General features: G+C 41.8%; 1 protein-coding gene across 1 annotated transcript; it reads right to left on the bottom strand.

Moving 5' to 3' along the window:
- Positions 1–1,043: 1,043 nt before the first annotated feature.
- Positions 1,044–34,879, bottom strand: CANX (calnexin). Its single transcript, XM_060240348.1, has 15 exons — positions 34,660–34,879; positions 22,771–22,962; positions 21,504–21,577; positions 21,140–21,198; positions 13,611–13,752; positions 11,325–11,406; positions 10,814–11,006; positions 9,908–10,097; positions 7,303–7,416; positions 6,482–6,638; positions 5,182–5,397; positions 4,423–4,542; positions 4,188–4,320; positions 3,984–4,099; positions 1,044–2,320 (listed from the first exon to the last, which is right to left on the bottom strand). The coding sequence occupies exons 2-15, from the start codon at positions 22,957–22,959 to the stop codon at positions 2,267–2,269; spliced, it is 1,839 nt and encodes a 612-aa protein (XP_060096331.1). The 5' UTR covers positions 22,960–22,962; positions 34,660–34,879; the 3' UTR covers positions 1,044–2,266.
- Positions 34,880–57,809: the final 22,930 nt, after the last annotated feature.

The raw sequence follows: 57,809 nt of genomic DNA on the forward strand, positions 1-57,809 counted from the left end.
AGATGCAATAGTCCCATCTCAGTGTGGCACATTACCTAATATGGGTTCACAGTTAAACACTGGTTTTTGAAGCAGTACATTTCAAGCAACAGATTGCAAAAATGTTACTGTAGTGCCCTCTAAAATTTCACTAACATCAGAAGAGGCAGAGCATGCAAACAGAAAAGCCTTCTGAAGAGGTTATATGGAAGTCAGAAAAACATTAAGTTTAGTTTTAATTAAGCATCATCTCAAGAGCTTTGTTTGAAAATGAAATTAATATTTCATTTCTCACAGTGTGCTGGAGAAAAAGGAACACATGTTTCATGGGAGAAAAAGGGGTTGTTGAAGTAACTTGTGCACAAAGATACAGTATTAACTAAAACGTGTTAAAACAGTATATACTGTAAATGGTCACTGTATATCAACCATGGGTTGGAATAAGACAAAAGACAAATAGGGACAGCAGTTCCATTTTAAATCTGCTGTCTAATAATATTTCAGATCAATGACAAACAATCTAATTAAGAAAGCCATGCCTGTAAGCCCTGTAGCTCCCAATAAGGCAGCAGTAACATTCTGGTATCAGGTAACTAGTGAAGTTTAAGAAAGTGCACGAAACTTATTTTCTAAATAAAATGGTCCACAAGTACACACTTTTAGCTGGCTTGGAAAATCTATGCACTGACCATGTAAATGTAAACAAGGCCAGCAGGGTATTTATGATTGTGAATTTGAACAAGATAATCATACCTCATATGCAGCAAAAGCTCTGTTTCTAGGCAACCATTTAAAATGTTTTCTGAACTAGTCTGACCCCTCAGTGAATTTTTAATCCATGAATGAAACCCTGGAGTGTTTCTGTTCAGTGTACAAACCATAATTTTGTCCATATATCCCTGAATAGAGGACAACAGAAAGCACTCAAGGCATTTAATCTAACCCCTTCCCCAACATGCTCTAATACAGTGATGAAAGGATTACAGTTTTATCCTCTCAGAGGCATATGTTCTGATAGCTTTCTGTATTCTAGGGCTTTGAATTGCTACATACTCAATGAAACACATTTTTTTAAAAAAATTTATTCGGCTGGAATTGGAACCCCCTAAATTCACAACACAGTTTGATACACGAAGAGCAGATGGAGACTCAAACTGTTACATATATCCAACAATTTGTTTTACATGCTCCTCCTTTAGCCACAAATACTGACATCTGCTTTTGGGTGCAAGTCTTAGATCATCTTGCCTATGCTTTGCTCATCTTGTCTCTGTCATTAGCGTACATACAATGGCAACAATGAGAAAGTTAGCAACACTGCCCTGTCCACAGCATTTGGACCCCAGAAATATTTCTACTTTTTGAGAAAAAAAAAACCTGAACAGACTTAACAGTGAGCTGAACATACGTGTTCTGTAGCAGCCATGCTGCATTCTGCAGGAACTGTAGAGCAGCAGAAGCAGTATCCAGAGGACAGAATTTCAAAACCAAGAAAGAAAAATAGAAAACCCAAACACAATGAAAACACACTCCGTTTTGAGAAGAGTTTAAGGGCTAAAAAAAAGAACATCCAGTCTCAGTCTTAGTACCTTAAATCAAAACCTGCTCCCAAAATCAGGCCAAATGAAAATACTGTTATCAAGTAGATGGTACCCATGCCCCAACATGGATAGTTCATGGCCTATGGTTTTCTTTCTCCAATGAAAAAGGAGGAAAAATATCTGAACACTTAATATTGTTTCTTTTAATGAATTTTAATTGCCCGTTCTACTTTTGACTGAATCTGAAAAGTTAATGCATTGCACTGACAACTTTGCTTTAACATGATCAAATCCAGAGAAATATTGTATAAGAATGTCCATCTGTAAAAAAAAAAACAAATTATAAAAGCTGCACACCAGCTAGCATTTTTCTATGGTGTGATATTCATTTTCATTGATAGATTAATACATTAATTTAAAGCCAAGTTTGAGACTGGCAAATCTACCATTCTATTTAAAACAAAACAATTATTTAAACACAAAAGAAAAAATATTAGTTTGTGTAACATTCCAGAAATCCATAGCGGGGTTGTGTTAAATGCACTCTCTTTCTACAGGAATACTCTATTTAAAAACACAACTGAGAATATTTTACTGCTAAACACTCATGTACATTGAAGAGTATTTGACAGGAACCTGTGGATGGTGAAGTCTTGAGGTTTTTCTGAGTTTCAGCAAAAGGTATCCAAGGTCCTCTCCCAAAACCATGTTGGGGAAAATTAACCAGATCAAGTTCTTAGGATATTTCAATCTCTTCTTGGTTTTCTGTTTCTGGGGGATCTATTTGCAGTTTCATCTTCCTATGAAAAGGCAAAAATAATACAACTTTTGCATTAACAAACCAGAGTGACATTTTCCCACCTAAATTTCATCTTGAGCTTCTGATACTAGCAACTCAAGGGTTTTTACTTTTGTTAGCCTTTTCTGCTGCAGTTCAAAGTAGTAATATGAACTTGCAGTTCCTTCTTTAAAAAGCTCAGTGGCTTGCCTCTTCAGCTTCCAGTCAAACTGAACTTCATGACTCCTCCTTTGTTTCTCTTTTGGATCACCGCCAACAAAACCAAGTAAATAAAAAATCAGCAAGATTTTATGATGTAAAGGTAAAGGTTATCCCCTGTGCAAGCACCAGTCGTTTTCGACTCTGGGGTGATGTTGCTTTCACAACGTTTTCACGGTAGACTTTTTACAGGGTAGTTTGCCATTGCCTTCCCCAGTCATCTACACTTTCCCCCCAGCAAGCTGGGTACTCATTTTACCAACCTCAGAAGGATGGAAGGCTGAGTCAACCTGGAGCCAGCTACCTGAACCAGCTTCTGCTGGGATCGAACTCAGGTTGTGAGCAGAGGGCTCTGACTGCAGTACTGCAGCTTTACCACTCTGTGCCACCGGGCTCTATAAGATTTCTTAAAAATCAGTTCCAAGCTGTAATTCTTTTTAAATGAAGTGTCTTAAAATTAAATTTGACATAGGACGAGCAGTTGGACAACTGGAAGAATTCTGAAAAACTCACATCATGGGAAACACTGCCTAGCAACCAGCAGCAACCCTTGTTTCTGACCAGTTTGTATGGGATGGTGCAGGAGCAGTTTTATGATAAAGAAGGAAGGGCAAAGAGCAAAACAAAGTCTTGAGAAAAAGCACCACATTCTAGAGTTCACTCCAACTAGCATCTGCCTACAAAACTCTGTCATGCCTGCAGGTTCTAAGAGAGAACCTAATTGGAGTCATGAACACTTATCTAAAAATAATCAATTGACTCAGTATTTTTTAAAACAGTACACTATTAAGCTGTATACTTAAGACAATCATAGTATGAAGTGTAATGGCTCTATTCAGTTTTAAATAGATATGTTCATTTAGATATGAATAATTTAGTATCCAATTTATTTAGGAAGTATTGAAATAAACAGAAGGTAGTACCGATTTGTTTCTTTCACACTGAGACATCATGTAACAATGTTCTCTTTAATATAATTATTTTTAAAATTATTCCACATGTAGCTGCACTGGAGAATGGTATCTTTTATTACAGTAATGCTGCTTCCATGTGATATACCATAATGCAGTGGCAGTGCACCAGAATTACAGAGTGTTTAGATGGATTATTGAGCAAAAACTTAATGACAGGAGAAATTAGGACACGACAAAACCCAACTGAATTTTTCCAGGTGACTGTCAAATATAATTTAGAAATGCATTAATAGAAATCTTGTGCTGACATAAAATTTAAGTCACATAAATATAGTACTTTCCAAATTTCTGTTCAAAAATAGGCTTTTCTTTTCCATTTTATTGTTGTACTGTATTGGGCTTTCAAAATTTACAGAAAAGGTCCTAGATGAGAATTCTTTGGGATAAGTTATAGAAGTGATCTCATCAACAGGTAGGTGGTGGTGAGTTTGTGATTCCCAATAAAAAAGCATAGTATTCCTTTAGTGCAATGTTTTTCAACCAAATATCTACCTCTACAGTTGGTTTTCTTGCTTCTTCTTCCTCCTCCTCCTCTTCTTCCTCCTCCTCTTCTTCCTCCTCCTCCTGACTTGCAGTTCCTGCATCACCATCAGTCTTCTGCTTCACTTCTAAAGTGCATATATAAATTTCATAAACAAGTTCCTATGAACGAGAAATCTCAAGTTATTTTTCTACTGCTGAACTCATTTGGCTTACCTGGTTTTTCTTCGCTGATTTCTTCCTCATCTTCCTCTGCCTCTCCCTTGTCTTTCTCTTCTACCTTCTCTTCCTCATTTACATCGGGCTGAGGGGCATCAGTCTTTTTGTACTCTGCAGCACTTGGTTGTTTCTGAAACAATTGCCAAAACAATTCCACAATCAACTGCTTCTCAGAAATTATATCTGTTCTGATCCTACCAGAGACGCCTCAAGTTCCTTCCACAGCACATACCTTTCCAGAGCAGCAGAAGAGGATGACAAGAAACACAGGCAGAGCCACGGTCAGGATGTAGACCACCCAAAGCCAGGGACGCTCTTCAGCAGCTGCCATCATTTGACCCACAACACCAGGCTAGAAAACAAATCAAAACTTCAATTTATATATTCTCTGTTCTTGTCAAGGTAGCATAAATTCCAGACAGGATTAACAGTCAGCCTAAGTCAGTATTTCTCTGAATTATTAATATTCAGTGCATCAATATTTACAGTATGAACCTAGAATCTTAAAGTCACAGTAAGGTTACTCATAACAGTGAATTGCAATGTATTAAATACAAAACCCCCAAAAGTAACAATTACTAACAAAAATGTTTTAATATTAAGAATCTTCTCTAAGCAGTCAGAGCTTTGCAGAAACCTGCCATATCTGTGTTAATGAGAGCCTCTGAGCATTATCACAGATAACACCAACTCCTTGGAATTGAAAAACTTTGATCCAAAGATCTGTCTGATCTTAAGTCAGTCATTTTTTTAAACCTAGGCTTCCAAACAGTAAACAAAGATGCTCCTCTGTCTCAAATAGCTTGCGTAAAATCTCTCTAAAAGCCATTCCAATAGAGAAGCTAAAATTCTGCTTGAATCTCATGCTTGAACAGATACGCAACCAAGAAAACTGTAGTCAGAACACATAATGAGGAGAAAAGGTAAATATTGGGTTCTGTTCTGTTGTTCCTTCTCACGCCCACAGAAAGAAACATGCTTCAGTCCTCACCTCAGCTGCACCATCAGCTGCCTTCTTTAGACCCCATCCATCATTTCCCCAGTCATCGGCCACTGCCCGATCTCCACAGATGATGAAGTTGTCAAAGAATATGTCAGAAGTCATAGACCATAACTCAAGCCCCAAGGCACTAACAGGAGTCATTCTGAAAGGCTCCAAATCTTCAAAGAAATCTGGGTTTGGAATCTTCCTGGGCTTCCAGATGCCCTAGAGAAATGCAGACACCAGTTAATTCCAGCACAAATATTCACATTCACTGAAGCTTCAAGATATTCATGAATGGCTCAGAATATCCAAAGCCTTCATTTTATTCATATTTTATCCAAAATTCCATTACTGCCACATAAACTATGCATATAATGAAAATTTCCAGGTTAACTGTTTACTGTTTACTTTGCATTTAAGAGCACCATGGCGCAGAGTGTTAAAGCTGCAGTACTGTAGTCTTAAGCTCTGCTCACGACCTGAGTTCGATCCCCGTAGAAGCTGGGTTTTCAGGTAGCCTGCTTGAGGTTGACTCAGCCTGCCATCCTTCTGAGGTCGGTAAAATGAGTACCCAACTTGCTGGGGGGAAAGTGTAGATGACTGGGGAAGGCAATGGCAAACCACCCTGTAAAAAGTCTGCCGTGAAAACGTTGTGAAAGCAACGTCACCAGAGTCTGAAACGACTGGTGCTTGCACAGGGGTCCTTTCCTTTTCCTTGCATTTGCAGCAGTGTTCTGTCTGTGTATCAATGGGAGAGCACCTTCTTTTCCAACAAAGTCCTGAATCCAATTTCTGACATCTCCAGTTATCTCTGACATTTCTTATTTCTAAAAGCAGGTCTGGGAAAAACCTTTGTTTTGGGGCCTTGGAGAGCTACTGCTGCTAATCAAAATAATTTTGTGATAGTTTCTCAGGTTTAAATTACAGTAATCGCCCACCCTAAAAATGCAAAAAGTCTTCACTCACTTCCTATGCCTAAAAAAATTATACTCCTGCCATGCCCTGATACAACATATATCCAGCTTACCATATGCAACCCAATATAAACTAGCTCAAAATACATGTACCTTAACTGAGCTCTATAAATAGTTTCTATACAGAAAGCCAGCATAGTGTAGCAATTCAGAATGTCTGACTAGGATCTGGGACACCCAAGTCTGAATCTAGTCTCTACTATGGAAACTTGCTGGGTGATCCTGGGCTACCATAGTTGCTGTTGCGAGGACAAAATAACACTTTTAGCTTCCACTGTGGGGGAAGAATGGGGTGAATCTAAATAAATAGTTCAGAACAGAAGACAGTTTACCTGGTAGTTAGGGTTATCAATCATGGGAGGCTTCCATTTGCCTTTATAGCTGGGATTGTCGATCATGGGCCGCTGCCAGACACCACAACCAGGGGCTGACTCACATTTCGGATTTGCAATCTGAGGTGCCTCCCACTCTCCATCCATATCCTCATCCCTGAAAAAAGGAAACTTGCTTTAAGACTCCGTGTTGGTTTTTTAAAAAGAAAATTAAGAGTGCCTTTGACCTACTACAATAATTTCTCCTAAGTCAATATGTTGAACAGCACACAAGAATTAGATCACAGCAGTTCATAAACCCCTGTGGGCTTCATAATAATAATAATAATAATAATAATAATAATAATAATAATAATAATAATAATAATAATAATAATAATAATATTTTATTTATACCCCGCCCTCCCCACCGAGGCAGGCTTAGGGCGGCTAGTACTAGTATTGATAAGTAGGCATGAACTATGTACTACGATCTGAAGTTCAGATTGTTGACATGTAAGTTTCCTTTTTGAAGAAAAATTATAACAAAAGCAACTGAAGGATGAGAAAAACACTAGACCAGCAGTTCTTATTCCAACAGAATTCCCAGATCAGCAAACCAGAAAATAGTTTTGCACTTAAAAATGTCATAGCTAGAGAGGTGGAATGCCTCTAACAATGGCACTCAGCATGAGGCCCCATTCCTCCTCGGATACTGCTCAGTACAGGGGCCAAGCACTACCAATCCTGTTTCAGCCAGTTGCAATGCAAAAAACCAAAACCCTGAATTGCCAGTTTGGCAGGCCAATAACATCAATTTAGGTAAATCCAGGTTAACTTACCAATCTTCTGGTTTCTCTGCATCAGGGTCAGCAATGTATTCTGGCTCATCATCTAACCAACCTTCTGGCTTCACAGCATCCTCATCTGGAATCTTAGCAGGAGCATCCTCATCCCTAGGAGGACAGAAAAGATACCATGTCATTAGCTTTGCAAATGTAAATTCAAGTATACTAGAATCACAGTTGCTGTGACACTGTTCAACCTCAGAGGGTGATATCAACTTTCAGCAGACTTTCTTAGTGGCCACTTCAACCAAGTCAAAAATAATGGCAAAAATCAGCCTGAAAGAATGAACAGGAGCCAATTACCTGCTTATCAGCAAAAGTAATAAATGTTACTATTTAAAGTTTCTGCTTCCAGAAAGTTCATAATAAGCTTAGAAGGTTACTTGATATAAATCAGAGTGGGCAGACTAAAGGTGGAATCCTGCCTAAATTTTGCAGAATTGGCTGGTAGAACAGTGTTCCCCTCTTGCTGCAGACCCAATTTGCCCCTCAGGTTGTCCCTGAGGACTCTCTGTCCCTTAAATGCATGAAAGCTAAAGTTTTTTTGTCAGCAACACAAGCAGAAACAGAAGCATTGCATCTTGCTATCCAGGCACAAACTTATTCTCTTACCCGATAGGCAAAGGACAGAGAAACACACATATGCAGACATACAAAACAGAACACTAATGAATAATACTCTCGTGATAACACACACAGGAGACACACAGATTTACTGAGTCTCTCATTAGCTCTCACGCACACTAACATGCTCCTACAGTGTTATTAACCAGATGAGTTGGCAAACACATTACTTGCTCAGCCCAAGTATATTTTTCATCACCATTGCTGCCTCCTGGCTAAAGACTAGGAGGCAAACCAAATGCAGGCCTGTAAGAAAGTTCTGTGTGGAGATGGTACTGAGCAAAAGCTGCCAGTTCCACTGGGCTTGCCTCACCAGCCACATGACACTGGTATCAATGGCAGCAATGGCAGTATGGAGTGTGGCACTGCATGCTTGACTTTCCTGATCTCTAACCTGCTGTCTCCTCTGCAAGAATGAAGTACAGAGCCAGCAGCTAGCATAAGGCTGTTCAAACAGCATGGATGCAGGTCTGTACAGTTATTGAACTGGACCACTTGCCCCGCTACAGCCAGTGTCTGTTCTCATGCACTTATTCAGCTTCCACTGTTGCAAGACATTTCCCATTAAAGCAATTTGGCTGAGCTTTGACCAAACATGCACAGAGTACAGAACCACTGCCAGGCACAAGATGACATCAATATTCTGCTTGCTTCATAGAATAGGTTGGATCCAGTGATCCATGGATCTGGTGATGCGTCATGGATCTTTCCCACATTTCCTTCACCCCAGCAATCATTTCTAACACCAGACAAACATACTTACAAGACTGTGAGACCCACAGAGATAAACAAATTGCAATGGGAAGAGTGTAAAATCACCTTCTCCTACCTTTTTGGTCAGCAGAGCTCTGCTGACATAAGAGACAAAGAGAGTAATTTCATCCCTTTTGTCCACCCCACTGCAACTTCCTAAATTCACACAGACAGTCCACACAAATCCTGTGACCTTTGGAAATATACTTGGGGAACAGAGAAGATGGGAAAGATCCAGAGATGCTACAACTGAGGATAACAGGACCCTACCCATAATAAAGAACAAGATGTTCTAGAATTACTATATTCTCAGATATGCTAGATATTCTACTAAAAATTGCCCCTCATTTATATACATTTATTTTTAAAAAGTATTTGCATTTGTGTGCACGTGCATGGATGTCACAACGACATCTAGCAACCCCTAGTGGGGCTAGGACAGGGGTGTCAAACTCATTTGTTAGGAGGGCCAGATCTGACATAAATGAGACCTTGTTGGGCTGGGCCATGTCGGACCTGGCTATGTAAGTTCCTATTGAGATAGAAACTTTATAAAGGACATAAACACAATGAAAGATTTTTTAAAAAAAAAACTTAAACTAAAACATGCTTAAAAAAATAGCACTTGTTTGTCTTAAAGGCGCTTTTTTTGTATTTCTCCCATAGGATCCAGGGAACTGGGCAAAGAAAGCTCTGGCTCTTTCATTCCTTCCCCAGGGGACCAGGAGGGGGAGAGCCTCAGCCAAAAGAAAAGAGAGAGGCTTGGCTCAGTAGCTCTGCTGTGTGACTGAGAGAGCCTGGCAAAGCAAGCTCTGCCTCCCTCCCCTTTCCTCAAGGAAGGAGCCTCAGACAATGAATAAAATAGAAGTTTTGCTCTGTAGCTCCTGTGTGATCGAGCAAGTTGGCAAAGCAAGCTGTGATGCAGAAGGGAGCAAGAGAAAGGGAGGAAGCAGATGACAGCCACTTGCTCAGGGGCCTGATTTGGCCCCCAGGCCACATGTTTGACACCCCTGGGCTAGGAGGCTTCACAGAGGTAGCTTGATATTGCCTGACTCTGCTTCCTGGCCCCAGAATTGCTTGGAGGTCTCCCTCCCAAGTACTTGTCAGGGTCAGTCCTGCTTAGCGTCTGAGATCAGGATGCCTGGCCTATCCAAGTCAGGGCATTTATCTCTTTATCTGTGGAAGTATCTGATAAAGACATCTTATTCCACTACGGACTCACCAATCATCTGGTTTAACAGCATCTGGATCAGGAATCTTGGCTCTCTCATCCCAATCCTCTGGCTTTTGATCATTTGGATCCTCTATCTCTTGTGGAGGATTCACAGGAGGAGTCATATCAGACAGAAGATTCCCACTATTTACAACATTTTGATCAATGAGGATTTCAAAGCTGTTGTCTGGGTTCAAAACTAGCAGAGTGCCCCAAGAAAAACAAAGAGAAAATGGATGCTTTTTAAGAAGACAGTAGTGAAAAGAAAACCTCAAGAAGTTCTATTTTTCATCTTTAATCTAGCATCCTCTTCAAGTGTCAACTACCTTCTCTCCTGTAGGTGTTACTGCCTCAGCTAATCAATACCATCCAGCAATGGCGATGACTGGAAACAAAATCTAATAACTGTGTATTACTATAATTCAATAGATCTTCAAAATCCTTAGAACGGTTAACTTATATTTTTGGAGAAAGTTAACCCTTAGATTTTCAGGTACATTTTCAGGTAAAAGTGCATGGAAAATATAAAGAAAAAGGCAGTTCTTCACTTTCTTCTTTACAGCACAGTTCACTATTACAAGTTAGAGCCCCAAGAGACCCTTCTTGTGTCATTCTTAAGAGCCATCCACACTGGATTTCCACCAAAAACCCAAAAGCTCCAAATATGAGAGCCAGCATGGCACAGTGGATAGAATGCTGAACAAGGATTTGGTAGACACAGGTTTGAATCTGCCATGAAAGCTTTCTGGGTGACCTTTGGCCAGTCAAGCACTGTCAGCCTAAGCTACCTCACAGAGTTATTGTAAGGATAAAAACTGAGGAAAGGAGAGCAATGTGAGCCACTCTGGGCCTCCACTGGGGAGAAAGGTGGGGTATAAATAAAGTAATAACAAATAATAATATGCGTTGCTTTACTCAATGTATAAAGATGAGTCTTTTTATCTGTAAAGTAGTTCTTCAGGTCTGCATCAGGACGCTTTGCATGCTTCTCCTCATATTTGCCAGTCTTTGGGCTCTTGTGCCGAAAGATGAAGTGCAATTTGTAGTCTTCCCCACATTTATCAGGGCCAAACATTATTGTATAGGAAGTTTTGTCATGGAACTGATCCTTTAAAAATAAACACAGAGAGAGCTTTTAACTAGAATAGTTTCAATATATGGCATAAACTATGGACAGTTTCACTTCACCTACACATAGTCAAATGTATCAAGAACCTACCACAGACTGACTTTATCAACAGAATTAAAAACGAACAAAGATTCTGCTTGTTAGAGTATCACTTCTCCTTAACAACATGGCTCTAAACAGCAAAAATGCTAACTGCATGGTACTCTAAAATTATAAACCAGACTCTTAAAAGTCAAGCACTTTCTTAGAGCCTGAAGATTTTAAGCAAGTTACTGAAAACAGATGCACGTCACTGACCAGGTTCAGTTCAGAAGATTTGGAAAGCAGCTTCACATATGCACCACCACATTCAATCCCATTTTGGAAGTTTACTTCATACCTGATTTCATTTGGAACATGAAAGCAGAAAACACAACATCACAAAATGCCCTCATTTAACGCCTGAAGACAATTTCAGATTCTAAAAAGGCATCAAAACATAATACCAGCTTCTCTATTATAAACTTTCTTTAGATTACATACAGCTGATCGATGGGGTCTTTAAATCACAGCTGGAGGCTGCTCCACTCATGTAATTTTAATGGTAAGGGAGTAGGGGCCCTTGGGTCTCCAACTCCCCCCAGCAATTCAAATCACAGGTGAGGCGCAGCAGGAACAGAACTAGGGGGCAGGGCCCCCAAAGGTCCTTCTATACCTACATGCCTGCCTACTACCTGATTCTTTTAATTGGAAGTGCCAGGCACTGAACCTAGACCCTTCTGCATACAAAGCAGATGCTTTACTGCTGAGCAACAACCCCACCCCAAAAAGTCAGGGTAGTTTATTATTTAAACTTAAATGAACAAGACATTTACCCTACATAACAGTCTAATGCAGATGTAACTTTCCCAAGCTCCTAATAGTTGACCTGCCCATCTTCCCTCCTCCCTTCTTCACCAACTTTACTACCCACTTTTCAGAGGCAGCAGGATGGGTGCACTAAGAGAACAGCATGAATTCATGACCAAGGCATGATTTGGAGACTTCTCAGCTCAAAGTAATTATGTAGAACACAAAGATCTCCCCCCCACACACACACACACACACAATTGCCTGTTTAGGAGCATTCTCTGTGAGGACTCCTTACATGTAACCCACCCTGAGTCTGTTCTACAGGAGGGGTGGGCTAAAAATCAAATAAATAAATAAATAAACATTAAGGAACAGTCTGGCGGTACAAGAGCTACCAAGTCACAGGTGGCTTATGGCAACCCCTCAGGGCTTTCAAGGCATGAACCATTCAGATTTTTACCATTGCCTGCTTCTATGTCATGACCAATGTTCCCTCTAAGCTGAGTTAGTGTGCGCTAGCTCACAATTTTTAGCCTCCAGCTCACACATTTTTGTCTCAGCTCAGGAAAAATGGCCCTAGAGAAAGCTAATTTATGAAGTAGATCACAACTTTAATGCCAGTAGCTCACAAAGTACAATTTTTGCTCACAAGGCTCCACAGCTTAGAGGGAACACTGGTCATGACCCTGGCATTCCTTAGTGGTCTCCCATTAAAATACTAACCAGGGCCAACCTTTCTTAGCTTCCTAGATCTGAAAAACTGGACTATTCTGGGCTATCTGGGTTATGACAAGGAACAGTCTACCTGAGGCTATAATAAAGGCCTTCAGTTTTCTATCCATTTTGCAGAGTGCACAGAACAGAATTGTTCAGGGGACATTCTTGTAGAAGCAGCAAACCTGTTCAGGAGGTGACTTCTTAGGGAGGATGTTTTTCCTGCACTATCTTATTGCCTTAAAGAGATCTTTGTATGCTACAATGACTGTGTTGTTGCCTTCCATTTGCAAGCATTGTGCTATTTTTCTCTCTCCCTATTCTACAATCGCAGCCCAGCTGTATTTTGTCTTACCAGGAATCTTGCTGTTAGACTCGAGCATTATCAAATCTTGTAATCCACTCACTGATTGCTTGATAGATTATGTAATTGCTTAATGATTGAAAGTTTTTATTATACTTCCAGTTTGCCTTGGACTACCACGAGCATTGACTTAATGACAAATATATTCAGCACAATTGTTTACTTTTGCTGGTATGGTTTTTCAGCTGTCAAAACACTGTATTCAAACAACCGTTTCCCTCTTCCTTTGTATATAGCAGGGGTGGCCAACGGTAGCTCTCCAGATGTTTTTGCCTCCAACTCCCATCAGCCCCAGCCATTGGCCATGCTGGCTGGGGCTGATGGGAGTTGTAGGCAGAAAACATCTGGAGAGCTACCGTTGGCCACCCCTGCTATATAGTACCTTTTTTTTTTTTTACAGTTTGTAGTGAATGTAGTCCATATGTTAGGACTATTCCATTAATACAGGACATTCAGGAAAACTCACTATAATTTATTCCTGCCACTGAACTTGGTTATCTATCTTTCTCCTTACCCACCCACTCCACATAGTCAGGCAGAATGCCAACTTTGTTTTTCTCTCTTTTAAAGTTCAGCATGAATCTGTCACTTCTAAGAAAATGATGAAGATACATTTGTAAAAGAACTGCTACACCACCCTAGGAGGATCCGTGACATTGCAAGTTTTCACTCACTGCACAATGAGGGGTTTGGTATCAAAGACAAATGTCTTGGTAAGTTTGGCAGAGATTGCATGATGTTTAGCCCGGGACAACAGCACAAGCCCTTTGTCCCCTGGAAGTTTTGTTTCTTTCATCTCCTGTATTTCCCATTTGCCTGTAAGAAAAAAAATACATAAAGTATCAAGCAGCTCCTGGGTCTTAACTTTGACATTTCATACTGAAGCTAGAACTGCCATTATGCACGACACAGACTCCTACATAATTTCTAATCCTCAAATATTTATATTCACTAGTGTTTCCATTGTGCTCAACATATTCTACTGCAGAGCACTTATTCACTATTTTGTTACTGCTAACAACCATAATCAACAGATTAAGGTTACTAGTAAACACAAATGTACAGACGACATAACTTGGAAGCATACAGTCCAACTGATATCTAGAAACACAATTTTTAGCCCAATGGGTACAACTAGGAGCTACTTCACACTGAAACCAATCCTTGCCAGAATCAGGCGAACTGCTTTAATGCAAGAATTCTACCATGTGAGTGCCACTGGGTTTGTTCATACATTCAGGGCTCCGCTCTGAGCCCCCAAACGGGGGAATGGGCGGAATATAAATATAATAATAGTAATGTCATAACTTAACATCTGTGCATTTTTCAGAAGAAATACATGAGCCAGCTACTAACGTCCTGTGCATAGTTGTTTACTGAAATGACTGTGTGGACCTTCAATTCTAGCATAACAGTTTTTATATGAATAATTCCAAAAGATAGTGAGAAAACAATTTTCAGAAGAGAGCTAAGCACCATAAGTCAACAAACTGTCAGAAGTATCAAGAGAACAATTTGGTGAGCAGGTGTAGATTTCAATGCTCTTGGAGGATTCTTGCCTACCTCTCACTAGATTGTATCCTACCATACTGCTTAAGGGTAGTACATCCCACTAGCTGGATTCATGTTGGGCTAATGGTACTCACTGCTCTCACATGAGCTGCAGGATACAACCCACTTTGTATGGTTTGTGCCACTTCAAATTGTAGCTGAGGCTGTAACTGAATGGTCCTCCATCCAAAAACATACTTTAAAATAGAAAGTAGCACATTGGGGAGAAGGCTAGACTACAACCAAATCCTTGGCAAGCACACTTTTAGGAAATTCTTATGAAGTGATAGAACTGAGACACAACTTTACCACTGCAGTTAAAACTAAGCCTCTATGCCACATGTATATACAGGCATAAATGCAGCAGCAGCTTTAGCCCCATTTAAGTCAATAGGGCAAGTTTATTTCAGTGGACTTAAGCATAATTAACTTTCTTTTATTAGGATCTGTTTGCTTTTTATACCCTACTTCTCTCTAACTAATCAAACTTAGACAAATTAGATTACATTAAAAATAGGTTACATAATGAATACTAAGAAATATAAATTTTGGCTTAAAAATAGTAATTGAACTCATTTCAAGAAATACCGTATTTTTCGGACCATAAGACGCACCTGACCATAAGACGCATTTAGTTTTTAGAGGAGGAAAACAGGAAAAAAAATATTCTGAACCAAATAGTGTAATAAAATATTTAATAAATTATAACAATAACATTTGAACCATGTAAAGTGCAAAACAGCAGTAAAATATTTAATAAATTATAACAATAACATTTGAACCATGTAAAGTGCAAAACAGCAGTCAACAGTGGCATTAAGAACTATTATCATTGTCATTAACAAATGGAGAGACTTAAAGGTTTGAGTACTCTAGTTTTCTGGAAACCCCAAGAACTCATCATCGCTAGAGTCAGAATTTAGGAAGCTCATTTGCTCACAATCACTTTCTTCACTGTCTTCATATAAGAGATCGTCTTCACTTCCATCTAAGGCATTGCTAATGCCACATTTTTTGAATGACTTTACAACGACCTCCTCCTTCACTGAGTCCCATGATGTTTTCACCCATTCACAAACTTGAGTGATGGTGGGCCTTTTCATTCGTCCAGTAGGTGTCAGATCATGATTACCAGCAGCCATCCATTTGTTCCACTCTTCTCTCATTAAGACCTTAAATGGCTTGTTGATGGAAACATCAAGAGGTTGCAACTGGCTGGTAAGACCTCCGGGAATTACAGCTAGATGAGTCTTCACTTCTTTGAAGCACTTTTTTGTTGGTTCGCTAATATGTGCTCTAAACTGGTCAAGCACTAATAAGGCAGGTTTTTTCAGAAGTCCTCCAGGACGTTTGGACCACACCTTTTCAACCCATACTCTCATTCCATTTTCATCCATCCATCCTTTCTCATGTACATGTACAACAACTCCTCGCGGAATCACTTCTTTTGGAAATGTTTTCCTTTTGAAAATCAACATGGGTGGCAATTTGGTGCCATCGGCACAGCAGGACAACACTGCTGTGTAATGGGTCTTCTCATGCCCTGAAGTTTTCACAGTGATGGTTTTAGCACCCTTCAGATCTACAGTCCTATTAGATGGCACATCAAAGGTTAGCGGGACTTCATCCATATTCCCAATCTGGCCAATTTCAAAGCCATGTTTCTCCCTAGCATCTATGACAAATTTATGAAAGGACAGAATTTTGGATTCATATTCTTTTGGCATTTTTTGCGCAATTCTAGTTTTGGTCCGCATAGCAAGACTATGTCGCCTCATAAATCTGTAGCACCATGATGGTGATCCTGTAAAATCCTGAATGCCTTTCTCTATAGCAATGCGTTTCGCTTCAAAGATTATCATTTTTGTCGAGACACAGAAGCCATTATTCCGGTGACGTACAATCCATTCTTTCAAGTCCACCTCCAACTGTGGCCACTTTGCAGCATGCCCACGGAAAGTGTGCTTACTTCTATCTGCTTTTTGCAGCTGATCCTCCTGTTTCCTCCACTCTCTAATCATTTTTTCAGTTGGAGGAGGCCCAAAATGTCTCTCTGCTGCTCTGTTTCCATGTTCCTTAGCATATTTTACTACCTCTAGTTTAAAAGGAATTTTATATGCTAGCCTTTTCTGCTTTATCATGCTTGCACTGGTAGAATGAGGTACCGTACTGGTATTTTTCTGCAAGAAATGAAGGGACTGTCAGTATCATTTCTTCAATGTTTACCATTGAGCACTAACCATACATGTATGGTAAGCCTCCTCAAGTTCCTCCCAGGAAAGGTGAGGAAAAAATGTGATGAATGGATATGGGCACTGCTCTTGCATCAGGTGCAACAAGGGCATCCACACATACAGTTTCAGTACCCCTTAGGTAGAAAGCTCAGCAGCGTTTGGACATGATCCATGGTGTAACACACAGTAATGGACTGAAAGGAGACTCCATTTACAGTACCATAACCCCATTTACTGTGCCTTAAGGGAGTGACTCCATTCTAGGGTTATCAAGTCCAATTCAAGAAATATGGTATCTGGGAACTTTGGGGGTGGAGCCAGGAGACTTTGGGAGTGGAGCCAAGATCAAGGCTGTGACAAGCATCATTGAATTCCAAAGGGAGTTCCGGCCATCACATTGAAAGGGATGGCACATCTTTTCAATTCCTTCTTTCCATAGGAAATACAAGGATAGGGGCACCTTTTTGGGGGGCTCATAGAATTGGACCCCCTGGTCCAATCTTTTTGAAACTTGCGGGGTATTTTGGGGAGAGGCACTAGATGCTATACTGAAAATTTGGTGCCTCTACCTCAAAAAACAGCCCCCCCAGAGCCCCAGATACCCACGGATCAATTCTCCATGATTTTCTATGGGAATAAATCTCCATAGGGAATAACAGAGTTCCCAGCAGGCATTTCCCTCCCCTCCCCCCGCTTTCTGATGATCCTGAAGCAGGGGGAGGGCCTCCAAACCGGGGGATCCCCTGCCCCCACCTGGGGATTGGCACCCTACTACGCCATACCTCACTTTCCTCCCCGACATCAGGTGCAACAAGGGCATCCACACATACAGTTTCAGTACCCCTTAGGTAGAAACCTCAGCAGCATTTGGACATGATCCATGGTGTAACACACAGTAATGGACTGAAAGGAGACTCCATTTACAGTACCATAACCCCATTTACTGTGCCTTAAGGGAGTGACTCCATTCTAGGGTTGTCAAGTCCAATTCAAGAAATATGGTATCTGGGAACTTTGGGGGTGGAGCCAGGAGACTTTGGGAGTGGAGCCAAGATCAAGGCTGTGACAAGCATCATTGAATTCCAAAGGGAGTTCCGGCCATCACATTGAAAGGGATGGCACATCTTTTCAATTCCTTCTTTCCATAGGAAATACAAGGATAGGGGCACCTTCTTTTGGGGCTCATAGAATTGGACCCCCTGGTCCAATCTTTTTGAAACTTGCGGGGTATTTTGGGGAGAGGCACTAGATGCTATACTGAAAATTTGGTGCCTCTACCCCAAAAAACAGCCCCCCCAGAGCCCCAGATACCCACGGATCAATTCTCCATGATTTTCTATGGGAATAAAACTCCATAGGGAATAACAGAGTTCCCAGCAGGCATTTCCCTCCCCTCCCCCCGCTTTCTGACGACCCTGAAGCAGGGGGAGGGCCTCCAAACCAGGGGATCCCCTGCCCCCACCTGGGGATTGGCACCCTACTACGCTATACCTCACTTTCCTCCCCAACAGAAACCCCAAGCAGCTTTACAACTCTCCTCTTCGCCATTTTTTGCTCACAACAATCACATGGCTCAGAGTGTGTGAATGGCCCAGGGTCACCCAGTAAGCTTCCATTGCTTTGAGCCCAGGTCTCCCAAGTCCTGATACTCTAACCACTAAAACACACTTGCCTCTCAGGATTGTTGAGTATGGTATCTGACAACAGTATCTTCCACCGTAAATGAGAATCTGGAATCAAAAGACAAGGCAGGGGGATTCTGTACACAGACACACTGTGAGGCGAGAGAACGTTGGGCTCGTCCGAGGAGAGGAGAGGGAAAAAAGCCCAGAGACCCCAATGGCGTTTCAATCCTGCTCTGCCGGGCTCTGATTGGCCGATGCCTCTGCCCACGCCCCCCTCCTCCTACCTCGCTGTATCAGCTACCGGTATACCTGCTCCCTCACAGTTTTTTCTCTTTTACCATACCTCCTCCCCCCCTCCCAACTCCAACACGTTCCCCATTTTTCATCCCTCTCCCCCCCCCACACACTCTGTTTGCAAAATGCATTTCTCCTTCCCTCCCTTTTATGGACCCAACGCTGCCACAATCAGGCTAATGATGCATTTACGAACGGTACTAAAACAAAACAAAAGTTTTGCAAGCCTGAAAAAAAAACGGGGGCGGGGGATAAGCAGCCTCCCGGCAGCCAGGGCCGTGCAACAAGGGGCCCGATCCCCCTCCTCCTCGCATGGCCTCTACGGGGGGGGGGGGGGGGGGAGGGCAGAGGAACTGGTTCACGGCGGTGGATGTGAAGTGGCTCCACGGAGCTGTGGGTTCAGCAGCAGCGCATTGGTGCGCATCCTGGGGCCCAATCCCTGCTCGGCAGGCTCTGGCGTCTCCCCCCGCCCTGGGAAAGCCGACAGGGGAGGCGAGCAAGAGGAGGTGGCGGCGGCGCGCAACTCATGAGGGCGGAGGCGGTGGTGAGTCTCTGCCCATAGAGCACATAGGGGGAGTAGTAGGGTCCGGTGGCGGCAGCGGCGGCGGCGGGCACAGCCGGGGGGCGCCGGGGGCGGGAGTAAAGGTGGTAGCGGCTGCCCAGTCTGACGGGGTGGTAGGGACTGCGCAGGGCCAGGCTGGCAGGGCTGCTGCCCGGTGGGGCCACCGAGGTGGGGATGTGCATATGGCAGGCCATGGCGGCAGCAGCCAGCGAACTGGAGCCCGGGTAGCTGCCCAGGAGCTTGTCGGTGCCCGGGAAGGCGGTGTGCGTCTGCAGATACAAAACTGAGGAGCTCATTTTGCATTTTGCAAACACTTGCAGATGTGGGGCTGGGGGTCGTTGGGCAGCATGAAGTTGTAGGGGTAGAGCGGGTGGCTGGCCAGGGCAGGAGGCGAGGAGTGGACGGCGTGGAGGGGCGCGGCGGCGGCCGTCGGGTAGACCAGAGGCTAGCCGGCCTTGAGGGCTTGCTCGTGGGCGCACGAGGCGCTGGCGGCGGTGCCGGCGGCCAGCTGGCCGGCGCAGTGGTAGCTGAGGCAGTAGGGGTCTCAGCACAGGCTGGCCGTCATCACCGACGGGGGCGAGGCGCCGGCCAGAGGGCTGGAGCCCGCCGCCTTCCCGCAGCCCAGGCTGCCGGCCAGTTGCAAGCCCCCCCCAAAAAACGGGGGCGGGGGATAAGCAGCCTCCCGGCGGCCGGGGCCGTGCAGCAAGGGGCCCGATCCCCCTTCTCCTCGCATGGCCTCTACGGGGGGGGGAGGGCAGAGGAACCGGTTCACGGCGGTGGATGTGAAGTGGCTCCACGGAGCTGTGGGTTCAGCAGCAGCGCATTGGTGCGCATCCTGGGGCCCCAATCCCTGCTCGGCAGGCTCTGGCATCTCCCCCCCCCCCCCGGGAAAAGCCGACAGGGGAGGCGAGCAAGAGGCGGCAGCGGCGCACAACTCACGAGGGCGGAGGCGGTGGTGAGTCTCTGCCCGTAGAGCGCATAGGGGGAGTAGTAGGGTCCGGTGGCGGCAGCGGCGGCGGCGGGCACGGGCAGGGGAGCGCCAGGGGGCGGGAGTAAAGGTGGTAGCGGCTGCCCAGTCCGAGGGGGTGGTAGGGGCTGCGCAGGGCCAGGCTGGCAGGGCTGCTGCCCGGTGGGGCTGCCGAGGTGGGGATGTGCATATGGCAGGCCATGGCGGCGGCCAGCGAACTGGAGCCCAGGAGCTTGTCGGTGCCCGGGAAGGCGGTGTGCGTCTGCATATACAAAGCTGAGGAGCTCATTTTGCATACACTTGCAGAAGTTGTAGGCGTAGAGCGGGTGGCTGGCCAGTGCGGGAGGCGAGGAGTGGACGGCGTGGAGAGGTGCGGCGGCGGCCGTTGGGTAGTCCAGAGGGTAGCTGGCCTTGAGGGCTTGCTCGTGGGCGCACAAGGCGCTGGCGACGGCGCCAGCGGCCAGCTGGCTGGCGCAGTGGTAGCACGAGGCTTGCTGGGCGCCCTGTTACACGCGCAGCTTTGCTTTCGCTCACTCTCCCTCCCGCCATGGACCGTATTCGCTCCATAAGACGCACACACTTTCCCCCCCACTTTTTGGAGGGGGAAAAGTGCGTCTTATGGTCCGAAAAATACGGTAAAATATCTCACACTCTTTGTTATGCAAGTACAGCGGGTAGAGGTTTCACACAAATCTTTCTCCATTATGCATGACCACATAAATGTTCACTGTAGGGAAAGTCTGACGTCAGCTCTACATGATTCAGAGCCTGGGTTACAAAACACGAAGTAACTTAAGGGTATCAAAATAATTTTGCAAGGCAACCATCTTGACTTAAATGAACATGAGAAGTATGTATACTCTGTGTTCTATAATGGCTGGGTGAAAAAAACCAAAATGTAAGCACACAATATTGGTGCCTCAAAATGTGCTCATAACACACAGAAGAACAAGCAAGGTTCTGTACTCACCATCATATTTGGCAATTTCATCATCTGTGTCTTCCTTCTTAGCTTTGGAAAGAACCCACCTGAAATTAAAAACCCGACATTAAGAAACAAAGACTACAGCAAGGACATTAACTGCAAAAAAACCTCCCAGACATTTAAACTGATCTGGTCACCAGCTAAATTTTAGTTAATATGTTTTGACTAACTGTGATATGCAAATCACCAAGCCTCAACTTATTTAAATACTAAAAGAAATATTATAAAATAATTACAATAAAAGCCATCACTAATTGCTAATAATGAGTGATAATTGACCTGCAAGCTTCTATATAAGACATACTTTCCAGTTACAAATCTACGAATGCTGCTTTCGACTAGCACTTACCCTGCAAAAGTTCCTTTATCAAAGTTCTCAGCAAAATAAACTTCTCCTGTTGGGACTGGGGCCTTGTAGGTTACCTGATGAGGCAGAATGCACAATATACATTTACTGACACAAGTAATTTACTGATGCAATTTTTAAAAGCATTACTAATGATCAAAACCCTGTTTGCCCTTGGAAGGGCAGAAAAGAAGGGTAGACATTTTGTAAAAAGAAATTTAAATTATTTATACTCTTGATATTCATGTCCATTATTATATTTGCATCAAATTATACTTCTAGGTTGGTAGCGTAATTATCAACTTAGCCCAACAGCTCTGTACCTCAGTACACCCTTGTCAATTACTCTTCAGAGGGTCATCAACAGCACCTTTGCTCCACACCCTGATATAGTTCCCAGGCTAAGAATGCAGAGCAGTAAAATGTCAGCAACTGAAGATAGTGCCTTCCTGCTTCTTTTGCCTTTAAGAACCAACAACTCAAGCAGGAAAAACAACAGTGCTCAGCACAAAACCAGTATAACCTATGTTGCATTTCTGGCTTATAAATTAAGGTTTGCTGTGTGTTAGCCATATTTACAGCCAGCACAGTTGCAATACATTTTCTAGCCAACACTGGTTTAGAATGAATCAAAAAATCCCATGGATCCCATCATACTAATTAAAGGTGCTGGTGTTGTCGGTACTGGTTTGGGCTCCTAATACCTGGACTCCCTTTCTTCATGTCAACCTACCTGAACCTAGCAGAAACCAATTTTATCTGAAGAGGCTGGATGGGACCCATGGAAGAGCCGTTTCAGTCTCTGCCTTCAGAACTAAGAAAACATTTCTGTCCCAAAAAGCCTCTGGGCTACTCTTACCATGGAAAAATACCTGCTGGTTTGAAAAGGTACTTGAAGCTTTTATGAATGTTTTAAGCTATTGTTGTTTTAATTTTATTATTATTTTCTTTTAGAGCTAGTTTCCTTGGAATCCTTTTGAAACTAAAAAAAAATTACATACTAATTATATGTAATTACAGTTCACTCCTCCAAAGTTTCAACAGGCAGAGCCGTCTTCCCAGTGTGTCAGAATATGATTGCAGTTTCCTATATATCTGCTAGCAAGGCGGCAACCGTTACTTGCCAAAGGCAAAAAGTAAATTTCACAGGTAAGTTAAAACCAAGCTGTAATTAGAAAGCTGCAGATCTAACCCGTCCTTCACAAGGAAATTTATAGCAAGCATAATTCCTGATTGAGGAACTACACTGGAATTAAGAAATCAACCAAACCTTTGGGGGCGGAGGAGGAGTACTGGGTTCATGTTTCAGGTCCTCTAACTCCTCAACACCATCATCAAGGTCATCTTCAACATCTATTGCATCATCATCGTCACCATGGTCAAATTCATCTTCATGTGCCTGGATACTGGAGGTTCCAACTAACAGCAATGCTGCACACAGCAACCAGTTTAGTCTCATGGTCTATATATAAAAAGTGTAAGAAAAGACTAATATCAGACAATGCCAAATCTGCCGGTAAACTCTAGAAACTACCCTCTTCATACTTCAACACATGTACATTACAGAGAAGTTTTTTAAAAAATTCTGTATTCTCCATACCTAACCATTACATTTCAGTTTCCAAATGGACAAGAAATGTAGGGTGGCAGGCCAAATTTTAAAAAACAGGCATGTGTATTGCATTATGTACTTCACTACAGAACTTACACAATGGGCAGTAAAATTTCAGCAGCATATAGATGCCCTTCAAATACTTGAAGTAAACAAGAGATGCTCAAAACTAAAAAGGATGGAAGTTGCATTTAGTAGCTGTGAACTTGAAAATAAATTATGCATGCATCAGTCAGAACTGGTGGCAAGAACAAACTGTCATATTAAACTCATAAACATCCATTTGTCCAGTTTCTTCAACCAATGCATTTTTTTTTTAGTTTTGGTGGAGCCATTCAAGTCTACAGTTAGCCCCACATTACATGAAAAGTTCCTTTTTCCTCCTTTTGTGCTTTGCTGTAGACAGTACAAACGCAAAGTGCACATCTACAGACAACATCACTGTCTACTGGTCATTTGAACTCTGTAAGAGTATCTCCTCTCAAAATTAGTCAAAAAACAGAAAATCCAAATAGATATGTAATAATGGGTTAGATCCAGCAAAAAAGTCTGGGAAACAAGTTAACAGGGCAGAATTTTCTCCACTTTCTCCTTCCTCAATTAGCCTGCCATTTGTCCTGAAACTCCTCTCTGAGGATCAGATAATTTCATTAATAAAAGGAACCACAGGACTGGGTGCTACTCTGACGAGGAAATCAAGTTAACAACTGCTTCCCCCTGTACTAATGCAAGCTGCTAGAACTAGGAGGCAATTGTACTTGATTTCCCTCTTGCTGCCTCATCCTGCAGCGTACTTAGTTTGTGAGACTCTCTTGACCCTCAAAGAGAAGCTTCAACACAAACTGCAGACTGTTAGGGAAAGATAGAGGAATATCCACTGGACCAACTCCTTCCACATGCTTTTCTACTAGATCCAGCCCAATATGTCAATATTTATCTCTAAGGGGAAAATATCTGTCCAGAATGTCATTTAAATCTCAAGAAAATAGTATTATGACAGATGTATGGGTAAGGGAGAGAGTAGAAGCTTATTGCGGACCACTGGAAATTCTATTGATTGGTTTCCAGGCTTTTCATGGATACTATCATTCAATAGCAGTCTACATAAGAACTTGGAAAGTAACTTTGGACATCACTAGGACAGATTCAGTCCTATACAGTTATCACAGGGCGTTATAAAATAATGCTGACATTCTGGGAAGCACCAAAACATTTCTATGAAATTTTCTCTTTTGAAATGGAAATGATTTTTATGTAACATAAATAGCATAAACAAACAGTATTTTCAAAAATATAATTATTTAATTGTTACTAATCTGGACCATATCACATTATGCAAAATGAAAAGTTCACTGTTTTTAATGTTCATATTTAAACTATTATCCAGTGTTTCTACTCCTATCAGACGTAGTATTCTGTATTTACTATAAGATTTGTTTTCTGGTTTTTATGGAAAAAATTAGAATATATGTGCAAAGGTAGCACAGGGCCAGCACTTTGCAGCTCTCTCTTTTGTACCGGATATATTTATTTTTTAATAAAAAGACATTCATATTTTTATATTTCATATATATGACTAATAGCAAAATCATATATGATATAAATGAGACCTTCTGTGTTATTAAAACTGTAATATGTGTTCAGATTTTGGTAAGTATTGCATAGGGTTGCCAAGTCCAATTCAAGAAATATCTGGGGACTTTGGGGGTGGAGCCAGGAGACTTAGGGGTGGAGCCAGGAGACTTAGGGGTGGAGCCAAGATCAAGGCTGTGACAAGCATAATTGAACGCCAAAGGGAGTTCTGGCCCTCACATTTAAAGGGACGGCACACCTTTTCAATTCCTTCCTTCCCAAGTCAATAATGAAGGATAGGGGCACCTTCTTTTGGGGCTCATAGAATTGGTCCCCCGGTTCCAATCTTTTTGAAACTTGGGGGGTATTTTGGGGAGAGGCACTAGATGCTATACTGTAAATTTGGTGCCTCTACCCCAAAAAACAGCCCCCCCCCAGAGCCCCAGATACCCGCGAATCAATTCTCCATGATTTTCTATGGGAATAAATCTCCATAGGGAATAATAAGAGTTCCCAGCAGACATTTCCCTCCCCCGCTTTCTGGGGACCCTGATGCAGGGGGAGGGCCTCCAAACCGGGGGATCCCCCGCCCCCGCCTGGGGATTGGCAACCCTAGTATTGCATGTATTTCAATTTTTCACCACATATTTTAATGAATTTCCGCCATGGCTTTGTGATTTCCAAACATTTTCTATCTCTGTCTTGCGGCATAAAAGCATAAACTTTTGTTAGCCTTTAATGTACCACAAGACTTTTTTAAAAATTGCTGCAATAAACCTAACATAGCTGTCTCTTGAATTCACTACTAATTACTGGTGTTTCCTTGAAGCCAGGAAAAAGCTATGCTAAAAATCATTGGAAGATTTTTCTTACACTTCTGAAAACATGACATTTTTACACTTCTCCATCCCAACAAGGAACACAAGTATTTTCTCCAAATTGTTAAGCCATTTCTAGTCCACTTAAAACACTATTATTTGGTAAACATGTAGCTCAAGATGTTACCAGAAAATTCAAAATGGAACACTTAACTTCAAAGTTGGGGCACGATATTAATCTCACTGCACAGGCTAATACTGAAGTACACTGAGGCAGTTTCATTGGTTCTTCAGATATCCACTCACAGTCAGAAATAGAAATATATTTGCCAAATACACGCTGCATTTATAGCCATATTTTATGTAATTTTATAGATGCAAATTCTTGGGATGGACTCATTATGATATTAAAATTGCTAGGAAACTACAGCCCTAAAATTCAAGACTGCCAGATTACAAAAAAAATATCTGAAAATCTAAAAAACTTATTTTGTTCCCAAAACAGGGGCTCAAAATGTACTTAATCTACTTCCACACTACCCTTTTATGGCAGCTCAAAGTACACCCCCAAATTGTCAAAATATTTCCTGGGTGACCTGAACAGCAGCTGCTGCTATTAACATTTACTTAAACTCGTACCTTCCCAATAATTCATCCAAAACAAAATATAAGCAAGCTTATTTTTACATTGAGCATTTGCTTCCTACAGAAGACTCCAGCTCTTATGGTAACCAATAATATTTAACAATTAGCACAAATGGCCTTATTTTTTAAAAGTCAGGATCTTCACAACAAACAATAAATTTGTTTTGGCATTTAAAAGAGTACATGAACTATCATGCATTTGATATTAAAGTTGAAAGTAAATGTAATTTCATTGTTCTGAAGCAATAAACGCCTAAATATTATGGAAACAAAAGAAGGGGCTGTTGCCTTCATGTCCTGCTAATAAGTTTCACGGGACTGCTGACCACTGTTGGGAAAAAACCCATTGAACTAGAAAGAGAACTTTGGATGCAAAGCTTCTATGGAGAACATGCCTCCTCTGTCCTGCTCAAAGGTAATACACAAAGTCTGTGACAACATCCATCCAAGCAACATTGATAAGAATGTTTTAACATCCAAGAATATGTCTTTTAATGGAAGTCTTAGGTATCTGCATGCAAAGCTATGTACAATATGCAATATCAAACTGCACTAGTCTCTGTAAGATTACATATGACATGGAAAAACCTTCTTTATAGACTCTTCTACCTGTTCTTTTTCCAGATAATTAGCAGTGAGAAGTACAACAAAGCATTACAATAGAACCTGACAGGAGGCAACCTGTTGTAACAGTTCATGGAAAGCCTAAAGTCCTTGCTTATGTAAGTATGGTATTTAAGCACTCACTAGAATTGAATTTGGTAAACAAAATGGGAGACAAAGGAGGCAGAAACTACTTCTGCATGGTAATATGGAGAGAGGATAAGAAATCTGTCCAACTATTTTCAATTAAATCCAGGCTACCTTTAAAGCAAGTTTAAAAAATGCACAGCTCAACTCATCTCTGAAAAAAAACATTGCTTCAGACACAAATTCTTCAAGATGCTACCCATGGTTACATGTATATTTTGATCTTTCTTCTTCAGTCTAAGCAAAATAGTTAGCATATTTTGAGTCAGAAGAGGCTGTTTAACAGTGTTTAAAGAAAAACCCATTTGTAAAAAAACCCAAGTTATATAGTAAGAGTTAAAATTAAGACTGAGATACATTGTCATGTTTCCCTAGCAATATTTAATCCTGGTATAGTCAGACAACAAAACAAACCATGATGTGTCACTACACAGGAATCCCTAAGCTGTTACACACTCCCTCTTTCCCTTCACCTATGCCCTGAAAGGCAATCTGATATCTTCATTCATAGGTAGGGTTGCCAACCGACAGGTGGGGGCTGGGGATTTCCTGGAATTACAATTGGTCTCCAAGGCTACATAAAATCACTTATTCAGTTATTTATGTAAAACAGTTTATTCCACTTCTCCTGGAGAAAATGGGTGCTTTGGAAGGTGGACTGCATAGCATTATACCCTGTCAAGGTCCCTCTCCTCCATAAGCCCCACTCACTCAGAATCCACACTCAGACCTCCAGGTATTGCCCCTACTGAGGCAATGTTCACTCTGGTTCTTTCAGTACTAAGTTTTTAACCTTGCAACTGGTGTTCCCTCTAAGCTGAGTTAGTGTGAGCTAGCACAGTTTTTTAGCCTATGGCTCATGCATTTTTGTCTTAACTCAGGAAGGATGGCCTCAGAGCAAGCTAATTTATATAGTAGCCAAATCACTCGCTCACAACTTTAATGCCAGTAGCTCACAAAACAGATTTTTTGCTCACAAGACTCCACAACTTAAAAGGAGTAAACCCACCCTGAGCCTGCTTGTGGGGAGGTCAGGATATAAATACAAGAAAATTTAAAAATAAAGTATTTCTGAACCCAGTATTGGCAACCCTACTTGTAGGGAAAGAAAAAAACACAGCATACCAATACAGATATAATGAAAACCAGGAAATAGCCAAGGAAGGGACGGAAGAGACAGCATGAAAGCCTGAGACTCCTGCCAGGCTCTTTCATATTGCCAAACAAGAATTTTGTATTACAGATAAACCAGGCCTTTTGCTGTTTCCACAGAATGGAGACCAGCTTGGCCACCAATGCACTGCTACACACTTTGTTATCACAATGCTTTTTGTCCCATCCATTTTGGTGTTCAGATCCTGCACTCCTTCATGCTTCGCATTAAAACAAGTAAATAAATCTGTGGTCTGCTCAGAGCAATCAATAATCAAAGACTGGAGGGAGCATGCAAGACTACATTTAACCATGCTTGCTGGATGTAAAGGCCTCACCCACAAACATTCAAATTATTAAACAACAACTCACAAATCTTATCAGTGGGTGTTTTACCACAATGATTCATTCCTATCACCATGTCCAATTAACCTCAGTAAGGATTTTGGAAGCTATATCCATTTATTCATTCATTTCCTGTTTTTCTCTCTGAAAATGCAGTCCACAACATTGCTCTTTCCACCTCAACAACCTGTGAGGGAGGTTAGGCATCTGTTTTCCACTTCTCACAGCTGCAATTTGCTCCCCCCCCCCCCGCCCCGATCCTAACATTTCCCCTTCTAGAACCACTTCAATGTTACTTGAGCTACAAATGGCCTCTTTCTGGAACTTACCTAGTACCAAAAAAGCAAAAAACAAAAAGGGAAAGGCTATGAGGGCTTTCAGGAAAGAGAAAATGTGGGAGGGGGTATACTACATCCCCTGAAAATTTCTCACTTGTGCTATACAGTCTATTCATGGTGTACAAGCAGAATTAAAGAAAAATTACAATCCATTTCATTTTTATCTACCATACTTACGATATTAATCTTTATCTACCATATTTTACTAATCCTATGCATGCCTACTTGATTGTCACAATGAATTCAGTGGAACTTATTTCCAAGTTAAAATACATAGGAATGGGTTAGCATAATTATACAAGCACTGCTTTGCAGCAAGCTTTAAGCAGCTAAAATGTCTCTGCAAGAAGCAAGAACTTTAAACATGGCAATAGCAATATATGCACCATTATTTACACTTGTACCTCATTGAGGAGACTGACAGAAAATTAAAACTTGAACATATCTCATATCAGGTATGACAAGTTCTGGATTCTTGGGGATACTGTATTCTCCAGTGTTCCATAATTTCAGTACATTGTCATACTGCCTTACCAAAGGGTGGTTAGATTCTACAATAAAATCTCCAAGTATCTATTGGTTGCAACATTGCATTTTTAAAATTTCTGCATATAAAGTGAACTTGTGGAACTTTCAGTTTTGCTAAAATGTGGTACAGTTGCAGAAAGCCAGACAAAATTGTTTTATAGGCAGATTTGATTAGATTAATCCCCTACATGCAGTTACAGAGGATGTAAACTTCGACATTCTGTGCATATTTCTAAGACCAAATCAGGATTACCTGATAGATTTCTCTATCGCCTTCTCCTATTACCCAGCAATTATTAGTATTTTAAATCCAGTAGGGTGGCCTTTTTAAACATTGGAAGGGACAAAACCTTCCCCCTCATTTTCAACTACAACAATTTGTATGCTCATTCTTGACTCATTAAGGAAGTAAAGGCGAACATGCTGCATCCAAAATCCAAAAAACAGGCCTGTAGCCATGGGGGCCTGTGGGGGCCCTGCCTCTGATTTCCAGGGGGCCTTCCAGGGCACAGCCTGCTTCTCTCTCTCTCTTTTTTGCCATGGCTGAGCTGACAACACAGCAGCAGCCAGAGCCAGGAGAGCCGAGCAGGGCACAATGCACTGCAGCAGCAAAAGCAGCAGGCAGAGGAGCGGGAGGTGGAGGAAGCAACATGGAATGGGCTGTGAAGTGGGGATTGACGGAGCTGCTAGTTGCACAGTGCCAGGGCAGGGAAGAGGGGGGTGGAAGGAAACCCCCATTTGCACACAAGGTGCAGCCAGAGTAGAGTTTATCACGGTCCATGACCAACACACACAAAAATAACCTAAAAGCACTCATGTTAAAAACAGAAAATCTGTACACTGATATAAAACAAATACAAGGAAACCTCAAGACAATGTTAATAACACTAATAATCTAAATTCCAATCAGACAGATACAGAAAAAAAATTTCATCACTCCAGCTAAAATATTATACATTAACTTAACCCCCTCTACCATCTTCAATACTGTGAGAAATCTAGATAGTACCAAGTTTCACTGCTTGGGAACCAAAACCTAGCTACTTTCCAAGTGATCTCCATATTATCATCAGACAAGAGCAAGTTTATATTACCTAAATAGGAGGTATGTGAACAGTAGTCAAGTAATGGAAGACTATATACAATAAAAATCCCATTATTAAAAGGACAGTGAAGAAACATATGCGCTGTCATCTCTACCTTTCCACAATTGCAAGGACAAAGTCTCTACCAATGGGACTATTACTATATCTACCCTTAATAACTGAGGAAGGCAGAGCAGAAAATCTAGCAAAGGTAAAGGCTCTTCTTTGATTATTATTTTCCAAGGTAAATAAGTGGCCAGCACAGAAAGATAACGTTTATGAGGAATAGCAATATAATTGGACACCCTTGAAATATCAGATTGCCACTCAATATCTTCAAGTCTCTGCCTCAAGGCTTGCCTAGCTAAATCACCACCCATTCAAAGAAGGGCTAAAGAAGAAAATCCAAGCTGCATAATTTTTGCTTGGACAGCCTTATGCCAACCAGCCTGAAAGTCGTCTAACAACACACTTGAGAGGAAGCCTCAGGGGTTAGTATTTATATTAAGCCAAAAGAAGAGCAAAGAGAGTAATATTGTAGGAGACCTTTGGCATCCCTGTTTCCAGACAAATCACTGCATTAGAGGTGCATCTGGGAACTTGCAATACTGCACTCAAGAATTTGGATTAAACCCATTCAAGAGGGGTGAAACAAGAAGTAGATGGACCAATATATGTTCCATAAAGTAACTAAAATAAAGCCTTTGCTTTAAAAAGCGTGAGAGCAGCTGGTGAAAAATGACTCCCCATCCGTTAGTACAAAGAAATGTAATAATACTCTGGGCTGATCTTTCTCTCTTATCTGCCACATTATTATTATTAGATATTTTAGTAGCTGACACTTGCTTGCACAACCATCTCAAAGTATCTAAAGGAACTAACGTGTTCCAGCCTTTGGCCGTTTATCTTAATTTGGGATGCTTGCTGAAAGAATAACCTTAAGTGCAGTCCCTTCTTGACTCCAAAGTTTTAGGGTTGGTTGCCTCGACTTGGCCACTTTCAGAACCACCAGTTTTGCCCCTACTCCAGAAAGCTTCTAAGAAGCGGCAAGCCCTGCAGTGGGCAGGAAAGGATCCTCTTTTAAAATCCTGGCTATGCAGTGCACTTAATACTTCAAGGTCACTCAGCTGGCTTCATGTGCAGGAGTGGGGAATCAAACCCAATTCTCCAGATTAGAATCTGTCACCACTACACTACACTGGCTCTCACATCTTTATCACGTCTTGTCCTCCTTAGTAGTAAGATGTCTCAATGATACCACCCACCAAGAACTGTTGACTTACTAAATGTCTCTCTGTATCATCATGGTTGACTTTCCAAGTCAATAATTTAAACTTTCAGGGGTTTTTTGTTTTTTACTGAAAACCTTCTTAGCATATACACGCCCAAATTCCACTGTACCTCTACCATTTGAAGTCTAGAAAGTTGTTCTTTATAAAGGTGAACCACACCAGGTTCAGAACCAGAAAGAAGAACCAAAGTTTCACTGAGTCACAGGGAAGAATAAAGTCTTCTTGCTCTTCTCAACAAAGAGGTATCACATGAATGGAAAACTTCCTAGAACATGGAAAATGTTTTTCTGAGCAAGTACTGTTATTAAGACACATATTGACATATTATAGGAGATTCTAAGGTTGTCAAATATAGGAAACTATCCCATGCTCTCACTGAAAGGCATTCCATTTGAAATATGGATGAGAGAGCTGATACATCAAATACTGAAAATGAAAGGCTGCTTCTACTATGAAGGTAGTCTAGGAAGTATCATTGAGGCATCTTAATATTTATTAAGGAGAATAGGAACTCTGACATGGTAAGATTTTCTGTAGCAAGTCAATACAAGCATCATGTGCAACTTAACTGAAGTAAATTTTCCTTAATGAAAGATGTATTTGAAATTCCATACTTTCCCGAATGCTTACTTTAATTAACACTCAATAATTAATTAACACCCATCGAAATAGAGGGGCACCAAAGAAGAGGTACAAGGACTCCTTGAAGAAATCCCTTGGTACCTGTCGCATCAACCATCACCAGTGGTCTGACCTAGCCTCAGATCGCAAAGCATGGAGGCACACCATCCACCAGGCTGTCTCTTCCTTTGAGAGCGCACGCATAGCTGGTCTTGAGGACAAAAGGAGATTGAGGAAGAATCGCACTGCTACAGGACCAACCCTAAATCAGACTTTTCCCTGCAGCCGCTGTGGCCGGACCTGCCTGTCCCACATTGGTCTTGTCAGCCACCAGCGAGCCTGCAGCAATCGTGGACTATTGCACCCTTCTTAAATCTTCGTTCGCGAAGCCAAGCCGAGAGAGAGAGAGACTTTAATTAACACTCAATATTTCATAAATTTTTCTGTTAAATTTTAGTTTAGGCACTATTACAGAATTACAATATGTCCTTTAATGTTAGAAATAACCTTTCTTAAAGAATGTCTCCCTAGTAGTATATAAAAAAGCACATCTTTTGTGAAATATCAAACAGGCAACATTACCACTACCTTCCAGATAGGTTACTGACTCTTCATTTAAAGTAGCTTTCAGTTATTTTAGGATGCCACACCCAATAGCTGTCTAAATGCATGTCAAATAAAAGCAGTTAATCACATTTCAGACTGTAACCAAATATAACTCACATACATATAAAGTTTTGCTATTTCCAATTCAATATAACCACATACAAAGCAAATGAGAAATAATTACTGTCTTTTGAGAAGAATAGGATAAATGGTTTCCTTTTATTAACTTTTGGAATTCATATAATTCACCAGCCTTGATCAAGAAGATGTTGAAATATGTTATTAACTGACTTTTACTGGGAAGAATATTTATGTCATGATGTTTAGATGTTACAATCTTATAGAACATTACTACAAGTAATCTATTTATTTGCAAACAGCAGTTTGTTGGTATTCAAATATAGCTACAACGATTACATCAGCAATATACATAAAACTTTCTCTGCCTTAACTCAAGTTTCCTTCACAGTCATTTCACCAAGTACAAAGACTCTGAACCTTCAGTTAATACATCAGGTTCTTTTACAGAACTAAGATCTATAAATTCATAAATACTTTTAAAAACGTTCAAGTGCAGCATTTAGAACTTCTTGCTCCAAAATGGTGTTTCTACTTCATGACTCTGCAAAGAAAAATGTTCATCATATAAAACATACAGGATTCCTACATTTTATGGCACTACTTGTATCCACTCTTTGTAGTTCACCTTTGTCCTCTGACACATGGCACGTTGCTTTACTATCACTTCCTCCTTCACACCAAGCGAATCTTAACCCCTTGTCTCTTCGAACTCCACAATTCCAGTAACTTCTGCTCACACAATCCACGGTACCAGTACAGACTAAGAACAAACCAGGGCTTATTTGTATTTTACACTGCTGGTTCACTTCAACTATACATTCAAAGGTATCATTTTAATAGCCTGGCAATTCACGAAGTTAGCCCTGTATTAGAATAACATCAGAAGTGAAACTCCTGAAAGTACTCATTACAAAAACAGCAATAATTACCAATATTCATTCTTCATCAGCTCAAATGCTGCCAAGCATTATAGTTTTTATTAAATTAGCAGGCAGCATTTTTAATAAAGCAAAAAAAAAAAATCTTTAAAACCTTCCTTCTTCAACACTACTGTGTGCATCAGATCATACTTTTCCCCACCTTATTTTTATCTACTCGAAACTGACTTCCCAACCCAATGCAACATTAAAGAGTCAACCTTCCACTGATGTCTTTCCACATATAAAAGGTGCCCACCCACCTCAAGATTATGGTTCTGACCGCCCCCTCCCCCTTAAGACAAGTGATTAGTCATACCACTCATATACTGCATCATTAGTGCGCCGGTCCGCATGCCTGAACACGGAAAGCCCACCTTCCCCCTTATAGTCATTTACAAAGAGGCCCATATTAGCCACGAAGATCCCAATACCTTCCAGACCCAGGTACTGCTTAGCAGAATGGATCCCCTCTACTCACAGAAATCCCCCCACGCAGGCCTTAAGGCCCCAGTACATCAATATCGTATCCCTTCCTTAGGCCTTCTATACCCTCGCCCATCAGACGCCCTCCATTCCTATGACCAGCCACTAATAGCAAACCTTCCCGTCACCCGCGCTACCTCCCTCACCATCTCATCTCATGCAACATAACTCACTGCTAGCCCCCCTCCCCGCCCCAGGCACCCCTTCCCCCTCTTTGCCTCTTCCAGAATCCACGCGCGAGGGAAAGTGACGGTGGCCAAAAGGCTATTCCTCCCCTTTCCTGGGGGAGGAGGGGGGGCCCCCACACTCACCTCGCCGTACTCCCCACCCGCCTCAGCACTCCGGGCAGTCCCACTGGCTCTTGTCACGTGCCCCTCCAGAAAGAGCCACCACCCGCCCGCGCGTTCACTCGCCGCCCTGCTATCGGCCACCAGCTCCGCCTCTACCGTTCGCTCGCTTTCTACCCCATTGATTCAGGCAGCCACTGACTTCCCGCCCCTAGCCACTCTTCGGTATTTCATTGGCCAGTCGGCGCTGTCATTTCGGCGACTGTACCTTCAAGCCCCGCCTCGACGGAGCTGCCCTTCGTGGAGGGTCTCCATTGGCTGCTCGTCCAGCCAGGAAGTGGACGCTGATTGGTAGCTGAATTGGAGAAGGTGGAGTTGGAATTAAGAAGAATTCAATTCATTCTTAAAGTGACATTGGACTCCCTAATATGGGATGGCCAGGGTGCCTGACTGGCGATTTACCAAGCGGTGGGGGTTAGGGTGATTTTGTTGTTCAATCATAGTTGACGTCCGACATGAGACACAAAAGAGGACCCACTTATTCTGTAGGCAATTATACGGAATAATACTCTTATAGAGATCGATTCAGGTAGGTAGCTGTGTTGGTCTAAAGTAATCGAATAAAGTTAGAGTCCGTCTCTGAAGAAATATGCTTGCACGCGAAAGCTCATACCTAGACTAATAAGATTTTGTCTTAAAGGTGCCACAGGACTCAAACTTTACTCTTACAGAGTGTTCTGGCTCTTTACACAAAGTATAAATAACTGAGGTGTTTGCGGTAAGCAGGGTAAGATTGGCTATACGGTTGTACCTAGCAGCCAGCTGCGTTATTTATTTACCTATTATATGATACGGAACGTTCTGATACAACAAATGAAATATCCTCAGTGTATCAGCCCAGGAGGCATGTAGGTGTCTGATGGTGGGTAAAACGTTCCAGAGAAAATTGGGAGCTTGTAGGAAAAGCTGTCAAACAGAAAATAATGCTGACTGTTTCGGTAAGGGGGCAGGATCTCTCTACTGTCCAATGTACATGGAACATATACAAAGAATCATTAAAGAAGCATGTGGAGGAGACTTAAAAAGGTAAGTTAAAGGTAGTCCCCTGTGCAAGCACCAGTCGTTTCCGACTCTGGGGTGACGTCGCATCACGACGTCTTCACGGCAGACTTTTTTTACGGGGTGGTTTGCCATTGCCTTCCCCAGTCATCTAGCCCCGCCCCCCCCCCCCCCCAGCAAGCTGGGTACTCATTTTACCGACCTCGGAAGGATGGAAGGCTGAGTCAACCTTGTATCTTATTTTACTATCAATGCGGTCCTATGCATGCTCCATTTAATACAGTGGGACTTCTGTGGCCCTGTCAATGAACTCCTGAGACTGCCACTCTGGAATTTACTTTTGTTGTTGTTGTTCAAATGAAGTGAGCAAACCTCACTTTATTTCCAATAAATGTCTTTATTACATATTCGTTTGCACTCATTGCACCTAGAATTGTTTGAATGATTATACTGGTTTATTAGGAGCTGGAGTTGCATATTATTTATTCATTTAAAATGTTTATATCCTTCCTTTCCATCTGTCAGAACCCATAAGGCTGCTTAACAAGACTCTAAAAACAACAGGTGAAATATACTTAAATAGCAATAATACACAGGGATGCAGTTTGCTGATGATAGAATGTTAGAATAACAGAATTATCCAGGGAAATAACAAATCAGACATGAAACAGCAGCATACTAACATCAGCAAGCTGCTTTCTGGAAAGACTTTCAGATCTAAACAAGGAGGCCATACCTAATGCAGCCACCCGCTAGATGGCAGAGAGATACTGACCAGGGCCTGTAAGGATAACCCAAGTGAAGGGAAGAAAGCAGCTACTCTGTCTGCTGTTTCTCCAGCTATCCTCTTAATCAAAATATTATATCTATGGTTTTATATAATTGATTATACTTCATCTCTTTCTGCAGTTTCATAAATAAGCTACAACCATTACCCCGGGGCTTTTTTGTAGAAAAAGTCCAGCAGGAACTCATTTGCATATTAGGCCACACCCCTTGACGCCAAGCCAGCAGGAACCCAGTTTCTGCTCAAAAACAGTCCTGCATCTCCTTGAAACTTTTTAAAGTACAAATGATTTTGTTTATATCCCATAGACTCAAGAACACACAATTGTGAATTTTTTTAGCAGAAATTGTTTAAGGAAAGAGAGAAAGCTGGCAGTGGCAACTCTTAACTTGCATTGGTAAGCAAAAAAAATAATAATTAAAATCTACAGGTGGTGGGGGCAGAATAGGACTGACATTTGCTACTTCACAGGTGTGAAGCACTGAGGCAAGATGCCAGTTTTTGTCTCATATCTGTGAAATCTGCTGGGATCTGAAAGGGGGCAGTAAAGCCGGTTTGGAATTTTAGGGGCCTAATCCTGATATGGGAAATAGGGTTGTCCCTGCCCCTCCCCCCAAAAAAACAAAAATCATGTCTATGTGCCTCACCAAACTTGAGATCCTGGCTGCAGCACTGAAAATCTTACACCCTGAAAATATTGTTGATCTTTAAGGTGCTACTGGTCATGAATATTGCTGCTTACACTGTTAAAGACAGAAAAATTCTGTCTGAAAAAAACAGTGATAATGGGAAGAGAAGGGTTCATGCCACATAACAGAATGGGCTGGGTTCCTAAAAACATACACTTTTAGTACTATTGACTTCTGTGAGACTGACTGTGCATATGCTATGCAAGGGCTTGCAAGCTGTCAACTCCCTCCATTAATAAATCTTGATCCTTCCAGACATTTGTCTTTCTGGATCTCAGCCAAATTCCTCCCTATACTTAAGCTAGAGGACCCCCCCATACCATTTTTAAAAATGATACAGGCTCTTTTCTTGGCCAAAGCCCCTGATTGCTCAATGGAAAACTATAGAAAGATGATGAGACATATAAAAAGGAAAGATTGATAGATTTGGCCAAGAAATTCTTATGAAGTTTATTGACCAATCAGAGGCTGTGGTAAGACATCAAACTTACCACACTCTGGAGCCACCTTTAATTTATCTGGGTTTCTTAGAAATGGAGGCCATGATCAGATGGGCTATTTGACCCAAATCCATTGCTTCCCTTTATGGATTAAAAATGATAGTTCAGACAGTGACATCTGTTTCCTTTTCTGCAGTCACTGGCAACTGCAGGTGACTCTTTTGACACCAGAAAAAAGCAGACCTTTATGGAGTGAACTGGTCTTACTGTGCAGTTCCTGATATCTGAACTTTCTCTTGCAAAATAAAATTGTTTGGGGAGTTAGCACACTTGCATCAGTGCCATTTTAAAAATTCTTTAGTGGTGTGCACTTAGGTAGATCTTTGCCTCATGTATTACTCTTAAAAACATTTTAAAACCTTCCAAAGAAAGATGCCTATGTGTTTCAGCTGTTTTCTGTCTACAGCTTTGTGACACACATGGTTGGAAAATGGGGTTAATGGAAAATATAGGGATTTTTTTTCCAGAGAGGGAATGCAGAGGAAGGCAGTCTGAGAATGATGCCATGAATCCAGCTTTGCTCCAAGCTTTTAAATAAAAATGTCAGAACACAGGATGAGGCTTCTCTATTCTCCCCCCTCCCGGCTTTGAAATTTACAAAACAGTTAATTTCTAAAAAGCACAGTTTAAAAAACACTTCCTTTAAACCGCACTACAAATCCCATTATATAATTTATATACTATTAGAAAAGTCACAAATGTTACATAGAAACAATGTTGTGAACAAAATCAGTCCACAGAAATTAATCCAGTTGAACCAGAAGAACTGCAGTCTGCAGATTTTTTATTAACAACACATTACTATAATGAGTGTAAATTAAGAACAAAATTAAGATAGAGGCCCAATTGGGTGGTATTACCAAGAGGTGGAAGGGTTGTTTGTAGATAGAGGTGATTGGATGGGGTGATGGAGACCATATAATTCTTCCCTTGAGAGAATCAAGTATGACAGCACGCAAGCCTACTGAACCAAAGTAAGGCCGAGGTCAGATGCACATAAACTGACGAGATGGGCATGGATGAAAGCTGGATGCATGTTGGATTTAATGCGGTTGTCCAAACATCAGCATCTGGTAAGGGTCATTGGCTCGTTTGTGTCCCACACTGCCACGACTGGGATGCAGACTTTTCTGATAGTGCATTAAATCCGGACCAAGAATGCTTCCAATGACTCTCACACGTACTTTCTATGTTTGAACGCTCCATCTAGCCAACGTTGCAAGCGCACATCCGCTTCCCTGTGAGAGCCCACTCCAAATGATATCATTGTGCCAGCAATTGTTGACTCAGCATTCCAGCCTTCCAAGGTCGGTAAAATGAGCGCCCAGATCGCTGGGGGGAAACTGTAATGACCGGGGAAGGCAATGGCAAACCACCCCGTAAAAGGTCTGCCGTGAATACGTTGTGAAAGCAGCGTCACCCCAGAGTCGAAAACAACTGGTGCTTGCACAGGGGACCTTTCTTGTCCTAAATGGGGGGGAGGCAGATCGCCCGCCTTTGCTGTCTCCCAGCGGGGTGTTTAAATGAGGGGGGAGGAAGATGACCCACCTTTGTGGTCTCCCTGCCAGGCAGAGAGACGGCAAAGAGAGTTCCCGTGTTCCCCCCCCCCCAATTTAAACACCTTGGCGGGGTGTTTTAATGGGGATAGGGTAAAAGCTGGAACAGACTGGAACAGGGCGGAATGGGTATCAAACAATGTATCCTGTCACAAAAAACACTGGGATGCATCACAGACATTCGAGAACAATATTCTAGAACAGAAAAAGCAGAACTCACACATCCTGATTACCCTGCTCCGGGCCTAAAGGCCTCTGGAACACCCCAGAACAGGCCAGAACAGGCATCAAACAACCTGGGCTGCCACAAAAAACACTGGGATGCATCACAGACACTTGAGAACAACATTCTAGAACAGAAAAAGCGGAACTCACATGTCCTGATTACCCGTTCCGGGCCAAAAGGCCTCCAGGACACCCCGGGACAGGCTGGAACGGGCATCGAACAACCTGGGCTGCCACAAAAAAACACTGGGATGCATCACAGACACTCAAGAACAATATTCTAGAACAGAAAAAGTGGAACTCATATGTCCTGATTACCCTGTTCCGGGCCAAAAGGCCTCAAGAACAATATTCTAGAACAGAAAAAGTGGAACTCACATGTCCTGATTACCCCATTCCGGGCCAAAAGGCCTCTGGAACACCATGGAACAGGCCGGAACAGGCATGAAACAACGTAGACTGTCACAAAAAACACTGGGATGCATCACAGACGCTCGAGAACAATATTCTAGAATGGAAAAAGCGGAACTCACATGTTCTTATTACCCCATTCCAGAATGGGTCTACGTTGTTTGATGCCCATTCCGGCCTGTTCCATGGTGTTCTGGTCCAGAACGGGGTAATCAGGACGTGTGAGTTCCACTTTTTCTTTTCTATAATACTGTTCTTGAGTGTCTGTGATGCATCCCGGTGTTTTTTGTGGCAGCCCAGGTTGTTCGATGCCTGTTCCGGGGTGTTCTGGAGGCCTTTTGGCCCGGAACGGGGTAATCAGGATGTGTGAGTTCCACTTTTTCTGTTCTAGAATGTTGTTCTCGAGCATCTGTGATGCATCCCAGTGTTTTTTGTGTCAGCCCAGGTTGTTTGATGCCCGTTCCGGCCTGTTCCGGAGTGTTCTGGAGGCCTTTTGACCCAGAACAGGGTAATAAAAACATGTGAGTTTCACTTTTTCTGTTCTAGAATACTGTTCTCAAGTGCCTGTGATGCATTCCAGTGTTTTTTGTGACAGTCTACATTGTTTGATGCCCGTTCCGGCCTGTTCCAGCCCATTCCAGCTTTTACCCTGTTCCATTTAAATGGGGGTGGGGGAGGAAGATGACCCACATTTGCCGTCTCCCCGCCAGGCGGAGAGACAGCAAAGAGAGTTGCCATGCGGGGTGTTTAAATGGGGGGGGGAGGAAGATCACCTTTGCTGTCTCCCCACCAGGCAGAGAAACAGCAAAGAGAGCTCCTGGGTTCCCCCCCCCCGGCCGAGTGTTTAAATGGGGGGAGGCAGATTGCCCACCTTTGCTGGCACTTTTTTTTTTTTTTTAAAGCCAAGCATGGTATCCCAAGGTACTACGCTTGCGTGAGTGAGTGCAGAATGCCATCTCAAAAAACGAGGTCCGGTTGAGACCTCTGATCAACCAACGACGGGACCGACGCGACTTAGAACTGAGGGATGTCTCATCAGGAAATTCATTGTAAAAAAGCTGTGGAGTATAATAGCGACGTGTTAGGGATGGATTTAATGGTGAGTGTGACCGCGGCCTAAGAGACTCTTCTTGAGTTCATTGATATGTTATGTGTTAAGAAACTGATTACAGTGCTTGAGTGTTCTTAGTGTGCATAGAACAAAGATGGGGATAAAATCAGAGTTAATTTGCTCTAGCTCTGTTCAATATTTGCTGCCCTTTGTCTTACCAGTCCGACTGGGCATTGTTTTACAACTCTGCAAATCTGAATGTCCTTGGCCAATAAAAGACAATCGAAGACAATCGAAGACCAGGTGAAGGAGGAAAGAAAAAAAGTTTATTGCAATGAACTGAGAGCAGAGCTAAGCCAAAGCCTGCAATACCAAGCTGCTCTACCTTCTTTCAAAATGGTCACAATCTTATATACCCTTGATGATACATTGGCACGTGTTAACATATACACATACTAATTGGCTGCCACATCCAGCATAATTTCATCGTGAGAGCCAGCTACATACTACTGATATATCTTGTCAAGCTGGCAAGAGCTCATTGGACAGGATTTATGTCGCAGAAAGAAATTCTACGTTGAATGTGCTTTTACCAGATAAATCCAATTTGGGATCTAAGAACTCCCTACTTCTATTGTTGCTTAGAAACAGTAGAAATGCAGGAAGGCATAGCACAAGTTATGTTTCTGTTAAGACTGGAATGTTGGTAACGCTTCTGTCTTTTCTAAATAAAAGTTTATTATTTTTCTAAATAAAAGTTTATTATTATTATTTTCTTCTCAGTCAGGCCTAGCTGTGTGTTAACCCTTAAGGATGTTCCTTAAGCATGCTTGTGGCCTTCACAACTAAAGTTGTATCCCACAGCACCATCCAACACTACAATCAAGTACTGCAGAATTTCAACGTTAGCATGGTGTCAGGGTTCCCTTTCTCCCCCTGGGGGCACGGGTCCCTCCTCCTCCAATTTCAGGACCTCAAACCCACCACCACAACTGGCTGGCAGGGGACCCCCACCTCCAAGGAGTGCCAATGTGCCTGATGTGAGACATCACCCAGAGGTGATGTCATCACATTGGAATGTCCCATGGGGGATGCTCTTATCATTTTGGGGGAAACTCTATGGTGATTATAGAGTTTCCTCCCAAATGATAGTGTGTCCCTCATGCAATGTGCCCGGAATGGTGACATCATTACACTGCATGTACAAAGCACGTGAAAACTCAACCTAAGGAAGAGGGCTGCAGTCCCTTGCCAGCAGTCAGGTAAGACCTGGCATAATGGTATTGTGTGTGCTTATGGTTCCATGCTGCCTGCTTCCCTACTCTCTGTACTCTTTCAAGAACAGTGCTTGGTTTCTTTGTGGCATCACAGAAAGTTTAAAATAGAAACGGTTAAGATAGTTCAAGTCATCGGTGCTAGGTGGCTTGTGTTAACGTTCCTGATTATCTGGTGGTAAGCGGACTTTAAGCAGCCCTGTGGCGCAGAGTGGTAAAGCTGCAGTACTTCAGTCTGAACTCTCTGCTCATGACCTGAGTTTGATTCCAGCGGAAGCTGGGTTCAGGTAGCCAACTCAGGGTTGACTCAGCCTTCCATCCTTCTGAGGTCGGTTAAATGAGTATCCTGCTGTGAAAATATCGTAATGAGAACCCTGCCATGAAAACGTCATAATGCGACATCACCGCAGAGTCAAAAACGACTGGTACCTTTAACTTTTAAGCAGTCTTTAACATGTTTCGTTGAATGTTAAAGTCACTGGAAGCATGAAAAGTTCAATTATTTGTGATTTCGTTTGATTTTGTATGTTTTAAATAGTAAAGTTAACGCATATTAGTTGACTGCATATGTAGCTCTCATGACTAAAATAAACATGGTGTTGTTATTTATGTTTCTTGTAACTAACTACCATGAAAGTATAGTTGTGGTGAAAAGTGCTCTCAAGTAACAACTGACTTACGGCAACCCCATAGGGGTTTCAAGAAAATGATGTTCAGAGGTGGTTTGCCATTGCCTGCCGCTGTGTCACAACAGTCCTGATATTTCTTGCCTTGGTGGTCTGCCATTAAAACGCTAACCAGGGCCAAACCTGCTTAGCTTCCAACATCTGACAAGATCAGGCTAGCTTGGGGTAACCAGACCATTTAAGTATGAGAGGGTACAATTGTATATTCTTACCCAGGGCTTTTTTTGTAGAAAAGCCAAGCAGGAATATATTTGCATATTAGGCCACACCCCTGTGTCACCATTGTTTCACGCAAGGCTTTTTGTAGGAAAAAACTCAGCAGGAACTTATTTGCATATTAGGCCACACCCCCTGAGACCAAGCCAGCCGGAACTGTATTGCTGTGCCTTCCTGCTCAAAAAAAAAGCCCCGTTCTTTCCTCTGGCGCAAAATTAGTTATAGCTCTGTATGCAGCCTGTTGGATCACAGTTCATAATTTCCCATATGTCAATGTGTGGAATACATTACACTACAAAAGAGACTTCATTTCTGACTGACCACTTTTAGAAATGATTGGGGTTTTTTAGCTTGTATGTTTCTTTATCATTCTGTCCGATGATGAATTGCAAATCTGGTTTTTTAAGATTTAATTTGGGAAGCCACCTTTATTTCTTGCTGCTCTCCTATAACAACTGTACAAACAGAATTTCAGTAGGTTAATCTTTTATCAACATAAGTGAGTGGAATATCTGCCTGACACCTAAAAGGTCCTGTCAATAAATAGGCAACCTTAAACAATAATGATAAGCATTGAGCAGCAGGGAAAAGCCTTCAGAGGAAACTCAATAGCTTTCCAAAATGGCCGCCTTTAGCTTAGAAATTCAGCTTTCTTTCTTTCTTTCTTTCTTTCTTTCTTTCTTTCTTTCTTTCTTTCTTTCTTTCTTTGCAAATAAAGGATACATTTGCATTACAAGAAATTGATTTAATTAATTGGCTCCCTCAATCTTAGGGGTTTTTTGAAGGTTAGCAACTCCAAAGAATTCCAGAAGATAGCAATATGAGTCTGTTGTAATACAAACATTTTAAAAGTTAACAATACAATCCTGGATATGGTTGCCAAATCCGACTCAGAAAATATCTGGGGACTTTGGGGGTGGAGCCAGAAGACCCTGGATGTAGAGCCAGGAGCAAGGTTGTGACCAGCATGATTGAACTCTGAAGGGAGTTCTGGCCATTACATTTTAAGGGACGGGGCAGAGAATGGTGCTGAGAGAGAAGGTGTCCCTTAAGCACCCCCTGATATGTAGTGTGTTTCAGGGTCGGGAGCCATCCTCTCCCGGATGTTATTTAACATCTACATGCACCCCCTTGCCCAGCTGGCATGGAACACTGGGCTGGGTTGCTATTAATATGTTGATGACACCCAGCTTTATCTGTTGTTGGGTGGCCAGACAGATACTGTCCAAGTAAATTTGGCTGAAGGACTGGAGGCCATAGTGGGATGACTAAAGCATAGACCACAAGTGGCCAAATGTACTTAACATAAGAGCCTCATAGAATAAACATGAGATGTTTGAGAGCCACAAGACATAAACATCAGATGTCTGAGGGCAGGCAGGCAGGCAGGAAGGCAACTAGATGGGGGAGAAAGGACAAATTGGAAAGAAAGCAACTTTAACTTTAAATGTCTTCTCCAAGCTGGCCAATGGGATGGTGGGGGCTTCGAGAGCCACACAATATATGTGAAAGAGCCACAAGCTACAGTTTGGCCATCCCTGGCATAGACGGTTGAGACAGAATCCTTCTAGAACAGAGGTTCTATAACTGAGCTAGGGAGACTCTGATCAGGGGACTCAGCTCCTGGCTCTGAACAGCGTGCCACTGAAACTGGCACTTTCCACCTGGAGTCTTGGGTTGATCCTGGACGCTTCTCTAATAGTGGAGGCCCAGGTTTCCAATTCTGCCAGGCTGGCATTCTACCAAATTAGCCAAGTCAGGTAACTGGCCCCCTATCTGTCTTGTCCTGACCTAGCACTGTAATCCAAACAACAGTCATCTTCAGGTTGGATTGCTGTAACCTGCATTATGTGGGCCTGACCTTGAAGCTGACCCAGAACTCCAGCTGGTGCAAAATGTGGTGGCCCAGGTCCTTACAGGGACCCCCCCCCCCCCACACAGTTCACATTTCCCCTGTCCTGCAGGAGCTGCTTTGGCTTCCAGTGGAGTACCAGGTCAGGTTCAAGGTCTTGGTGTTGACATGTAAGGCCCTTAATGGACCACCTCTCTTGGTATATCCCCAAATGAGCCTTGCACTCTGGTGATCAACATCTGCTGGTGGTCCCCAGCCCTGGAGACATCCGCGTGTCTTAATTTCAAGAACAGCAAAACAGGGAAGCAGTATTTTTTGGGACACTTGACTATCTCACTTTCTCACCAGATGGATTCAGGTGGGTGGCCAATGTTGGTCTGAAGTGCTCACTGTATGTGATTCCTCGTCTGGTGAACTGTGCTTAGATCACATGAAAGCTTACATTCTGAATAAAACTTCGTTGGTCTTAAAAGTGCAACTTGACTCCTATTTGTTATGTAGCAGAGTTTTACTGAAAGTATAAGCTTTCAAATGCATGCACACTTCTTCAGTAGTGTGTGCGCACATAAAAGCGTATAACTTGAATAAAACCCTGTTGGTCTTTAAGGCGCCACTGGACTCAGACTTTCTCACCAGATGGCAGTGTTCACAAAGGCATCACATTGTAGTTGGACACATGACGCTGCTTTAACAAAATATCCCCATGAAAAGTATTTTGTAATTAAAGTGTGCCCAAGACCTGTTGTTGTTTTTTCTTTCTCCTGAGGTTTGTTGATAATTGGGTGCAGTATGCACCACACCCTTGGTGCGGTATGCACCATACCAGTTGTTCTTGTTTAGTACTCCACAGCCTGATTTTGTTTGTAATGAATTTCTGTTACAAGACATACTGTGATCAGTCCAGCAACAGATCTCAGGCTTTTTCTTCTGTTGTTGTGCTACTCCCTTCCTCCAATTGGTCTCTCTCTCTCTCTCTCTCCCCCTCCATGTACCTTTCCAACCTGTCAGAGCATGCGTATAAATATATTTCAATTACACTTGCAAATTAATAAAAAGTGTGCATTTTGCTGTGATTTTGCTATCAGAATTTCATACAAACTTGCATGTCCTCATTTGCAGAATAGCAGGTTCTTTGGTGCTTTAGGCATAGGGTGGATACTTCTACTTCCCCTCTATAGGGTTACCAACTCTAGCTTGGGAAATTCCTGGAGCAGTGCATGGGGAGGGCAGAGTTTGAGAAAGGGCAGGAGCTCAGTGGGGATGTGATATCATAGAGCCTGCCCTCTGAAGCTGCCATTTCCTTCAAAGGCTCTGTTGTCTGGAGATCACTTGTAATTCCAGAAGAACTCCATATACCCACCCCACCATGAAGGTAACCCTACTTCGTTGCAACCGATGTATTTCTCTGCCAATGTAAATTCCTAACAGAGGTCCTTCCTAGCAACTCTAATTAGGAGTCACAAGTGTGAAGGATAGGGAGAAATAGTAGGGGGAAGGGAACTGTAGCCATGATGTTAAGTACTCAAGATAAAGTCTGAAGCATTCAACAGTTATAAAAAGGCCACCCTAAGATATGCTCCCTGGTTTTGCCCCTATACCAGGGAGGGGGGTAATTCTTTGCCCAATTTCTTTTTTTTCCACTTCTACCAACCTAAATATGCTTGTGCATAACTTTTAGAGTTTGTGTAAAATCCAGTTTACTGAGGTCCAGACTATGGAGTTTGCTGATTCTTGTTGGACTGAAAATAAGCATTTGTTCCCTCTAAACTGTGGAGTCTTGTGAGCAAAAATTCTACTTTGTGAGCTACTGGCATTAAAGTTGTGAGCTACTGCATAAATTAGTGTGCTCTGGGGCCATTTTTCCTGAGCTAAGACAAAAATGTGTGAGCTGGAGGCTAAAAATCTGTGAGCTAGCTCACACTAACTCAGCTTAGAGGGAACACTGTCCGTCACCCTGTTCAAGTGTACATACATGGATTTTAAATGCATAACAATATATTGAATTCAAATGTTAGGCATCATCATTAATTTATAAACTATCATCCCCCAAAGGGCTCAGGGCAGTGTACATTAATAAATTAAAGATAAATAATTAAAATTTTATATAAATAGAAAATAAAAATGGTTTAAACAAAATAGTATACTAGGCAGGGCCAGATTAAACCCTGTGGAGGCCCCTAGGCAATCAAAATCTCAGGGGGCCCCTTGCAAATTATCTTGAGTTGGAGCACCACCATTTTACTACCTGTGGCTGCTGCAGGCACCTTCTCAAAAGCTGCTTTGACAAAGCTGCTGGGGAGAGGCAGAGTAGGGTTGCCAATCCCCAGATGGGGGCAGAGGATCCCTTGGTTTGGAGGCCCTCCCTCTGCTTCAGGGTTGTCAGAAAGCGGGGGGAGGGAAGGGAAAGGGGGAGGGACGGTGGCTCAGTGGTAGAGCATCTGCTTGGGAAGCAGAAGGTCCCAGGTTCAATCCCCGGCATCTCCAAAAAAGGGTCCAGGCAAATAGGTGTGAAAAACCTCAGCTTGAGACCCTGGAGAGCCGCTGCCAGTCTGAGAAGACAATACTGACTTTGATGGACCAAGGGTCTGATTCAGTATAAGGCAGCTTCATATGTTCTGGGAACTCTATTATTCCCTATGGAGATTTATTCCCATAGAAAATCATGGAGAATTGATCCGTGGGTATCTGGGGGCCCCTGTTTTTGGGGGTAGAGGCACCAATTTTTCAGTATAGCATCTAGTGCCTCTCCCCAAAATACCCCCCAAGTTTCAAAAAGATCGGACCAGGGGGTCCAATTCTATGAGCCCCAAAATAAGGTGCCCCTATCCTTCATTATTTCCTATGGAAGGAAGGAATTGAAAAGGTGTGCCGTCCCTTTAAATGTGATGGCCAGAACTCCCTTTGGAGTTCAGTTATGCTTGTCACAGCCTTGATCTTGGCTTCACCCCTAATGTCAATCCCCAGGTCCCAGCGGGGGTTCTCCAGCTTTCCCAGGCTCCTTCCCATCCCCAGTCAGCTGGCCAGTGGGGGGAAGCCCCTCCCCCACAGCCACCATGTGACTTTCCACCTCCGGAGGCTTCAGTCTCCAATTGGAAAGGCTTCCTCTTGGGATGGTATGTCTGTGTTACTTTGAAGAAGTTGGCAGCAACTCGTGTGTAGAGATGCCAATTATGCTTGTCACAGCCTTGATCTTGGCTTCACCCCTAATGTCAATCCCCAGGTCCCAGCGGGGGTTCTCCTTTTTTTTCCATTTTTTATTTTATTGTGTCTCAAATATTACATTACATAGAATACATTTCCAATTCTCTTGTGACACCATTTTTACCCCTATTTATATCCCTCCCCCCCACCAAGTGACCATACTAAAGTTACAATTAAATTTTTAACCATGAGCACACTTTTCCCAATTTTTCAAATATAGCTTTGTTGGCTTCCCCCTTAAATACCCATGAGAAGTATATATCCCATTTCTCTTTTATCTCTTCAATTTTTCTATCCCATATCTTATCTTGTTTTAAACATTCTAATATGTCTGATTGTATATATTCATACAAATAATTGTTCCATCTTTCCAGGGTCCATTTTGAGCTCTCCTTCCAACCATATGCTATCACTGCATGTGCTGCTAATATCATTGCTTTGAAAATGCTCTGGTTTTGTTTCTCAATTTTATTGTTTTCCAGTACCCCCATAAATAACAACTCCCCATCTATATCAATATTAAACTTGCATATCCCCACTATTTTTCCCCGAATTTTCCCCCAAAACTCTATAACCTTGGGGCACTCCCACCATAAGTGGGAGTACCACCCTTCTTTTGCATTGCAGTGCCAACAATTTGGTTTCATCCCTTTAATCATATATGCCAATTGAGCCGGCGTCCTATACCATTTCAAGATTATCTTCCTTTCCAGTTCTCTATATTTCTCTATCTTAATTTTCTTCAAATTCATCATTAACTTATTCACCTCCCCATCAGTTATTTGTTTTTCTTTATTCCATTTGTTCTTTAAGGTTCTATACATGAACTCCTTATCTTTTACCAATTCAAGGTAAATAATCCCTGACAGTCCTTTCTTCCTTTCATCCACATATAGTACCTTTTCTATAAAATTGTCATCTCTTTTAATAGCATCTTTATACTTTTCTTGTCGGATTGTTTGATATAATCCCATTAGATTTAACCAATATTGTTTCCCTATCTTACAGTTCAACTCCTGAAGTGGTAATAAGGCCCCTTGGCTATTGTACAAATCCTTGACTCTTATTATGTCTTCCCTTTGCAGCTCTTCATAGAATTTTGGGTTCATCTCTTTTTCCCAGATATCCTTAAGTGGGGTCCATTTCGAGGTTAAAGGCATTAAGATCTTTTTCCACCTCTTCCACACCATTAAAGCTATTTTTCTTGGACCTTCGGTTTGTATCATTACCTTTTTTATCTCTCTCGTGTAAATTCCACTACTACCTGCTCCCTTATTGACTGCAGATTCAAGTCTTACCCATTTATCCCCTTTCCTCCATTCTAGCTCCATCAATGCTTTCAACTGAACTGCATCATAATAAGCTTGTAAATATGGAACTCCCCATCCTAGTTCATCTTGGGGCATATATATCAACTTTTTTTGTATTCTTGCTTTTTTCCGACCAAAGACCCAATTTTTAATATGTTCATCCCATTTCCTTATCGTTTCCTGATCTAATCTTATAGGAAGTACTTGAAATAAATATAGCAGCTTTGGGAGTATAAACATTTTTATTGCTCTAATTTTCCCTAGGATACTCAGATTTTTGTTCTTCCATTCCTTCAATTTCTTTAAAATCTTTAACCACACCTTATTATAATTCATTTTTTGTAGCCTCTCTATATTTTTATTAAGATAAACTCCTAAATATTTAATTTTGCTAACTCCTGATTTCATCCCCGTTAAGGCTAATATTGCCTTCTTGGTTTCCCCACCTACATTAATAAACATTATTTCTGATTTCTTAATGTTTATTCCAAGTCCCGAACATAACTTAAAATCTTCTAAAATAACTAACAATTCTCGTATTGCCTGCAGTGGATTACTTATTGTCAACAAAATATCGTCCGCAAAAAGGTTTAATTTCAATTCTTCCTTACCTATTTGAAATCCCTGAATTCTACCACTATTTCGTATCCTATCTGCTAGGGGTTCAATTGCTAATGCAAATAACAGAGGGGACAATGGGCAACCTTGCTTTACTCCTCTCTGTATCGAAATTTCTCTAGAGTGCCCATCATTTATTCTAATTACTGCTTTACCCCCCCTATAGATTTCCCTTACAACATTTAAAAAGGGCCCATCAAAACCAAAGTTTTCCAATACCTGCATTAAATAATTGTGATTTACCGTATCAAACGCCTTATACACGTCTAATTTTAACAAGGCTAAAGTTTTCTTATCCTTACAGAACAAAACATTCAATATATTTCTCAATGGATCTGCAATAAATCTACCTCTAACAAAACCATATTGATCTTCCTTAATCAAGTTTGGTAAATATTTTTCTAATCTATTAGCTAGAATTTTTGTAAATATTTTATAGTCTTGATTCATCAGGCTAATTGGCCTATATGAATTTATTTCTAGGGGATCCTTCTGAGGCTTCAAAATTGGTAAAATTTCAGCTTTTTTCCATGAATCTGGTATTTTCCCCCCTTTTAAAATATAATTAAATAAACTTTGCATTTCTGGTATCATTAACTCTGCCATTTCTTTATAATATTCTGCCGTAAAACCATCCAAACCAGGGGATTTCCTATTTTTTAACCTTTTTAATACCTCTATTATTTCCTGCCGGGTAATTTCTTTATTCAGGCTCTCTCTCTGTTCTATCGTTAATTTATTATCTAACTGTTCCTCGAATCTTTGGTTTTCTCCCGATTTGAATAGTTGTTGATAGAATGTAGCAAATTCCTCTCTTATCCGAGCGTTTTTAAAAAATTGTTTATCCCCATTTCCCTTAATACATCCAATTTTTTGTTTTTCCTTTTTCGTCTTTAAATAATTCGCCATTCTTCTCATTGTATTTATATTAATTCTATGGTACTCATTCTTAACTAATATATCCTTTTTCCACATAGATAATGAATCCAAGTTCTCTAAATCTTTTTTAAGTTTTTTGAATAATTCATATGACTGCCTATTATAATTTCCCTGCAGGTCTTTCTGTATTCGTTTAATCTCATTTACTATCCTACTTCTTTCCTTATTATTTTCCTTTCTAATTCTAATTTCCTTAGCTATATAAGCTCCTCTTATAACTGCCTTAGCCGCATCCCAAACTACTCCTTCTGTGGCTGAATTTCTATTTTCTCTAAAATAGCATTCTATATCCCTTCTTAAATCCATCCGATCTTTTCCTGTCAAGGGCAGATATGCCTTATATTTCCAAGTAAACTCTTTTCTCTCTTCACTTATTCTAAATTGCACCTTTAAAGGAGCGTGGTCCGAAATCCATAATGGCTCAGTTACTGCCTTCATCACCTCTAACTCATTTGATTCCTTTACTAAAATATAATCTATATATGAAAAAGTCTTAAATCTATTAGAGAAATATGTAGGTTGAGGATTGTTCCCTTCATATGTGAACACATCTTTCAATTTCCATTTCTTAAATTTCAAGGTTTTACTTTTCTTAAAATCATAATTCATGTCCCCTGCCACTACCACATCCCCTTCATAAAAGTTCTGCAATTTCTGGAATACCTTATTTAAGAAGCTCACCTGACCCATATTTGGGGCATAGATAGATGCTATTGTAAACTTCCTACTATTCAACTTAAATTTCAAAAAAACATATCTTCCCTCTAAATCAGATATTTGATCCAGTACTTCTAACTTCAAGCTAGAATGTGTAAGTATCGCTACCCCTCTTGCCTTCCTAGTTCCTCTTGCTTCCACCCTTGTTTCCCATAGTGTAGAGTTTAGTAGGGGTTTTTTATCTTTTTTACCTTTATGGGTCTCCTGGAGACACACTATATCTATTCCCTGTTTTTTTAGCATATTTTTCAGTCTATACCTTTTTAAATCTGAAGCCAACCCATTTATATTTAAAGATAATATTTTAATTGTCTCAACCATTTTCCTTTGTAAATCTCATACATATGTGCTCATTTCTATCCTCTCTTACTTGATGGTCACTACCTTTCCCCTTCCCCCTCCCCGAAGAAGAACCCTCAAAGGGTATACAGGTGGCATAACCTCCTGACCTCTTCGTTGCTAAGTTGGGGTCCACGTTCCTTTCCCTTCCTCCCTATCTAATTAATATAACTCATTTCAATATTTCTCTATAAGCCATCTTATTCCCAAAAAAAATTTTTTTTTTTAAAGTAAATTGAAAGCAATATTAAGTTCCCTTGGAGACCCTCATTACTAAGAGCCCCCAGTGTCTTTTCTCAAACGCTTTGGCTTGCTTTGCAATGTCTGACTCGACTCTCCTTCTTCTTCACTGCTACTTGAAGTGTTCTCACAAGGTTCCTGTTGCTCGTCTTCTTGCTCCTCCACATTTCCTGGTTCTAACGGCCTCATGTTGATTCCCAATCTCTCCAACATTTTTCTTGCCTCTTCTGGATTTTTAGCTCGCAGCAGCTTGCCTTCTTTAAAAACCAAAATCACTGCCGGGTAGCCCCATGAAAATAATATTCCATTTTCAAAAAGACTTTGCGTATAAGGTCTTAGTATTGCTCTTTGCTGGAGTGTCTCTGGAGAGAGGTCCTGTCTTACTATAACTTTATTATCATCAAGCTGTAAATCCTTCTGAAGTTTCAAACATTTATAAATATTGTCCCTTATTTTCTCTCTTGCAAAAGCCATAATAACATCCCTTGGCTTTGCTCCCAGGCTTGGCTTGGGGCGGAGAGATCTGTGTACTCTTTCTATATCTTCCGTTTGTATCCTTAAATCATAACGCTCAAGCCATTCCAGTAGTTTTGATTCAAGGTCTTTCTGTGTAATCTCTTCAGGGATGCCTGATAAGCGAATGTTTCTTCTCCTTTGACGATCGCTTACAAACGCTAATTTGCTCGTTAGCTCTTTAATTTTGTCTTCATTAACTTGAGCTTTTTTGGCTGCCTTATCAGCCACCTTTTTTATGTTCTTAATTTCTATGGCCATCTGTCTCAAGTCTGTTTTAAGAGCTTTAATATCGCCCCTTACATTCTGTTCTGAAGAAGCAATGAGCTGTGTTAAATCCTTCAGCTCCTTTTTAGTCGCCATGTTCTCTTCTCGCTTTCTGGCCTCCTCCCAGGGAGCGGAGAGTAAAGAGATGATAAGAAATCACACTTCCAAAGACTCACTCTGATTAATGCCCTCCAGGTCTTGCTTCCTTCCACAAATATTTCAAACTGTTTTCAAAAGTTTATCTCTCTTCTTCGATGGCTTAATAACAAATTTCTCCGGGAGTACGTTCTGGGAGCGTCTTAACCGATTTGACGCATGCGTGGTTCCCCCCCCAGCGGGGGTTCTCCAGCTTTCCCAGGCTCCTTCCCATCCCCAGTCAGCTGGCCAGTGGGGGGAAGCCCCTCCCCCACAGCCACCATGTGACTTTCCACCTCCGGAGGCTTCAGTCTCCAATTGGAAAGGCTTCCTCTTGGGATGGTATGTCTGTGTTACTTTGAAGAAGTTGGCAGCAACTCGTGTGTAGAGATGCCAATTATGCTTGTCACAGCCTTGATCTTGGCTTCACCCCTAATGTCAATCCCCAGGTCCCAGCGGGGGTTCTCCAGCTTTCCCAGGCTCCTTCCCATCCCCAGTCAGCTGGCCAGTGGGGGGAAGCCCCTCCCCCACAGCCACCATGTGACTTTCCACCTCCGGAGGCTTCAGTCTCCAATTGGAAAGGCTTCCTCTTGGGACGGTATGTCTGTGTTACTTTGAAGAAGTTGGCAGCAACTCGTGTGTAGAGATGCCAATCCCTCACTTCAGAGTCGCCAGAAACGGGGTGGGGGGGAGGGAAATGTCTGCTGGGCAGTTCATTATTCCCTATGTTTAGATCGATTCTTATAGGGTATAATGGGGAATTGATCTGGAGGTATCAGGGGCTCTGGGGGGGCTGTTTTTTGAGTTAGAAGCACCAAATTTTCAGTATAGCATCTAGTGCCTCTCCCCAAAATACCCCCCAAGTTTCAAAAAGATTGGACCAGGGGGTCCAGTTCTATGAGCCCCAAAAGGAGGTGCCCCTATCCTTTATTTCCTATGAAAGGAAGGCATTTTAAATGGTGCGTGGTCCCTTTAAGTGTGATGGCCAGAACTCCCTTGAAGTTCAATTATGCTTGTCACACCCTTGCTCCTGGCTCCGCCTCCAATGTCTCCTGGCTCCACTCTCAAAGTCCCCAGATATTTCTTGAATTTGACTTGGCAACCCTAGCTGCTAGAGCCTTGTGAGGAAGAGGCAGGATTTTTGGGTTCCACTTAAAAGCCATCAGTCTTGAAAAAGGCAACAAAACATTTGACACTGGCTAACGTGGACTGGCTTTATGTGGATGAACTTATTATTTATCCTACACCTCACTGAAACAATAGCGGACTGAACATGCAAGACTGTGAAGTGGGATAATTCGTTTCTTAAAGTACCTGTGTGTAATCTGGATGAAAGAATTCATTACAGAGTGTTTTCTCATGATTTTGGTTTATGAGTCAAAAGCAGACTCTTAACCTTCAAAAAGTGCCTGCGTGCACTTTAAAAATGCCTGTGTGCGCTTTGATTTATTTTTCTGCAGATTGTTTGAATTCATTTTAGGGCAGACTGGGAAAAGAGGTTATGTCTAAGTGCCTGTGTGCACTCTTGTGTTTCATATTGCAGTTTGTTTAAAGATAGAAGCTTTGGAATATTAAAGTGTCTTTATGCACATTTATATTATTCATCTTAGATTATTTAGAAGTAGAGTCTACTCAGAAGTAGAGGCCAAAAGGTTTTTCCTATTACATATATATGTTTTGATAGTATAATTTCACCCTGATGTTTCTTTTATTATAGTTTTGCTCAAACTCAGGGAGCCCCCTTTTTTTCTATAGTAACTTCCAGTAGATGGTTGGAGACCTCCTGGAGCTACAACTTATCTCCATGTGACAGAGATCAGTTCCTTTGGAGAAAATGGCTGCTTAGGAAGGTGGACACTGTAGCTCTATACCGCACTAAAGTCCTTCATCAGACTCCAGCCCCAAAATCTCCAGGAGCTTCCCAGTCCAGAGCTGCCTGTTAACATTTACATATAGATAGATGATTTTGGAAGAGGGGAGAAGTGAAACTGGTGAATCCAATAGGCATGTTAGCAAAGTATTATCTTGTTCCCCACCATAAATTCTTGGAGTTTTTAAAACATGGGTTGGATCACTATTGCATGAAATCCAAGTCATTAAAAGGATTCCTTTCAGGTTTTAGTATGTGTTGCATTTTATTTAGTAGTTGTAGCTTTGTACGCTTAAGATTCTTAGATGCTATCTTTAATATGTTTGCTTTTTCTGTTTATTATTTTTTAAAAAATGGGTTGGATCACTTTTTCATGTGTTGCATTTTGTTTAGTAGCTGTAGCTTTGTACAATTAATGTTTTAATTAGTTTTGTTTTCTTAAAAGGATTCCTTTCAGGTTTTAGTATGTGTTGCATTTTATTTAGTAGTTGTAGCTTTGTACAATTAAGATTCTTAGATGCTGTCTTTAATTTGTTTGCTTTTTCTGTTTATTATTTTTTTTTAAAAAATTGTTGGCTCACTTTTCCATGTGTTGCATTTTGTTTAGTAGCTGTAGCTTTGTACAATTAATGCTTTAATTAGTTTGTTTTCTTGATTTTTTTCTATTCTTTTCTATCATCCTGATGTTGTGTTACAGTAATATTCCTCTGCATTTCGTATTCAATAATAAAATTGAACAATTTTTTCAAATTGATGTTTGCCTGCCAATCTTATGGATCTGGGAACTGCTTAAACGGATCAGAAAATTTTAAATAAAGCTAATCAATTAATGACTAAAATAATCTGTTCTAATGTATTAAATCAACTTGAATATTTCATAAACCATCTCATTGGATCACACAGTAGACCAACTTCATCTTCTAAAGTTTCTTTCCTAGGCTGTCCTGTAATAACTTTTATTAGAATCCATTCATCTCTAGGTCTGCCAGTCAGAATTTATAGGGCTCCCCATGAACAATGGCTCAGGCCTCTTGTCTTACCAGTAATGAACCCACTGAACCAGCATACCTAACACCTGAACGATCCTCCATCTGGGAAACACCCTTAAAAGATCTGGAGTTCTACAGGTTCTATGCTACTGTATGTTATAGACTAAAACTTGGGTTAGTAGACTAATGTTTTCAAAACTTTGTTGCACAATGCCAGCTTGATGAAGAATAGAAAAACAGATCAGCTTATACGTGCCACTTACTGGCAAATGTAATGTTTAATGTTATACTGTTTTAAATTATTGAAAAATAATCAATCTTTTAAAGTGGCTGATTAACAGAGTTTTAAAAAATCGGATTATTTGATGATCCCTGTGCATGTGGATCTTGATAGCAATTCATTTTTCATTTCAGCTGACATTTTTGCATTGACCAGGCAATACAAAAGAGTAAGAGTCCAGTGACATCTTTAAGACTAACATACGGTAAGATGTGAGCTTTCATGATCACTGCTCATTTCTTTACCCTACTATAGTTAGTTTTTATGGTGCTAGTGGGTTCTTACTCTTTTCTACTGCTCTCTCTCTCTCTCTCTCGGCTTGGCTTCGCGAACGAAGATTCAAGAAGGGTGCAATAGTCCACGTTTGCTGCAGGCTCGCTGGTGGCTGACAAGACCAATGTGGGACAGGCAGGTCCGGCCACAGCGGCTGCAGGGAAAAGTCTGATTTAGGGTTGGTCCTGTAGCAGTGCGATTCTTCCTCAATCTCCTTTTGTCCTCAAGACCAGCTATGCGTGCGTTCTCAAAGGAAGAGACAGCCTGGTGGATGGTGTGCCTCCATGCTTTGCGATCTGAGGCTAGGTCAGACCACTGGTGATGGTTGATGTGACAGGTGCTAAGGGATTTCTTCAAGGAGTCCTTGTACCTCTTCTTCGGTGCCCCTCTATTTCGATGACCGGTGGAGAGTTCGCCATACAGGGCAATCTTGGGAAGGCGATGGTTTTCCATCCTAGAAATATGCCCTGCCCAGCGCAGCTGCGTCTTCAACAGCAGTGCCTCAATGCTGGTAACCTCCGCCCGCTTGAGGACTTCAGTGTTGGTCACAAAGTCACTCCAGTGGATGTTGAGGATGGTGCGAAGGCAGCGCTGATGAAAGCGCTCAAGGAGTCGCAGGTGATGACGGTATAAAACCCACGATTCGGAGCCGTAGATGAGGGTTGTCATCACAACCGCTTTGTAAACATTGATCTTTGTGCCTTTTTTCAGATGCTTGTTGCTCCACACTCTTTTGTGCAGTCGGCCAAATGCACGGTTTGCCTTTGCCAGCCTGTTGTCAATCTCCTTGTCGATCTTGGCATCTGAGGAGATGATGCACTCCAGGTAGCTGAACTGCTGGACTGTCTTCAGAACTGATTCACCCACAGTGATGCAGGGGGGGTGATAATCTTCCTGGGGTGCAGGCTGGTGGAGAACTTCTGTCTTCTTCAGACTAACTTCTAGGCCGAATAGCTTGGCAGCCTCTGCAAAGCAGGACGTCATATGCTGCAGAGCTGATACCGAGTGGGAGACGAGTGCAGCATCATCAGCAAACAGTAGCTCTCGGATGAGTTTTTCCATTGTCTTGGAGTGTGCCTTTAGTCGCCTCAGGTTGAACAGGCTGCCATCGGTGCGATAGCGGATGTATACACCGTCGTCATCATCTAGATCTACTGTGGCTCTTTGAAGCATCATG

Source organism: Heteronotia binoei, chromosome 5, assembly GCF_032191835.1.
Source record: "Heteronotia binoei isolate CCM8104 ecotype False Entrance Well chromosome 5, APGP_CSIRO_Hbin_v1, whole genome shotgun sequence".
Classification (NCBI taxonomy): domain Eukaryota; kingdom Metazoa; phylum Chordata; class Lepidosauria; order Squamata; family Gekkonidae; genus Heteronotia; species Heteronotia binoei.

Coding starts and splice junctions, on each gene's coding strand:
- CANX (XM_060240348.1), bottom strand. CDS start 22,959: ATGAGACTAAACTGGTTGCTGTGTGCAGCATTGCTGTTAGTTGGAACC. Junction 21,199..21,503: donor GATAAAGGAACTTTTGCAGG/GTAAGTGCTAGT, acceptor TTTTAATTTCAG/GTGGGTTCTTTCCAAAGCTA. Junction 11,007..11,324: donor AATCTTCTGAACTGAACCTG/GTCAGTGACGTG, acceptor TTATTTTTAAAG/GATCAGTTCCATGACAAAAC.